We start from the raw sequence: 67212 nt of genomic DNA, 5'->3' as shown, positions 1-67212 counted from the left end.
GCCGTGGCTGACTGATTTGGATAGCATAGGCATCCGAAGACACGGAGGGCGGAGAAGGAGGGTAGGTTTTGGTATAGGAGTGTATACGGGATCCGGAAATCCAATGCTTGGCTTGGACGGTGATTGAGCAAGAAGGTCGCGACGGCAAGGGCCTCGGCCCAGTACGCGGGAGGCATATAAGCTTGGAACAGTAGGGTGCGAGTGATGTCGTTGAGCGTGCGAAGGGCAAGTTCGGCCTTTGTCGGGGATATACCCCGCGGTATGACCCGGCCGGAAGTATGACCCGGCCGGACTTGGCATTTCGCTAATGACCCGGCGGAGGACTGGCGACTCATGGGTCTGGCGGCTCATTGGTCAGACAGCTCATGAACTAGACGACTCATGGATGGCCCCGATGGCGGGTCAGATAGAAGACAAGGACCAAGGCCCAGAAGGCCGGCTCACGTTTATGATGGGCCGGCTTAAGAAGGAAGGGATGACGAATATTTCCTTTACGAGGAAGCAAGACCCGGACTTGTAATTAACTTGTAAGAGAAGATAGACTAGTCCTAGTCCTACTAGGACTCCACATGTAACCCGCCCCTCTAACTTATATAAGGAGGGGCAGGGCACCCCAAAGAGGGACAAGCAACAAGAAACAATCTCTAGGGCTAGACACCGAGAGCCGGTTCCCGGCGACTCTCCCGTGATCATAATGAGACCTAGCCTCAAACAGCATGTAGGGTTGTTACCGGATGATGTTTCCCCGGGCCCGAAGCTGTCTAAATCCTTGTCTTGTGTTGCGTCTCTCGATTCCGCTCAACCCCTCTCAAGCTACCACATAGATGCGTTGGCCTCGCGACTAAGTCCTGACACTAAGGACATCTGCCGTGACAATTCCACGACAGCCTTGCCGTTTTGAGGAGAAGTGTATGGGCAGGACATGTGGAGGTGTATGCCGTTGCGGGCAAGAAACTCGACGAAGGTAGAGTTAACGAACTCGGTACCATTGTCGGTTTGGAAGGACATGACAGGGAGGTTGAACTGTGTGCGCACGTAAGCGACAAAGTTGATGAGAATATCACATGTGTCGGATTTCCGGTGGGGGAAACGTCCACATAAAATAAGAAAAATCATCAACAATGGCAAGGTAATATTTGAAACCAGAATTACTAGCAACAGGTGATGTCCATAAATCACAATGAAGTAATTGGACGGAGTGACACAAACTGTTGATGATCTAGAAAAAGGTAAACGCACGTGCTTGCCAAGTTGGCATGCATGACACACTTGAGTACTTTTATTACATGGAATAGCAAATTTTGAAGATGAATGTGACATACAGTCACGACCCGGATGTCCTAAGCGACGATGCCATAGCTCCGATGCGGTGGTGGTGGCGACGAGTCCAAACGGTGAGGTGGTGGGGTTGGTATTGGCGAAGAACTCGTAGAGTGGTCCGGGGCTACTGCAGTGAATGATCTTGCGCCGAGTGTGCAGATCCTTAATAGAAAAACCACATGGGTCATATTCGACAGAAACAGAATTATCGATTGTAAACTGATGAGTAGAAAGGAGATTTTTGATAATATCTGGAACAACAAGAACATTGTTTAGGTAAAAGGTGTGACAAGGTGTGTGGAGGGTGACGTGGCCGGTGGCGGTGATGGGGAGAGGGGCGCCATTGCCAACGGTAACATGAAGGGAGGGAGGAGGATGGGAAGTGGAGAGTATACCAGGGTTGGAGACCATGTGCGAGGTGGCTCCGGAATCCATCACCCATGCACCCGACGTGGAGGAGCCGGCGGCAGAGGGCCCGGCGGTGGCGTTCAGGGCGGCGACAAGGGCGGAGCAGTCCCATGCAGGGGCCTGGACGGTGCCGGCGGGGTTGTAGGCACCGCCGGTGGAGGCGGGTTGGTGCCCCAAGCCTGGCCACGCAGGGGTGCTAGTTGGGTCGTGTAGGCGACCTGGCCTGGGGGCACCAAGGTGGACTGGCGAGGCGGTGGCGCGAGAGCGGTGGACAGCAGGGCTGGCCCGAGGAGGCCAGCGACCCCGGTGGGAGCAGCCGGAGCGCCGTAGGGGTGCCAGGTGAGTTGCATCTGCTGAGTCTGGCCGGTGTAGGGGTTGAAGCAGATCCACGGGCCGGGTGCGGCGGCGGGGTAGGCAGTGTTGGAGTTGGCAGCGCCCCCCTCGACGTTCTTTTTCTTCTTTGACCGGCGGCCGCCGTTTTCGCCTGAGTTGCCGCCGATGGAGGATCCGGCGGTGTTGCCATAGAGGGCGACCTGAGACGGCACGGGGCCGCCCGGGGCGGCGTTGACGAGCTATTTCTCGCGCAGAAGGAGGATATGGAGGGCGTCTGGAGGAAGGTGGGAGCCGGAACCAGCATCGTGACGAGGGTGGTGATGTCGGAGAAGTGAAGGAAATATGCCCTAGAGGCAATAATAAAGTTATTTTTTATTCCCTTAATTCATGATAAATATTTATTATTCATGCTACAATTGTATTAACCGGAAACTTAGTACATGTGTGAATACATAGACAAAAGAAATTGTCCCTAGTATGCCTGTACTTGACTAGCTCGTTTATCAAAGATGTTTATGTTTCCTAACCATAGACATGTGTTGTCATTTGATGAACGGGATCACATCATTAGGAGAATGATGTGATGGACATGACCCATCCGTTAGCTTAGCATTATGATCGTGTTAGTTTCATTGCTACTGCTTTCTTCATGATTTATACATGTTCCTCAGACTATGAGATTATGCAACTCCCGAATACCGGAGGAACACCTTGTGTGCTATCAAACGTCACAACGTAACTGGGTGATTATAAAGATGCTCTACAGGTGTCTCCGAAGGTGTTTGTTGGGTTGGCATAGATCGAGAATAGGATTTGCCACTCCGTGTTTCGGAGAGGTATCTCTGGGCCCTCTCGGTAATACTCATCACTGTAAGCCTTGCAAGCATTGTGACTAATGAGTTAGATGCGGGATGAAGTATTACAGAACGAGTAAAGAGACTTGCCGGTGACGAGATTGAACTAGGTATTGAGATACCGACGATCGAATCTCGGCCAAGTAACATACCGATGACAAAGGGAACAACGTATGTTGTTATGTGGTTTGACCAATAAAGATCTTCGTAGAATATGTGGGAGCCAATATGAGCATCCAAGTTCCGCTATTGGTTATTGACTAGAGATGTGTCTCGGTCATGTCTACATAGTTCTCGAACCCGTAGGGTCCGCACGCTTAACATTCGATGACGATTTGTATTATGAGTTATGTGATTTGATGACCGATGTTTGTTCGGAGTCCTGGATGAGATCACGGACGTGACGAGGAGTTTCGAAATGGTCGAGTCGTAAAGATCGATATATTGGAAGGCTATATTCGGATATTGGAAAGGTTCCGAGTGATTCGGGTATTTTTCGAAGTACCGGAGAGTTACGGGAATTCGTATTGGGCCTTAATGGGCCATACGGGAAAGGAGAGAAAGGCCTCAAGGGTGGCCGCACCCCTTCCCCATGGACTTGTCTTAATTGGACTAGGGAAGGGGGGCGCCCCCTTCCTTCCTTCTCCTTTTCCCTTCCCCTTTTGCTATTCCATGTGGGAGGTGGAATCCTACTAGGACTAGGGAGTCCTAGTAGGACTCCACACTTTAGGCGCGCCCTATGAAGGCCGGCCTCCTCCTCCCTCCATCCTTTATATACGTGGCCAAGGGGAACCCCATAGACACACAAGTTGATCATTAATCTCTTAGCCGTGTGCGGTGCCCCCCTCCACCATAATCCACCTTGGTCATATCGTTGCAGTGCTTAGGCGAAGCCCTGTCCCGGTAGCTTCATCATCACCGTCATCACGCCGTCGTGTTGACGAAGCTCTCCCTCGACACTCTGCTGGATCGTGAGTTCGTGGGACGTCACCGAGCCGAACGTGTGCAGATCGCGGAGGTGTCGTACTTTCGGTACTAGGATCGGTTGGATCATGAAGATGTACGACTACATCAACTGCGTTGTCATAACGCTTCCGCTTACGGTCTACGAGGGTACGTGGACAACACTCTCCCACTCGTTGCTATGCATCACCATGATCTTATGTGTGCGTAGGAAATTGTTGAAATTACTGCGTTCCCCAACAGTGGCATCCGAGTCAGGTTTATGCGTAGATGTTATATGCACTAGTAGAACACAAGTGAGTTGTGGTCGATAATAGTCATACTACTTACCAGCATGTCATACTTTGATTTGGCCGTATTGTTGGATGAAGCGGCCCGGACCGACATTACGCGTACGCTTACGCGAGACTGGTTCTACCGACGTGCTTCACACACAGGTGGCTGGCGGGTGTCAGTTTCTCCAACTTTAGTTGAATCGAGTGTGGCTACGCCCGGTCCTTGTTGAAGGTTAAAGCAACACATACTTGACGAAAAATCATTGTGGTTTTGATGCGTAGGTAAGAACGGTTCTTGCTCAGCCCGTAGCAGCCACGTAAAACTTGCAACTACAAAGTAGAGGACGTCTAACTTGTTTTTGCAGGGCATGTTGCGATGTGATATGGTCAAGACATGATGCTAAATTTTATTGTATGAGATGATCATGTTTTGTAACAGAGTTAGCGGAAACTGGCAGGAGCCATATAGTTGTCGCTTTATTGTATGCAATGCAATCGCCCTGTAATTGTTTTTACATTATCACTAAGCAGTAGCGATAGTCGTAGAAACAGTAGTTGGCGAGACGACAACGATGCTACGATGGAGATCAAGGTGTCGCGCCGGTGACGATGGTGATCATGACGGTGCTTTGGAGAAGGAGATCAAAGGCACAAGATGATGATGGCCATATCATATCACTTATATTGATTGCATGTGATGTTTATCCTTTATGCATCTTATTTTGCTTAGTTCGGAGGTAGCATTATAAGATGATCCCTCACTAAATTTCAAGGTATAAGTGTTCTCCATGAGTATGCACCATTGCTACAGTTCTTCGTGCTGAGACACCACGTGATGATCGGGTCTGATAAGCTCTACGTTCATATACAACGGGTGCAAGCCAGTTTTGCACACGCAAAATACTCGGGTTAAACTTGACGAGCCTAGCATATGCACATATGGCCTCGGAACACTGGAGACCTAAAGGTCGAGCGTGAATCATATAGTAGATATGATCAACATAGTGATGTTCACCATTGAAAACTACTCCATCTCACGTGATGATCGGACATGATTTATTTGATTTGGATCACGTGATCATTTAGATGACTTGAGGGATGTCTATCTTAGTGGAAGTTCTTAAGTAATATGATTAATTGAACTTTAATTTATCATGAACTAGGTCCTGATAGTATTTTGCAAATTATGTTGTAGATCAATAGCTCGCGTTATAGCTTCCCTATGGTTTTTATATGTTCCTAGAGAAAACTAAGTTGAAAGATGATAGTAGCAATGATGCGGACTAGGTCCATGATCTGAGGTGTATCCTCATTGCTGCACAGAATAATTATGTCCTTGATGCACCGCTAGGTGACAGACCTATTGCAGGAGCAGATGCAGACGTTATGAACGTTTGGCTAGCTCAATATGATGACTACTTGATAATTTTGTACACCATGCTTTAGGGCTTAGAACCAGGACTTCAAAAACGTTTTTGAAATGTCACAGAGCATATAAGATGTTCCAAGAGCTGAAAATTAGTATTTCAGACTCATGCCCGTGTCGAGAGGTATGAGACCTCTGATAAGTACTTCGCCTAAAAGATGGAGGAGAATTGCTCAGCTAGTGAGCATGTGCTCAAAATGTCTGGGTACTACAATCGCTTGAATCAAGTGGGAGTTAATCTTCTAGATAAGATAGCGATTGACAGAATTCTCTAGTCACCATCACCAAGTTGCTGGAACTTCGTGATGAACTATAGTATGCAAGGGATGACGAAAACGATTCCTGAGCTCTTCGTGATGCTGGAAATCGACGAAGGTAGAAATCAAGAAAGAGCATCAAGTGTTGATGATTGACAAGACCACTAGTTTCAAGAAAAGGGCAAAGGGAAAGAAAGGGAACTTCAAGCAGAATGGCAAGCAAGTTGTCACTCCCGTGAAGAAGCCCAAAGCTAGACCAAAGCCTGAAACTGAGTGCTTCTACTGCAAAGGAAATGGTCACTAGAAGCGGAAACACCCTGAATATTTGGTGGATAAGAAGGATGGCAAAGTGAACAAGGGTATATTTGATATACAGGTTATTGATGTGTAACTTACTAGTCTTTATAGTAGCCCCTGGGTATTTGATACTTGTTCGGTTGCTAAGATTAGTAACTCGAAATTGGATTTACAGAATAAACAAAGACTAGTTGAGGGTGAAGTCACGATGTATGTTGGAAGTGGTTCCAAGATTGATATGATCATCATCGCACACTCCCTATACTTTCGAGATTAGTGTTGAACCTAAATAAATGTTATTTGGTGTTTGCATTGAGCGTAAATATGATTAGATCATGTTCATTGCGATACGATTATTCATCTAAGATAGAAAATAAATTGTCATTCTATTTACATGAATGAAACCTTCTATGGTCATACACCCAATGTTGATGGTTTATTGAATTTTGATTGTAGTGATACACATATTCATAATATTGATGCCAAAAGATGCAAAGTTGATAATGATAGTGCAACATATTTGTCGCACTGCCGTTTGGGTCATATCGGTGTAAAGCGCATGAAGAAACTCCATAAAGATGGACTTTTGGAATCACTTGATTATGAATCATTTGATGCTTGCGAACCGTGCCTTATGGGCAAGATGAATAAAACTCCGTTCTCCGGAACAATGGAACGAGCTACTGACTTGTTGGAAATAATACATACCGATGTATGCGGCCTAATGAGTATTGATGCTCGTGGTGGGTATCATTATTTTCTCACCTTCACAGATGATTTGAGCAGATATGGTTATATCTATTTAATGAAAAGTCTGAAACATTTGAAAAGTTCAAAGAATTTTCAGAGTGAAGTGGAGAATCATCGTAACAAGAAAATAAAGTTTCTACGATCTGATCATGGAGGAGAATATTTGAGTTACGAGTTTGGCCTTCATTTTAAACAATGTGGAATAGTTTCACAGCTCACGCCACTTGGAACACCACAGCGTAATGGTGTGTCCGAACGTCTTAACCACACTTGATTGGATATGGTGCGATCTATGATGTCTCTTACCAATTTACCACTATCGTTTTGGGGTTATGCATTAGAGGCAGTTGCATTCACTTTAAATAGGGCACCATCAAAATCCGTTGAGACGACGCCTTATGAACTGTGGTTTGGTAAGAAACCAAAGTTGTCGTTTGTTAAAGTTTGGGGCTGCGATGCTTATGTGAAAAAGTTTCAACCTGATAAGCTCGAACCTAAATCGGATAAGTGCGTCTTCATAGGATACCCAAAAGAAACTGTTGGGTACACCTTCTATCACAGACCCAAAGGCAAGATATTCGTTGCTGAGAATGGATACTTTATAGAGAAGGAGTTTCACTAATGGAATTAGCTAATTTGCCGTCTGCCTTTTCTTTGCCGTCTGCTGGCTGACGGCAAAGATGGTCTTTGCCGTCCGCTTACATAAAACGGACGGCAAATAAGGTCTTTGCCGCCAGCCTCTTCTTTGCCGTCCACTAGCAGACGGCAAAGAATCTTTGCTGTCAGCTGGCGGACGGCAAAGAGTGAGGTGGGCCCCACTAACGAGCTGCATAGAAAAAACCTAATGGCCCCACTCTTTGCCGTCTGCTAGCAGACGACAAAGAGCATAAAAGCGGACGACAAAGGATGGCGGACGGCAAAGAATTGACCTAACTAACGGGCCGAGCCCCACCCCCGGCCGCCTCTCTCTCTCTCTCTCTCTCTCTCTCTCTCTCTCTCTCGACCCGCCGCCGCCCCCTTGCCCCCTTGCCCCTTGCCCCTCGCCCCGCAACCCTCCCCTGCGAAGCCCCGACCTCCACCGCGCCGCCGCCGCCCCCTCGCCCAGCCACCCCGCCCCGTCCCACCGCGGCTGTCCGGCCTCCCCCTCCACCGGGCCGCCTCCTCCTCCAGCGGCCGCCCTCCCATCCACCGGCCGCCCCGCGCCTCCTCCACCGGCGATCCCCTGCAGGTGAGTTCTTCCCCCCTTTTTTTAGTTTAGTTTTTTTAGTTTCTTTTAGTTTAGATTCTGTTTTAGTTTTATTTTTAGTTTTAGTTTAGTTTTATTTTCAGTTTAGTATTAGTTTTAGTTTTAGTTTATTTTATTTTAGTTTATTTTAGATTAGCTTTAGTTTTAGTTTAGAAGAAGAAGAAGAGTAGAAGGAGGAGGAGGAGGGAGGAAGAGGAGGAGGGAGAAGAAGAAAGAATAATAATAATAATAATAATAATAATAATAATAATAAGAAGAAGAAGAAGAAGAAGAAGAAGAAGAAGAAGAAGAAGAAGAAGAAGAAGAGGAAGAGAAGAAGGAAAGGAAAACCTCCCCCCGCCAACTTAGTGTCTATGTGGATCTGTAAAGGATTGGTTCAAGGAGGCTAATATTAAGGAACCTTATAGAGATAGATTCATCATTTCCTAGCCAACTATCTGCAATATGCATGATGTCATTCGCTCATTTGCTCAATTTATGGCTAGGGATGAAACATTAGTAGCTCACACTGGAGATACGGCTAAAAAAACCATAGATCATCAACTTTTCTTAGATTGTCTATAGAAACCAAAGGAGTGGGATGAGATGTATTTGAGTAGAGAGCAGAAATTGCTTAGGTCACTAATATTAACCGGAAGCCTCAAAATTCAGCCTGGTGATTCGTTGATTAACTTCCCAAGTCTACGACTTCTACATATTGAATCTGCAAATATTGTTGCACTGGTTGAATGTGTGTACCAACTCAAGCACTTGAGATATTTGGTATTAAAGAGGACTAATATTTGTAGACTGCCAGAGAATATCCATGAGATGAAATTCCTACAGCATATTAGCCTTGAAGTTTGTGAAAGTTTTGTGAAACTTCCAGATAGCATGTGGGTTTCCAGCCTATATTGATGGTGACTGGTGTAGTATGGAAGAGTTGGGGCCTCTTTCACAGCTCAATTGCCTTTCACTATGGAGCCTAGAAAATGTACCTACTGCCTTGTTGGCTGCAAAGGCGAGGCTAAATGCAAAGAAACAACTCACCTCTCTTGCTTTAACATGTGGTGGTAGGGTTGGAGATGGGTTGGTCCAAGGAGGAGTCTCTGAGTTCAAGGAGGAGGAGCAAAGAAGAGGGAAAGGGAAAGGAAAAAGAAGAAGAGGAGGAGAAAAAGAAGAAGAAGAAGAAGAAGAAGAAGAAGAAGAGGACGAAGAAGAAGAGGAAGAAGAAGAAGAGGAAAAAAGAAGAAGAGGGGAAGAAGAAGAAAAGACACGTTTTTATAGAAGAAGAAGAAGAAGAAGAAGAAGAAGAAGAAGAAGAAGAAAAGGAAAAAGAGGAAAAAAGAAGAAGAGGGGAAGAAGAAGAAAAAGACACGTTTTTATACTTTGTTATTTAGGGTTCCGCCACATTTTGCAGTATCTTTATTTTGTTTATTTGAATGTTTTTATACTGCTAGGTAGTTGCCTAGTTTTCTGACCGAAAGAAGTTAAATTAGTTATCATATGAAATTCAACTAAAGTCAACATTTTTCACGACTAGTGGTACTAATAAATTCAACTAGAGCCATCATATGTCCACAAGTGCATTGTTTTTTGAATGAGAAATGATAACTTGGTGTAGTTGATTATCTTCTGCTCAAAATTTCTTATGTTATAATGTTGTATGATAATGTTGTAAGGGTACTAATTGGTCTCTTCTGCTGCTTATCAGAGATGGGGGGAAGCCGCCACCGCAGACTCCGCTCTGCCACACCGCAGTACGAGTTGGATGCTTCCGAGTTCTTCAGTATCATACTTGGGACTTCAATATCATCCATGACGCAGGTATATAAAAGGAGAGATCTCCCCTTCACCCATCTCATTATGATATCTGTTGTTTGCTACATCACTCATTGTCCCAAACTGCAGAGGCTGCCTGACAGTTTTATGAACATGCTAGGTGAAGATCCGCCAAATAATGTGAAGCTGCGACAGGCCGGCAGCGGGTTTCGCAGGCTGTGGGACGTGGAGTTGGTGATCAAGGAGGCCGACATGTACTTGTGTCGTGGCTGGGAGAAGTTCTATCGTGCCTACGTCCTGCTGCTGGGGTACTTCCTTCTCTTCAGGTATGACGACGACGCCACCATGCTCATCGTGAAGGTGTTCAACACGACTATGTGTCGCATGCGCTACGCTGACGACGATGATGCCAGTACGTTCTGCTTCTTATTATTCCTCTACATTTGGCTTTGTCTCGCATAGATTATTAATGGTCATTGTTGCATTTGGACAGGCAATGGGAGCAGCAGCAGCGACACTGGCTACAGCCAAAGCAGCAGCGACACTGGCTACAGCCAAAGCAGCAGTGATTCTGGCTACAGCAAAGACAGCAAGGAGGATGATCCGGATTGGAGTGGGGAAGAAGAGGAGCAGAGTGGGCATCAGGCTGAGGATGACCTAGCGATGGTGGTGGCTGACCAAGGGCAAGAGATGGTGGTGGCTGACCATGGGCAAGAGTTGGTGGTGGCTGAGGATGACCTAGCGATGGTCGTGCCTGTCCTGCCTGAAGATGGCCTCGCGATGGTGGTGGTGCCTGACAAAGACCTCGCGCCGGTGGTGGCGGCGGCGATCCCACAGCTGGGCGACATGACCACGCCAATTGTTGCAGAAGACTACATCCCACTGCCTCCACCGCCTCGCCGCTCTTGGCGCATCAGGCTGAGGAAGGAGAAGGAGAAGAACAATGAGAACTGAACTATGTCAGGTATGTCAGATCTCCAAAATGATCTATACATACTTAGCTTTGTTTCCTCCGAAATAACATAAGTTAGCTCTAATATGCTTACAGTTACATATGTTAGCTCTAATAAGCTTATAGTCTTCTTCTTCTTCTTCTTCTTCTTCTTCTTCTTCTTCTCCAAAATGACATAAGTTAGCTCTAAGTTAGCTCTAATATGCTTAGTTCACTCAAAGATGGCATAATTAGCTAGGTTGGCTCCATTTTACCTAAGTTGGCTCTAATATGCTAAATTATCTCTACTATGCTTAGTTTCCTATATGTTAGCTCCAAAATTACTTATGTTAGCACAAAATGACCAAGTTTACATAATAAGCTTATAGTCTTCTTCTTCTTCTTCTTATTCTACTTATTCTTCTCCAAAATGACATAAGTTAGCTCTAATATGCTTAGTTCACTCAAAGATGGCATAATTAGCTAGGTTGGCTCCATTTTACCTAAGTTGGCTCTAATATGCTAAGTTATCTCTAATATGCTAAGTTATCTTCTTCTTCTTCATTTTCTTCTAGGTTAGCTCCATTTTACTTAAGTATGCTTACTTATAGTCTTCTTCTTCTTCTTCTTCTAACATCTGGTTTATCATTTTGCAGATTTGATTTAATTCACGGAAGCTTGCATGGATGGAGTGCTTCTTTTCCATTTGTGCTTTTTATTTTGTATCAATGAACTTGCATGTTTGGAACTTGTTATATATGGATGGATGGATAACGGTGTTGGATGAACAATGTGAAACTTTTGTAATATGTAAGGATGCATGGAACTATATATGTGTTGGTTATGTATGTATATATGATGAAACTTGTGTGTTGGATATGCTTGTTGTGTATATATGTATATCTGTGAATTGCTGTCAAATTGAATGAATTTAATTAAAAACAGGGCTGTACAGGCTCTTTGCCGTCTGCTAGCTGACGGCAAAAAACTTTGCCGTCAGCTAGCGGATGGCAAACGTGCCACGTGGCAGATATCTATGACTTCTGGGACTGGCATGTTTGAGCACTTTGCCGTTCGCTAGCGGACGGCAAAGACCATAGCCTCTTTGTCGTCTGCTGGCTGACGGCAAAGCACGCCGTTAAGCCCTAACGGCTCTCACCCCACCTCACTGCCGTCCATAATCGTTGCCGTCTGCTGGCCACCAACGGCGGACGGCACAATCCTTTGCCGTCCGTTTCCAGGTAGAGGACGACAAAGAAGGCCTTTGCTGGCACGTGTTCAGACAGACGGTTTGCCGTCTGCTGGCGGACGGTAAAGGTGTTTGTCGTCCGTGATCCATGCCTTTGCCGTCCGCCATGGTGGACGGCAAAGAAGTGAATTCCAGTAGTGTTTCTCTCAAAATAAGTGAGTGGGAGGAAAGCAAAGCTTGATGAGGTAATTGTACCTTCTCCCGAATTGGAAAGTAGTTCATCACAGAAATCAGTTCCAGTGGTTCCTACACCAATTAGTGAGGAAGCTAATGATGATGATCATGAAACTTTAGATCAAGTTACTATAGAACCTTGTAGGTCTTCCAGAGTACGGTCCGCACCAGAGTGGTACGGTAATCCTGCTCTAGAAGTCATGTTACTAGACCATGATGAACCTGCGAACTATGAAAGCGATGATGAGCCCAGATTCCGCGAAATGGCTTGAGGCCATGAAATCTGAGATGGGATCCATGTATGAGAACAAAGTGTGGACTTTGGTGGACTTGCCCGAAGGTCGGCAAGCCATATTAATAAATGGATCCTCAAAGAGGAAGCCGGACGCTGATAGTAGTGTTACTATCTACAAAGCTCGACTTGTCACAATTTTTTTTGACAAGTTCAAGGTGTTGACTACAATGAGATTTTCTCAACTGTAGCGATGCTTAAGTCTGTCCGAATCATGTTAGCAATTGCTGCATTTTATGATTATGAAATTTGGCAAATGGATGTCAAAACTGCATTCCTGAATGGATTTCTGGAAGAAGAGTTGTATATGATGCAACCGGAAGGTTTTGTCGATCCAAAGGGTGCTAACAAAATGTGCAAGCTCCAGCGATCCATCTATGGACTGGTGCAAGCATCTTGGAGTTGGAATATACGCTTTGATGAGTTGATCAAAGCATATAGATTTATACAGACTTGCGGTGAAGTCTGTATTTACAAGATAGTGAGTGGGAGCACTATAGCCTTTATGATTAGTATATGTGAATGACATATTGTTGATCGGAAATGATGTAGAATTTTCTGGAAAGCATAAAGGAGAGTTTGAAAGGATTTTTTCAAAGAAAGACCTCGGTGAAGCTGCTTACACATTGGGCATCAAGATTTATAAAAATAGATCAAGACGCTTGATAAGATTTTTCAATGAGTATATACCTTGATAATGATTTGAAGAAGTTCAAAGTGGATCAGTCAAAGAAAGGGTTCTTGCCTGTATTACAAGGTGTAAAGTTGAGTAAGACTCAAAGCCCGACAACGGCAGAAAATAGAAAGAGAATGAAAGTCATTCCTTATGCCACAACCATAGGTTCTGTAAAAGTATGACGTGCTGTGTACCAGACCTATTGTGTACCCTGCCCTGAGTTTAGCAAGGGAGTACAATTTTGATCTAGGAGTAGATCTCTGGAAAACGGTCAAAATTATCCTTAGTGAGGACTAAGGAAATATTTCTCGATTATGGAGGTGATAAAAGAGCTCGTTGTAAAGAGATACATCGATGCGAGCTTTTACACCGATCCAGATGACTCTAAGTCTCAATCTGGATACATATTGAAAGTGGGAGCAATTAGCTAGAGTAGCTCCGTGCAAAGCATTGTAGACATAGAATATTTGCAAAATACATACGGCTCTGAATGTGACAGACCCGTTGACTAAACTTCTCTCACGAGCAAAACATGATCACACCTTAGTACTCTTTGGGTGTTAATCACATAGCGATGTGAACTAGATTATTGACTCTAGTAAACCCTTTGGGTGTTGGTCACATGACGATGTGAACTATCGGTATTAATCACATATAGATGTGAATATTGGTGTTAAATCACATGGTGATGTGAACTAGATTATTGACTCTAGTGCAATTGGGAGATTGAAGTAAATATGCCCTAGAGGCAATAATGAAGTTATTATTTATTTCCTTAATTCATGATGAATGTTTATTATTCATGCTACAATTGTATTAACCGGAAACTTAATACATGTGGGAATACATAGACAAAACATATTGTCCCTAGTATGCCTCTACTTGACTAGCTCGTTTATCAAAGGTGGTTATGTTTCCTAACCATAGACATGTGTTGTCATTTGATGAACGGGATCACATCATTAGGAGAATGATGTGATGGACATGACCCATCCGTTAGCTTAGCATTATGATAGTGTTAGTTTCATTGCTACTGCTTTCTTCATGACTTATACATGTTCCTCAAACTATGAGATTATGCAACTCCCGAATACCGGAGGAACACCTTGTGTGCTATCAAACGTCACAACGTAACTGGGTGATTATAAAGACGCTCTACAGGTGTCTCCGAAGGTGTTTGTTGGGTTGGCATAGATCGAGATTAGAATTTGTCACTCCGTGTTTCGGAGAGGTATCTCTGGGCCCTCTCGGTAATACTCATCACTATAAGTCTTGCAAGCATTGTGACTAATGAGTTAGTTGCGGGATGAAGTATTGGAACGAGTAAAGAGACTTGCCGGTAACGAGATTGAACTAGGTATTGAGATACCGACGATCGAATCTCGGGCAAGTAACATACCGATGACAAAGGGAACAATGTATGTTATTATGCGGTTTCACCGATAAAAATCTTCGTAGAATATGTGGGAGCCAATATGAGCATCCAGGTTCCCCTATTGGTTATTGACTGGAGATGAGTCTCGGTCATGTCTACATAGTTCTCGAACCCGTATGGTCCGCATGCTTAACGTTCGATGACGATTTGTATTATGAGTTATGTGATTTGATGACCGAAGTTTGTTCAGAGTCCCGGATGAGATCATGGACGTGATGAGGAGTCTCGAAATGATCGAGACGTAATGATTGATATATTGGAAGGCTATATTCGGATATCGGAAAGGTTCCGAGTGATTCAGGTATTTTTCGGAGTACCGGAGAGTTACGGGAATTCGTATTGGGCCTTAATGGGCCATACGGGAAAGGAGAGAAAGGCCTCAAGGGTGGCCGCGCCCCTTCCCCATGGACTGGTCCGAATTGGACTAGGGAAGGGGGCGCCCCCTTCCTTCCTTCTCCTTTTCCCTTCCCCTTTTCCTATTCCATGTGGGAGGTGGAATCCTACTAGGACTAGGGAGTCCTAGTAGGACTCCACACTTTGGGCGCGCCCTATGAGGGCCGGCCTCCTCCTCGCTCCATCCTTTATATACGTGGCCAGGGGGCACCCCATAGACACACAAGTTGATCATTGATCTCTTAGCCGTGTGCGGTGCCCCCCTCCACCATAATCCACCTCGGTCATATCGTTGCAGTGCTTAGGCGAAGCCCTGTGCCGGTAGCTTCATCATCACCGTCATCACGCCGTCGTGCTGACGAAGCTCTCCCTCGACACTCTGCTGGATCGTGAGTTCGTGGGACGTCACCGAGCCGAATGTGTGCAGATCGCGGAGGTGCCGTACTTTCGGTACTAGGATCGGTCGGATCGTGAAGACGTATGACTACATCAACCGCGTTGTCATAACACTTCCGCTTACGGTCTGTGAGGGTACGTAGACAACAGTCTCCCGCTCGTTGCTATGCATGACCATGATCTTGTGTGTGCGTAGGAAAATTTTGAATTTACTGCGTTCCCCAACAAGAAGCGGGGGTTGAGCCCCTGGAGACAGGTGAGGACCAGGGTCTGGTCGGTCATGGGCTGTCCCACGTCCGCGGGCTCGTCGGAGAGGGCTTTCAGGCGATGGCAGTAGGCGGTGATGGTGAGGTCGCCTTGAACGATTGCTCGGAACTCTGCCTCGAGGTAGACGGCGCGAGTGAGCTGATTGTCGGGGAAGAGGTTCCTGATCAGCGCATAGGCCTCGTATGCGGTCTGATCTTGAGCCATGATCGTGTCGAGGATGTCCTCGCTGATGGAGCCGTAGATCCACGAGCGCACGACGTAGTCCTGGCACTGCCAGTCGGCCGTGCGGGCGTCCGGCGGCGTGACGATGGAGATGTGGTTGGTGAGGTCATACTTGCCGAGGAGGACGGTGATGAGCATACGCCACTTGGCGTAGTTGGACTTCTGGAGGTTGGCGACGCGATGGAGGGGATGAGGACCCCCGAGGTCTGCGTCCCGAGCGTCGATGAAGTGGAGGCCCCGAGCGCAGATGAGGTGGAGGGGGAGGTCGACATGGCGGCAGCCTAGGGAGGGAGGAGGAGCCGCGGCGGCGCCTGGGGAGGGTGGGCGGCGGAGGCTTAGGGTTTGGTGGCGGCGGAAACTAGGTTGCAGGACCTAGGGCTGATACCATATAAACGTGAAACGGTTTGAGGGAAGACGCCTTTCAAGGGGCGATCGACTCATATATTTATAGCAGGATTACAAGTCTTGGAGACCAAAAAATAAACCCTATACACGTATATGTACAACCGTATGCAAACGGAATATGCGAGGTTAGCTATACAAAGTTATACGTTAACACTAACCACATTCTGGTTGCGATTGACATAATAAACTCGAGTTGTACGAATGGACATCAAATGCTTGATCTCAGTCACCAGGAAGCGAAGATTGATCTATCTATCTCTCGGCCATTAAGCATGTTCACTGCGACTGTTGAGTCCATTTCCACGAGTATCGGCAACTCCGACCTCTGGATTGCAAGGGAAATACCCTCCATGCATGCACCCAGTTCTGCCTCAAGAGCATTATGGCAGGAGAAGAGCTCTCTACACGACGAGAAAATAATATTGCCCAGATTGTCGTGTAACACTATGCCGGTTCCAGCATTACCATTCTCAGTCCAAGATCCATCGGTGTTGAGCTTCACCCAGCCTGCCGGTGGCGGAGTCCATTTAACATGCATTTTTTGCATTTGTAATTCATGTGGCGCTCTGTTCAAGTGATCAAGGGAAATAACAGCCTTTCCTTTTGCCAGATCTACTACCAAGTTCTGGGCAATCACGAGAAGAGTTTCAAGATAGCTGAAAAGGAAAGTTTTAGAGGCCTGCATCGGAGGTGGGATTTTGCCATGAGTTACCTCATTCCGATTAAACCAGCATCTCCATAAGGTGAAGAGGAGCATGGCCCTTTTCAATCTGACTCAAGGGAAAAAGAACATCTAACAGCCATTCAACTCCCGTGTTGGTGATCTCCTGTAGTTTTGGAAGACGCCAAACATCACTCATACATTTCCAAAGGCCCACTGCCAGTGGGCATCTACATAAAGCATGGAAATATGACTCCGTTTCTATGTCACAAATCGGACAGACATCATTTTCTTCAAGTCCCCGATTGTGTTTATTTTGCCACGTTGGAAGGGAATTAACAACCACTCGCCATGCAAAATTCTTAACCCCAAATAAGTTTCCAGCATGCCCTCCAAACATCAGGTGCCGAACTAGTTGATACTGAATTGGGTATGCACATCTCTTTGAAGGCCATATCATAGGCTAACTTCACCAAGAAAACACCCATCTTCCCCGGTCCCCATGCAAGCACATCATCGCCAAGTCTTCGAGAGGCACGATTTTTTAAAATCTCTGAGACGTCACATCGGAGAAAAATAGTTTGTAGCAAGTTGACATTCCAAGAGCCATCTATATTCAACAGTTGCGAGACATAACGTAGCTGGCAGCAGCCCTGTGAGGAGATAGGCTTATATGAGAAAGGTCTTGGGATCCAACTATCCCTCCAAATCCTTATACTTTGTCCATTACCAACCCTCCAAACCAGACCCTTTTTCAGAAGATCTAGGCCATGAGAAATCACCGTCTAAGAAGATGATGCATTTCCGAAAAAACAGTGTCGTCCAATTTCCCATTTGGATAATTCCGAGCTTTGAGGAGTTGAGCACAAAGACTCTCAGGCCTAGTTAACAACCTCCATGCCTGCAGTGCTAGAAGTGCTTGATTGAAAATCTGGAAGTCCCTAAAACCAACACCACCTTTACTTGTCAGTTGTTGAAGCTTCTGCCAAGCCTTCCAGTGGACCTTACGTTTCCCTTTACTCACTCCCCAATAAAAAATCCTGACCATATTTGTCAAGTCATCACAAACTGAAAAAGGTAATTTGAAAACTCCCATGATATAAGTGGGAAGCACTTGTGCCACTGACTTAATAAGGACTTCTCTACCAGGTTGAGCGAGATGGCCATCGCCCCATTGAATGAGCCTTTTCATGAGCTCAGCTTGCAGATTTTGAAATTTGCCCTTGGACATACGCCCATCTGGGGTTGGGAGCCCCAAATATTTCTCCTCAAAACCGTTAATTTGAATATTCAAAGCATCTCTGACCTCATCTTGATAATTCATTGGGCACGATTCACCAAACATGATAGAGCACTTGTTATAATTGAGAACCTGGCCTGTAGCTCTAGCATAAAGATCTAGACAAGACTTTAGACTTTCAGCTTGTGCACAATTAGCTTTGAAAAATAACAAGGTATCATCCACAGACAAAAGATGTGAAATACCCCGGGCTCTTCGACAAATCTTAACCAGAGAGATAATACCAGTAGTTACCCTATTTCCAATAATAGCAGACAGACCATCAGCAACGAATAGAAACAAGAACGGGGAGAGTGGATCACCTTGCCGAAGCCCACACGACAATGCAAATGAATCCAAGTGGGTACCATTTAATTTGACAGAATACTTCACCGATGTGACATACATCATAATCCAGTCGATCCATGATGAGTGAAGCCCAACTTTTGCACCACTTGCCTCAAGAAAATACAATCAACCCGATCATATGCCTTTGAAAGATCCACTTTGTAAACACAATAACCCTTTGTAGGATCCTTCTCTTGTTTAATATGATGAATGCACTCAAATGCAATTATTGCGTTGTCCGTTATCATCCTACCGGAAATAAATGCACTTTGCTCAGGGGAGATGATATCATCCAATAAGGGACGTAATCTATTAACCAGCCATTTAGAGAAAACTTTGTAGATGGCATTACAAAGACTGATGGGCCGAAAAACAGAGACCTTGACAGGCTCGCAATTTTCGGAATGAGAATGATAGAAGTTTCGTTGACACCGTCCGACATAATACATGTCCTGAAGAATTCCTTAACTGCTCTAATAATATTAACCTTCTACTTATTGTTGTGACAGAACTTGACTATATACTTATTGTTGCATTTAAGGTTAGACGCTAGCTAGTTGGAAGATCAGATATTTTGAACATTTACTCATAGCTGCCATATACTGGTGTTTGACTGTGCGCGTCTTTGTTATGTAGAGGCCGGGTGTTACTCATCATGCTTTGTATCTGCTTGATGCTACATTTTGAGTTAATAAAAGCGCCCTTTATCGAAAAAGCTGCCATATACTGGTGGAAGCTCACGAGCATATGCTTGATGTTTCTGATCTGGTGGAAGCAACACCACACGCTTGATAGGCAACCACTTTCAGTAGTACTCCCTCCGTTCACTATTATAAGATTTTTTGGATATTTTAATATGTAGTGCATACATATTAAAATGGATGAACAAACATGATAAAATATATGTCCATACATTCGATATAGAAGAAAGTTAAATCCACACGTGAAAAAAGTTAAAACATAACAGTGAACAGAGAGAGTACATTACTACCACACGCGCGCACAACATTTCAGAAAAAGTCGTTATTGCCCCCTACGTAATTGGTGTTGACTATGAAAGGCGGATTATTTAAGCTAGCTGTGCCATACAATAACGATAGGGTTAGTTAGGGCATTTCTAATTGGTCTCCAATAAACAAAGAGGATCCGGCGAAGTAAACCCTTAGTGAAGTATATTTACACGATTAAGTTTTAGCCGGACCTAGCCGATGTCCTATATATAACGAAGTAAATTTTTGTTTTGTCTAAACTTTGCAATTTTACAAATCGAATTATTCAAATTTAAACACGCGTTGAACGGTCCAAATGTAGCAAATAACATGTGATAGAACAACTAGGACTTGCTAAGACGTTGCCAGTGATGCTCAATAAGATCTTGTTGGAGCTGAGTATGAACTTGTCAGTTCTTCATTTTGGAATGCTCTTCAAGGAATGATAGGATCCTGTTCATATCATACTCTAGCTCAACCGAAATCCCATTGGTGATATACCGAAAGTTCTCAGGCATATCCCTCTCGTCTTCAATGATCATGTTATGCAATATGATGCAACAAGTCATGATCTGCCATAGAACTTTGGAGCTCCAGTAATCGGCAGGGCCACGAACAATTGCAAAACGCTTCTGAAGCACAGCGAAGGCTCTCACCACAGCTTCTTGACATTGGGCAAAATGAATGTTTTTGTTACCTTTTGGACATGGAATTGTTTTGACCAAGGTGGCCCATGGTGGATAGATGCCATCTGCAAGGTTGTAATCCATCAAGTAGTCATGTCGTTCATCGAGTAGTTGCAAATAGGAGCATCTCATGTAATAAGCCTAGAAAGCAGTGGTGATTTCGACAGCACATTCAAGTCATTGTGAGAGTTAGGCAAACCAAAAAATGAATGCCTTATCCAAAGATCCTTCGATGCAGCTGCTTCAAGAATGATCGTTGGATCATTGCAGTGGCCTTTGTACTGACCCTTCCACCCTGTAGGACAAATTTTCCATGCCCAGTAAGTGATCCAAGCATCCCTGACCATTCTCTTGCTTCACTCTCAGTCATCAGCCTCTAGGTGTCTTCCTCGGTTGGTGCTCTCAAATACTCCGGGCCAAAGAGAGCGATCACTGCTTTAGTGAACCTTCCAACAACCTCCAAGACAGTGTCTTCACAAATGTGAACATAGTCATCAACTGCATCGGCTGAACACCCATATGCCAAGACTCAAACAGCCGCAATGCACTTCATCAGAGGGCTTGCACTTATCTCTCCACATGCATTTCTCCGGAGCTTGAACCAGTCATCATACCTCTCAACGGGTTTTGCAATGCTTAGAAAAAAGACTTGTGTGCATCCAAAAGCGTTGACGAAAGTACTTCTCTGGATAGGTTGACTTTGGATTAATGCAGTCTCTCATGATCTTGGCATGGCCCTCCGCTCTCTCACGGTTAATGCGTATGCGGCCAAACTGTGATCCTCTCCTAGGCCGCCGAACATCATCATTCAAAACCATGCCTAAAACGGTTTCAAAGTCATCGTCGTCTTCTTCCTCTTCAGATGACGAGCCCACCAAGACCATCTCCCTCAACATCTTCATCTACAATTCAACGGCTAGGTTCAATCCAAATGGCTCGGTTAAAAAAGAAACGAAAAAAAACTCACCTAGGCAATTCGTTGAACACTTGCGGTGTAGTGGTGGTGCACCGGCCGGTGTCGTTTAGACCAAACCGGCGGGCGGCGACGCATGCGAATGACCTGCAGCGGTGTGCAAGCAAGATGAGATGTGGTGGCCGACAGAAAATGAAAAGTTCCGAAGCAATCCGACAAATCAGCTATGGCGACGGTGTTGGAACCGCCAGTCCCTCGCCTCGCTCGTGCTAGCTCTCTCTGTCGCCGTGTTCTCGAACCGAGGAAGAAGAAGATCACAGGGGGAAGAGGGACACGGGGACACGGTGGGTTTTGCCGGCGCACGAACGCCTCCCTGAGCACGAACTCAATACACACACCACACTTCTGTTACAACGGCCCTCGCGTGGCTTTATAGCCCCGAGCCGGCGCACCGGGCACGCACCCAACGCCTCCACTCGCTCCTGATCGCCCGCGCTCCGCTCGTGCCCGTGTCGCGCTCCGACGCGTGCGCCCCACGGCGAGCTCCGACGGCCACGCCCTCGATCACCCACGCGACTCGCCCAACATCTACTCCTAAACCCACGCACACAACGCACACCCGCACGGACACGCCCCGTGCTGCACCTGCTCGCACACACTCACGCGGTCCCGACACCCCCAACCCGGCCAGCTCGCGCCCATACACGCGCTGGTCGGGTCCGGTGCGTCGCCGCGACTTATTTGCCCTAACATTCGCGCCCTAAGCCGTGGCTCAGAGCAGCCCGGAGTCCTCGACGTCGCCGTCCACCAGCAGAGCTCGCTCCGGTGCCGGCGCCTTCTTCATCTGCGGGCACTCACACTTGAAGTGTCCATGGTCGCCGCATTTGTAGCAGCGGCCGCGCCGATTCCCGCCGAAGCCCGAAGCCTCGCTGTGTGCGTCGTCGTCGTCCCGAGCACCACCGCGCTGCCGATCCCGTGCCCTCCATTGCGCCGCCGTGTACATAAGCTGACCGTCTGCCCGCTCGCTGCCCGCCTGCCCGCGCCGACGCAGCCGCTCGTCGAACGCCTTCAGCCGCCCCAGCGCGTCCTCGAACAGGAGCATGGACAGGTCGCAGAACTGCTCCATCCCGGCGACTGCCGCGTACAGGCTATCGGGGACACAATCCAGCAGCTTCTTTAGCATCGCCGCGTCCTCCAGCGCCGATCCCAGCCCGGTGTATCGCGCCGCCATGCTGCTGATTTTGCCGGCGAAGTTATCCAGCGTCTCGCCGCTCCCCATCCGCAACAGCTCGAAGTCGCTCCGCAGCGTAGCCAGCCGCGCCGCCCTGACCCAATCGGCCCCGACGAAGCGCGCCTTGAGGCTGGCCCAAACCTCCGCCGCCGTCTTCTCCGAGGCCACCTGTAGCAGCAAGTCCTCCACGAGCGCCCCGAGCAGGTAAGCTCTCGCCGGCTTGTCCTTCTTGGCGATCACTGCCGCCGCGGCATCCTGCGGCACCACCACCGCCTCCCATAGCCCGGCCGCGTTGAGGTTCGCCTTGACCTTGATGGCCCACGCTGTGTAGTTGTCGCCGGTGAGCTGTGGCACCGCCTGCGGCAGCGATCCACCCGCACCGCCGCCGTAGGGGATGATGGACATCGCCGGCGCGCCCTGATCTTCACGTGGCTCTGATACCAAATGTTGGAACCGCCAGTCCCTCGCCTCGCTCATGCTAGCTCTCTCTGTCGCCGTGTTCTCGAACCGAGGAAGAAGAAGATCAGAGGGGGAAGAGGGACACGGGGACACGGTGGGTTTTGCCGGCGCACGAACGCCTCCCTGAGCACGAACTCAATACACACACCACACTTCTGTTACAACGGCCCTCGCGTGGCTTTATAGCCCCGAGCCGGCGCACCGGGCACACACCCAACGCCTCCACTCGCTCCTGATCGCCCGCGCTCCGCTCGTGCCCGCGTCGCGCTCCGACGCGCATGCCCCACGGCGAGCTCCGACGGCCACGCCCTCGATCACCCACGCGACTCGCCCAACAGCTACTCCTAAACCCACGCACACAACGCACACCCGCACGGACACACCCCGTGCTGCACCTGCACGCACGCATGCACACACTCACGCGGTCCCGACGTGCCCGACCCAGCCAGCTCGCGCCCATACACGCACTGGTCGCGTCCGGTGCGTCGCCGCGGCTTATTTGCCCTAACAGACGGCGGCGGCGTTTCACCTTGATTCCGGCGACAACGACGGGGGCTGAACGGGGGCCAAGTAAGGCAACGAGGTAGCGGCGGGGCCGGCGGGCGATCTCCCACGCACTGGGTCCCTGCAGCCGGTGGCGGAACAGCCTGCATGATGATCTCTCGGCGACAACGTACGCCCTGACGAAGGCCACCAAGGTGGGTACTGGCCCGTGCGTGCAGGCAGAACTGGGAAAATGCCTAGAACTAGCAAAAAAACTGGCCAAAGTCTAACCTGGAAAGAGGCACGGCCTGGTAACCGGCATACACAGAACACTATGCAACCGAAGAAGAATACAGAAAGAACTGAACACAACCCCACACTAGGCCACGACACATCTAAGCTCCACGACAACGCTCTCAGAAGGGAGCGCGCCGCAGAGCGTCACCGCTACCGAGTCCACCACGAACAAAGGTCTTCACCCGGAGGCCTGACACGACGAGAAGAACCATAATAACGTTTTCAAAAAGATAGCGGCACCAACAAGCGTCGGCATCGTCGGCACAGAAGCGCAGAGCTTTCACTCGGCAGCTCAACCATGCCACAATGAGGTCTCCAGGACTAGCGGACAGGTCCCCAGATCCGGACCGGAGCGACGCCCCTGCGAAGGCAGAGAAGACGCCCGAGCCATCCGCCTCAACCTGTCTTGTCTCCCACACAACCAAGATGGATAGTCAGCACCGCCGTGAGGTTGCCCACCGGAGAGCAAACCACGGCAATGCTACACGTACAAACAGTTTACAGGCTTTTACAGGGTGGGTTAGTCTTCATTGGCCAACAGGTGAGCGGGACGGCCCATCCCCCTGAAAATCATGGGGGGAGAGGTTTGTGATTGGTTGTTTGATGGAAAGAGTCTGTAAAAGCCTGTAAATCTTTGTATGTCTAGCATTTTTGAGCAAACCATGCGAACTGCCACCCGCGGCGCCACCCCAACATCCATGTCCAAGCCATCACCATCCGTACACATCATGGAGCACCCACCACGGTAGGAGTAAAAGGTGTCCCCTTTCACTCCTAGCCTGGCATCAGCCACAAAGTCTAGATCAACACCTCCATAGTTGGGGCGTCAACACCCTGCGACTCCAGCCAGTCCCGATGGACCGGGCGAGACACAACTCCGTGACTACCGACGGCCGCCGCCGAACACGCTAGCACAACGCCATGTCGTGGTCTCCGACTCCGATCTGCCCGACAAAGCGATTTCCCGACCACCACCTCACATCCACCATACCCGCGAGGAGAGGGACCACGATGCCCGTGGGCACCATCAAGACCAAGCCCAACATCATCTACCCAGAACATAGCTCCGACCCGCCACGGGACAAAAAAAGGTCTGCTCGAGCACGAGCTCCCAGTCAAGGCCGTCTCCGCCGCGTGAGCACCCCGTGCCGTCAGGCTGAACCGGGAAGAAGAGATGAACCACCACCACCCGCACCCCGCCGCCACAACCAACAACCGCGCTGAAGCCGCAGAAACTGGCCCGTCGACCGATGCCTCCGCCATGCGACGACCAAACCGAACCGAGGAAAGGGAAGATTCCTACCACAGCCTAGCCCTCCACCCACCGGATTCGCGAGGAACAAACCAGGCCTGCCAAAGCCGCGGACAACCTCGATCAGCACCCCCGCACCGCACCCGCAGCACCCTGCCAAAGCCCCGCTGGATACAAACTTCCGGTGCGCACCCGCAACACAGTCCCTCCACCTGCAGCGAAGGCCACCAGGAGGCAGGGCCGCGACCTCTAGCCCACCGCCGCCAGCAGCTGCCGGCCCGAACAACGCCAGATCCGGATCCAGGCAAGCCGCCAAGGGCGCCCAACAAAACCAGACTGCTGGCGCCCGTCACCGCGGCATGCCTGCCCCGCCACAACGCAGCCACGGTGCACAATGGCGGCGCGAGGCCTCGGTCGCATGGAATGTTGTGGTCGCGTTACATTTGGTCATCGTTCATAGCGTCCTCAATGGTAATCATTTGGGTACCGGTAGGTAAAAAACGTGAAGGTGGGATTTAGAAAAACAAACTATGCCATATCAAATAAGTTATATTTGTTGTACTTACTAGCAATGTGCCCGTGCGTTGCAACGGATCCAAAGTAGAATAATATATATTCACTCAAAATATATTTTTGGGCTGTTTTGATGAGGTAAGGGAGGAATGTGGTCGATTTTAAGATACTAAGGTTTTTTTTAAATTGGAGCAGAGAATTGGAATATTGTTGCAAAAATGCCACAACTTACATCACAATCGTTAGATGTAGATCTAGTGGTCAGAAATGACGGATGACGGACAAACCATCATCATCGATTGAGTCTTTTATAGAAGTAGAGAAATATAAAAAAGATAAAAAGGAAAGCAAAATAAAGCCGAGAAAAACAACCAAAAATGCAAAGGAACCAAAACCTAAAATAAATAAAAAAGAAACTGAAGAAACAAGAACCGAAACACAAATAATAAAAAAATACAAAAAAAGTAAATACAAAAACCTACGCCAATGAACGGTGGCCGGTGCGGGAAGCGCCTGAGTTAACTACCCACAGTGAGAGTAATATAGGTAGTAACATCACATATATCTAGATAAAATAGATGATGAGACAAGGAATAAATGAAGAAAGAGAGGCATGTGGTAACATAGCTACTCCCTCCGTTCCAAAATAGATGCCCAACTTTGTAGTAAAGTTAGTACAAAGTTGAGGGGGTGTTTGGTTACAGGGACTAGACTAGAAAAAGTCCCTTTTAGTCCCTATGTAACCAAACAGGAGGGACTTTTTCTACAGGGACTAAAAAAAGACTCTACTGGAGGGTCTTTTTTCTTTAGTCCCTGGCCCACCAAAAAAGTCTAGTCCCTTGGAACCAAACACCCCTTGAGTCATCTATTTTGGAACGGAGGGAGTAGTTACTACTAGTAGTATGAGTAACACCACACATATCAAGGTAAGATGAGTCTATAGCCTAATAAATAAAGTGTTGCATGTCACCCCACACATGTTAATCCCCATTATAGAGGTAGTAACATAGAATAGTAATATGGACGTGTTACTAGTGTAAATTACTTCCCAGTGTGGCTAGTCTAGGCCTTTGCGATGGCTTACCATTAAGTGTAGACCCGTCCCGACATTTATTTAGTCTTGCTTCTACTACTAGGGCCTATGTAACTAGCTAGATGAAGTGGTAACTATTTTGTGTTCCTTCACGGAAGAAACAAGGACAATAAACTCATTCTCATCAAGTAGAGCTCATCTCTTGTCTCTTCCGGATGCCAAGTCTAGGACGACATGTATTAAGAGATAAATAGAGACGCAAAAACGAACCAGATGAAATGAACCCAAAAAAAGTAAAAAACCTAAGAAAAAGGGTAAAATACACCAAAGAAACAAGAACCAAAATACCAAAAAAAAAACTACCAATGGTTGCTGGCCGGTGCGGGAAGCGCCTGGGTTTATGGGTTTTGCGCTGGTTTACCACGAACTGTAAACCCATCCCTGCATTTTTTAGGCCTGCTTCTACTACTAGGGCGTATGTAACTAGCCAGATGAAGTAGTAACCATTTTGTGTTCCTTTACCCAAAAAACAACGACAATAAACTCATTCGCATCCTGTAGAGCTCATCTCCTATCTCTTCCGGATGCCAAGTCGAAGATGCCAAGCATTAAGAGACAAATAGACAGTCGAAAAAAGTACAAGATGGAATGAAACAAGAAAAACCATGAAAAAACTAAACAAAAAATCGGAAAAGGAAACAGGAGAAACAAGAACTAAAAAAAAAAGAATAAAAAAAAAAGACAAAAAGTCAAAAAGACCTACGCCAATCGACAGTGGCCGGTGCGGGAAGCGTGCGAGTTATAGGTTTTGCGATGGTTTACCACTAACTGTAAACCTGTCGCTATATTTATTTAGTCTTGCCTCTACTACTGGGGTCTATATATAACTAGCCAGATGAAGTAGTAACCATTTTGTGTTCCTTTACGAAAGAAACAGGGACAATAAAGTCATTCTCACCTAGTAGAGCTCATCTCTTGTCTCTACTGGATGCCAAGCCGAAGACGCCAAGCATTAAGAGACAAATAGATATGCAAAAAATCACCAGACGAAATGAACCAAAAAATACTGTGTAAAACACCTAAAATCGATAAAAGAAACCAAATAAAGAAGAACCAAAATACAAAGAATAAAGATAAAAAATAAAAAAAGACCTGCCAATATGGATGCTGGCTGGTGCGGGAAGCGCCCGAGTTATGGGTTTTGCGCTGTAAACCCGTCCCCGCATTTATTTGACTTGCTTCTACTACTAGGGCCTATGTAAGTAGCCAGATGAAGTAGTAGTAACCATTTTGCTTTCTATTACTGAAGAAACAAGGACAATAAACTCATTCTCATCCAGTAGAACTCATCTTCTGTCTCTTTCGGATGCCAAGTCGAAGACGCCAAGCATTGAGACAAATAGACATGTTAAAAAAGGTACCAGATGGAATGAACCAAGAAAATCCATGAAAAAACTAACAAAAAAAAGGGAAAAGGAAACCATAGAAACAAAAAGAATGAAAAAGACAAAAAGTCAAATATACTTACATCAATCGCGGGTGGCCGGTGCAGGAAGCGCCTGAGTTATGGTTTTTGTGATGGTTTACCGCTAACAGTAAACCCGTCCCTGTATTTATTTAGTCTTGCTTCCATTAATAAGGCCTATGTAGCTAACCAGGTGAAGTAGTATAACCATTTTGTGTTCCTTGATGGGAGAAACAAGGACAGTAAAATTATTCTCATCCAGTAGAGCTCATCTCCGGTCTCTTTCGGATGCCAAGTCTGAGGACGCAAAGCATTAAGAGACAACGGACATGTTTGGTTGCCTGCATATGGCCCAGCCTGGCCCGCGCGGTAAGAACTTGGCCTGTTTGGTTGCCTGCGTTTACTGTGCGGCCCGCATCGCACGAAACTTAAAGCACGTCCAGGCCAGGCCCAAGGAAACGTCAGAATCGCCAGTAGCTCGTGAGCCTGTCTCAGGCGAGGCAGGGGAGGGCGACGTGCTTCTCTCCTCGTGCAAGCAGGGAGATGGTGCGAGCTCGCCCGCGTCGCCAAAAAATCGGCGGGCGGATTTCGGCTCACCTCCCGCCGAGTCCACCCCTATTTAACCCCCTCCCTCACCGCCCCAACTCCCGCCACCATTCTCCCTTCGTTCGAGCTTTCCCGCCGACGCGCATCGGCACCGACGAGCAGGTAAGCGGTGCATCTTCATCGGCCGGCGGTCTACGGCGTCGGCGCTCCTTCACCGGCCAGCGTTGATCTTCCACGACCGTCCCCCCTCGTCCTCGAGCTGCAGCCATGGCCTCTGTGAGTTCAATCCCCTTTTCTCTCTGCTCCTTCTAGCTAGATCTGAGCTGCAGCTAGGGTTTGATCTAGATGCATGGTTGATTAGTGGTCTGATTTGTGAGCTGATATGGTTGATTGCTATGCTGCAGTTGCAATTAGTGGTAGGGCTAGATCTTCAAGCATGTGGTAGGCTAGATTAGTACTAGAGTTTGAAGTTGAACCTTGTGCTTGTGTTGATTCGTGCTTAGATCTGTGATTTGTAGCTATTGATGGCCCATTTGTAGCATGTTGTTTGTTGTAGATGTATGTTCGTGCTCATCGATTGTCCGGTATGCTTAGTATGATAGCCAGGAACCATATGTGCTTAGTATGATAGTGATGAAGCATGTGCTTGCTATGATAGTGATGAACCATGTACATGTATGCTCCTGCTTTCATGGATTGTCCGGTATGTTGTGTGTTATGCTTATTGTCAATGCGTGCTACGATTGTAGGACATGACCACGCAGACGCAAGATCTTAGTCAGGCCATTGTCCTGTCCGTCAGCCAGTTTGCTCCATCGTTTGTCCACAACCTATGTCCGAGATGACATCTGATTCAGAGGTGTTCGCGTCTGATTCCCTCTATGTGCCAGTAGTGCTCGTTGAGCCAACTGTTGAACACCATTGCGAAGCAGGTGTTCGAGTTCTGTGGGCAGGAGGTGTCTGCCACCCAGGTGTACAACCACCTGAGGAAGTGGAGAGGTCGATGGATCCAAGTGTCCAAGCTGAGAGACCTTAGCGGCGCCTCATGGGATGATAACACTTGCTCCATAGTTCTGGAGGCAGAGCACTACGCCGGCCATGTCGCGGTTAGCTCACAGCCCTCTTCCTTCTCATACTGTCCACCATTGTCTACTCCTAATCGCAACTAACAACACTTGTGTTTCATTCTTAGGACCACCCAAGGGACGTTGAGTTCCTCAACACACTCATACAGAACTACAGCCAAATGCAGCACATCTTCTCCTTTGGGCTGGCAACTGGGAAGCATGCCATGGGCTCGGGGGAGCCTCTTGGTTCTCCCATGCCAGACTTCCCTGGGACCCCGGACATCGAGGTCCTTGATGGCCCTGACAAGCCCTTCATGAAGCCCTTCGACAAGCCATTTGACCCCGTGCATGATAGGAAGAGGAAGAGAGGAGGCCTGATGGAGGAGGAGATCAATGTCTTTTGCAGCATGACTGAGGCGGTGAAGGAGGTGGCAACAGCCATCAGGAAGTGCAAGCCCCTCGACGACCACCCTAACCTGTATGACGCCGTCATGACCCAAGGTGGCTTCAGCGACGAGGCTCTCATGGCAGCTCTCAGCCACCTGCTTGACAACAAGGCCCAGGATGTTGGGTTCGTTGCCATGGCAGACGCTCACAGGGTGCTGTGGCTCAGGAGCTGGCTGGGCAAGCACTACTACTAGAGTAGTGCTGCCTGTGAGCGTGCATGATCCCCAACAGCGATGGCGGTGGCGACGACGGCGACGATGACGATGACGACGTACATTTTGTGCAACTAGGGCTGAAAAACAATTTGATGGTATGTATATTTTGGTGAGGTGGTATATACTAACCCCTCACGCTGATGGTGAACTTGCGGTGGTAGGACGACACCCTCTTTTGGATGTGGTGGTAGGTTAACACCAAGGTAGTGCTGGGTTGAACTTGCTATGCCGTATGATCATGCATGCTTTACTTCTTCTCTTCTGCTCAATTGTTGTTTGTGTGCTACTTTGCTTGCTACTTGTGTGCTTCATTGATTTGCTGCTTTAACTCTTGCTCTTGTGCATTGCTAGGGCAAGTGGTATGCCGTGTTCATCGGTAAGGCTCTAGGGGTTTATAGTTCATGGGAAGAAGCCAGTGCACAAGTGACATCGTATAGCAACAACAGCCATAGAGGGTTCAAGACTAGGCAAGCAGTAGAACAAGCTTACTCCGACTGGTTGCGAAAGCACGGAGGCAGTAGTGTTGACAGTGGCAAGGTTGGAGGTGTCAAGGTGGATCGTCAATTTGGGCTGAAGCTGAAGAACTTCATCATCTTCGCCCAGTTCATCGCCATTGCTGTGTTGTGGCATTGGTGTGCTAGGTGATCATTGTGGGTAAGCTCACCAACTAGGATACAAGGTAAGCACAACATGTACGCCGTATGCAACCAAACGCCGTGTTCATGTGCCGCATGGGCCAATGCAGGCAACCAAACAAAGTGCACTTGCGTATTACCTAATGCAGGGACACTAGATGCAGGCAACCAAACAACTTGCAAACGGTATATTAAGGCCTGTTTTTGCTCAACCAAACTGAGTTGAGAAGTATATGCGATGCAGGAATTGTTTACAACGGCCACTAAACACGCCCAAATAGATGCGAACAAGCACCGGATGGAATGGCGCCAGCAGGGGCCGGGGGCACCATCTTGCTTGATAACCAATGCAGCTAGAGTCCAATGAACAACCAGGCTATAGAGACATTGTTGGTGGCCGAGAGGGAACGCTGACGCGACAGCACACAAATGTGGACTCAGCTATAGCCAAACGCCTATAAAACGGTAAAATGTCCATTATATTAATACTAACGGACATAAGTTTTACTAATTGGTACGAGTCTAGGCTCAAAGCTAAGTCCCTAGCTAGCTTTTAAGCCGTGGGCTGTAATTAAAGGGCAGTGCACACACGATCATAAATTGATCCCAAGCCAACAAAAATAATATGGGAGCTTCGATTATCTTACCAAAGCATCAATTTGGTTGTGCAACAGCAAATTAAATACTCCATCTGATCAATATTAATTGTCGATCACTTAGTACAACTTTAATACAACATTAAACTAAATAAACGATAATTCATGTAGATCGAAGAAAGTAGTTTAACTTTCAGACTTTGCATAATATGTACTCCCCACGTCCGGTGAAAAGTGCACACACAGAAATTTTTGAATAAATTATGGAGTGGAGTAAAAATGTATTGGAAAGGTGCAAGCCATCATCTCTCTCCACTTTAATTACTCAACCCCCAATAAGCTAAGTACATTCAGAAATTAAGGAGACTATGTGTAGAATGTTATTGGTCTTGATTACCGTGTGATAAGAAAGAAACATTTTGTTCTACTTTAAAATGCACTGCGAAGATAGAAGTACACTCTATTGTGGACAAATTTTAAAGCCAATGTATACTCTTCACCGGAAAGAGAGAGTACATGTTTCTTCAAGGAAATAATAATATATTAATATCAAGATGCTATCAACCGAACTACCCAACCTCTAAACAAAACGGTCTTTTTATCTCAATCTCGTGAAGGGATGATGGCCCAGTCACTTATAGGTATTTTATTTTCTTCCCCCTCCCCCCCCCCCCCCCTCCTCCGAGAACACAACTCTCCGAGAAATCCAATAATTTTAAAATCAATGGTGATTCACCAAAAAAACGCGAGTCTTGCTTGAAACTAATGGCCTGGTCGGTAGCATGTAACATTATCACGTCTCCGATGAGTCTGACTGAGTTGGGCCTTGCTAAGTGAATAAATGGTAAAAATTATGTTGTGCAGATAGTTTGGTACAATGCATCCTCCTCAACTTAGAAGAAACACACACATAATTGTTTGGTTACAAGCATTTTCTCCTCAGATGCAACATGTTGTTGTTTGGTTTCGTACGCACAAACGATTAATCTCACCTCTTATCCATGTAGTGAACTTACCTTACGCGAAAATGGGGTGCTCAAGGAAGAAGGTGTGTCAGCCCACAGGTGCTCATCCAACGGTCACGAAAACCAACTAGGTTGAAATCGTTTTTCATCTGTCTGATGCATAGGTGTGTCATATTTTTTCAGTAGGGAGATATAAATCTACCTGTCTATGACCGTCGAAACAAAAAATGTACAACAGAAGAGTAATGTGAGACTATGAGATGAAGCTAGTGTTAAAGGAAATCTCAAACGGTCAACCAGGTGCGAAGATTTTTTCTAAATTTATTAATTTTCATAACATGCACACATGAACACGTTTATGTTGTATTATAGGAAATGTAGATCTACTCATCTACGATCGTCGAAACAGAAAACACGCAACACAAAAGTCATGTGAAACAACAAGATGCGATAGTGTCAAAGGAAACGGTGGACCTGGTTCGAATATTTACCGAAATTCATCTGAAGGATGTGCAAACATTAGCATGAATTTCAAGATATATAATCCATGAAGTTAGGAACCAATCATCTGAATGGAACCACAATGTTGATGTGCATCTTTTCGTGTAGAGCTTATTCGAATCGAAGCATTACTGTGTAGATTACAAGGGATCATGCGAAGGTGATTAGGGTGGTGAGTGGAACATAAAATATGCAAACCATCGCACGGGCTGGCTGTGAATAAAAGGTTGATCTAAGCGTTCTCTCATAGCCAGCCCCAGAGCTGCTTTAAGCACCATGCCATGCAAGCCTAATAGTGTTTGCACACAACCAAACAATTCAAAATCAAAAAAGCTGCATCCAGCTGCCTGGTTGGAGTTGATGCAGACAAGAAGATGGGCAGTTATTCTTCACATAGGACAATCTCATGTTATTCGATAAGGGGATTTTATTGGCTCATTTCCTACATACATGGCTTCTACCAATGACATGATGCACACAACCCAAACCAATCAGCAACTAATAAAAATAAAATCGACTCATTTGACGCGGAAAAAGAAGAAAGAAGAAGGTTGTCTAAGATATAAGATGACTGATGTGTGCAATAATTTTTTCTGAGGGAAATGTGTGGAATAAATCTGTAGAAGTGCATGCTCTAACTAGTGCAACCAAAAGACCGATCTGATGAAAGAGAAATTTAATTGCGTCAGCCGGGTCTTGAACTCAGGACTTCTTGGCTCCGATACCATGTAGAAGTGCATGCTCTAGCCAATGCAATCAAAAAACCGATCTGATGGAAAAGACTAGGCAGCACATTATACATCAACAAAATCGTCATCCATGCAGAGTAAAATTGTGTTGGCTACTTGTTCCAAACTAGTACAACTGCCATAGACAGCACCCTGCTCCGCCCAATGACCATGGACATGTATGAAGCCACTGTGTACATTAGCGTACATACAAACTACAGTGAAGAAGAATATATTTTTTTCGTCAAAAAACACATCATTCTTAGAGCCCAACATATAGCTGCGGAACTGACTCGGATATGGGAGAAAGTTCTTCATGGATACCCCAAAACGGTGTGCCAAAAATATTATGCACACTACTTTTTTTCCGAAATGGATATGCACACTATTACGTGAATACAAACTTTATGCGTTCCAAATGATCGACCATACAGCTCGTGTGAACTTATTACACTCAGGAAACAGATGTTTGGTCCACTCATCCTGATGGCAAAAGATGCGCCTTTTGCTTCCTTATCAGTTGCGCCTTGCAAGTTTGCCGCATACAAAAATCACTATCATGCGAAGATACCATAGAAAATTCACAACCAATATAAGAGTTTGGGAAATTTCTTATTATTCATTGGAGTATCAAAATTGAAAAGAGCAACACATAGTAAGCTTACTGGGAATTTCTTATTTTTGAAGTTTGGAGTAAATTCCAATGAAACTCGTATGTACATTGTCTTCGATTAACAGACTGAAGTTGACCCAACAAAATAAAACCATGTCAAGTGCAACTTGTATTGTGTAGATTAATTTTGTAGCAAGACAAAGAACACTAACCACCATTTTTTGACTGGCATGCCGCACATTAATTTTCTCACGGATAACTCTAATTAAATGCTTTGAACCACCCGAAAATGTGCAGCACATGTTGTGTCCTGGTTTGAAGGTTTAAGTTGGTAGCTTCATCCTAGATTTTAGTTGGTGCAATGAGTTGGGCTCTTTTATTATTAATGGCACCCTGCACGTTTCTGCAGGGATCAGTTGTAATATATTTGAATAAAGTTTTATTGTGTACGAAACATGAATATTAGAGTTAACAGTATGCAAATAAATGGTACATATACCGCAGGGATCAGTTGTAATATATTTCAATAAAGTTTTATTGTGTACGAAGCATGAATGTTAGAGTTAACAGTATGCAAATAAATGGTGCATATACTGCAGGGATCAGTTGTAATATATTTGAAGCTTTATTGTGTACGAATCATGAATATTTGAGATAACAGTATGCAAATAAATGGTACAGATCGAATATCCATTTCTGATCCCAGGCTCATCTGCACCTGGTCAAGAAGAAAATCAAAAATAATTCCAAAAATACATTTTATCTATTGAGCTTGTTTATTGTACAGTTGTAATCTATTTATTAAATATAAATAGCATAAACGAATAGAAAATCTCATGAATGTTTAATGTTGAGGTGGGTCTTTTTCTGTCCATGGTTCTTGCTGAGGTGGCCCGTTTCCCATTTATGTTGTTTCCTGAGGTAACAAGCTCGCATGTTAAGAGAAATATATTAGTTAGCGGTAGCTAATTATCTATTTATTTATATAAAGAAGATACAGGACGCCGCAATAATTTTCGCTTTCTTGCGTAAAGACTTGATAGGTGGACGCGTGAAAACTTTAGATCTTGACGAGGGGTGTATCCTCCCCATCGGAACCGGCATTTTTAGATCAGCTGCTCGCATTATTTCCATCGTTGTCCTCATCTAGGTCATGAACACGATCAATCAGAGTTTATCATCATCACACTTTCACGCCAATGGCAAGAAGTTTAGCTCCGGTTAGCAGCCAGCCAAAATAATTTCTCGAGTTCAAGATATTCGGCTGGCTGCTAACTCTCGATCGACCAAACACGTGACATAAACTACACCAGAAGACAATAATCTGCGATCAAGCTTGCCTTCGATGCAATGTTGCAATGGAAGACAGGAACCATATGCATGTTCATCTCCTGGCCACACGCGGCTACGGTTTGGCATTCGATTGGCTTGAGCCAATCCTCTAACCCATGCACTCGATGATATTTGGACATGAACAAACTCCAGCAGAACTACCAGCCTCAGTCACCACCTTCATTCTGATCATTTTATACAAAACTTGAGCCGCGTGCAACGCAAAAGGTTTTCATGTCCTTGACCTAAACACTAGTGTTATCAGAAAATAAAATTCTAGACGATCTAAGCTTATAGATGCATCGTTTACCTTCGGCTCAGGGATAACGCCGGTCTGTGGCGGAAGGAATCACCTTTCCCATTGATGATTATTCGAGACTGTAAAACTCTCATCCGTTTTTCGGATCCCTTTGAAATGCATATTCCAGTCTGGAAGCCTTTCCCCCACGTGAAAGTTTCAAACAAAACAATAGCTCTAGTATGGAAGATGGAATGACACATTATTTATTGGGTTTTTTCTATTCCTAGTTAAATTTAAAACCATGCTAATGAAACAGGCCCATATACTATATAGTTGCATGTTATTACTCACGAACACTGGTAGAAAAAAGCCCTTTAGTCCCGGTTCGCAACAGCCTTTAGTCCCGGCTGTGCAACCGGGACTAAATATGCGCGACTAAAGACCCCCCTTTAGTCGCGCCTCTTACGGACCGCGACTAAAGGCTTTAGTCCCGGTTCTTGTGGCTGACCAGGACTAAAGGTCCGTCCACGTGGGCGCCAGTGGTCCATCGGGGCGGAGGACCTTTAGTCCCGGTTCTCGTGGCCAACCGGGACTAAAGGCCTCCTCCGTAGGTTTAGGGTTTTAGCCCCCCTAAACCTGGTTTCTTTTTAATTTGGAGTGTTTTATTTCTTTTATATTTTATTTTGTGTTTTATTTTAATTTTGATAAAGTTTCAGTACACATATTCTACGCTACTATATACATGCATATGAAATTTCAAACAAGAAGAATTCAAGAGGAATATATAATATATATTCAATCTCGGGTGACCATATACAACTTCGAACAAGTTTCCATACACAATTAGGATGGATGACCATATACAACTTCGAACAAGTTTCAATCTCGGGTATGCATATAAATTTCTTCGTCCTCGGTATAGTGTTCTCCTTTAGGATTGATGACTTCCCTCATGAAAAATCCTGCTAATTCTTCTTGAATTGGTCGGAAGCGACCTTCTGGACTAAGCCTCCTCCACAAGTTATCCGTCGCGTTCCGCACGCTATCCGATGCCTTTCGCTCAGAGGTGTGTCTCCGGATGTTCTCACAAACATAGTATCCACATAGATTGGTCCCCGGTGGCTGCTTATCCACATTAACTAACCTTCTGAAATCTAGCTCATGTTTGAATTCACCGACAATTTCTTCTGAGAACCGTCTCCAAACCCTACATGGCAAAGAAAATTAAATGAACAAGGGAGTTATTAGTTACTTGATATTAGGAAATGAACGGAAGAGACCGATCGATATAGAGCTCAAATGATTGAAAATAATTACTTTTGCAACATTTTTCTCGTGTCGGCCCAACGCTTTGGATCCGAATCCATAGAGTCCATGATTAGAACTCTGGAGGTGTGAAGTTCAATATTTAGCAGAATCCAGTGGAACCTGCGGACACGTTACATGCACAGTCATGCATAACTCATCGATTAGACATACCATGCATGGAGTAAACAAAAGAGAATGGGCACAAGAGAGAAACACTCACCCAAAATGGTAAGGAAATAGAATATGACTTTTGAGTTGATGCTTTCTAAGAAACTTGTACAAGTCTTTCTCCACGTCTTCGGGGTGATGTTGTAACACATGTCCATTAACGATATGTGGGTCAATGAACCCAACATCATGGATGTTTCTTATTTTGCATTCCCAAATATTCAATCTGCATAATAGCGTACGCAACAATATAGTTAGGACAATATATATATATATATATATATATATATATATATATATATATATATATATATATATATATATATATATATATATATATATAGTGCAGGCAATGAAGAACGAGATGAGGTAGAAATAAATCACTTACAGAACGTAGCAACTCGGCATAGATTTGTCGAGGTCGCGCAGATTGAACAGCTGGAACAATTCACTCATATGAACTTGTACAGAGTACCGTTTGGTGTGATGCTCATCTGTAACATCCGCATAAACATATTCTTTGTCGGCCCATGTTATGAATTGCTTGTACCAACGTAGCAGATTTCGCATTTGTGGTGGTAGACTCTTTTCCCGCGCAGGCTCGACGAGAGGCCCATTCCGCACATATTGTAATGCTATCTCACATACTGGCGCATCCTCAAGGCCTAAGAAGGCACGAAGAGTCAAACCCATCTCGGACGCTTGTTTCATGGCACTCGCTACAGTCAATCCAAGTGCTGTCGCAGCTGCTATGATCTCGGGGTCCTCTTCCGGACCGGCTTTCACTATGAGCGGGGGGATCGATTGTTTCTTCTGCATCCCGAGCTGGTCAACTTGTTTCCCGCTTTTTTTACTTTCTTCTTTCTCCTCCTTCAATATTTTTGCTTGCCTACGAAGTTCATGTCCATAGTCGTCAGGCATATTCAGCTCGGCTTGGGACGGTGTCGTCAAAAAATCCTTAGCCCACTTCTTTTGCTTCTCAGTGAATACTTGCTTGGGCTCAGGCTCTTTTATCGCCTTCATATCCGCCTTCCATTTCTCATAATCAGCAGACGCGGCCAATTTGGTTTCAGCTTCCTTAAGTTCCCAAGGCCTTGGGAGGAGAGGCTTCAGTGATGGCTCCGGTACCCTTGTGGTCTTAGGTACATAAGGGTCCGGGTTAATAGTCCAGGAGCGGGTTTCCTTGCTGTCCTCCTGCTTCTGCTTCCTCGCTGGAGGTGGATTGGGGGGCGTCGTACCCGCCGGATGTTGTGGATCGGGGGACGGCGTCGAATGGCGTGAAGGAGGTGTAGGTGAACCACCACGACCGCCACCACCGCCACCACCGCCACCACCACCACCACCATCGGAGGAGGGTGGACTTGCTAGCCTTGGCGCCTCGCCTGGAAATACTATGTACTTCTTTTTCCATAGAATTATCTGGCGCTTGACATCTCCAAGTCTTCTCTCCCCTTCGAGTGTAGGTTTGTCAATCTCCAGGTCCTCAAACCCTTGGACTATGTCTTCCACCGTGACACGAGCATAGCCATATGCAATGGGGTTGTTGTGGTGGAGTGCTCCAGGTGTACAGGGTAAAGCACTGCCGCTAGCTACCTTCGTGGAAACGTTCCCCACGGGATAATGCAGATCACATTCTTTCATCTCCTTTACATCATCCACGGGGTAGTGAGGCTCCAGTGCACGAATCTCGATCATTGGTGCACTAGCACCAGGCGGGGCATCCGTGGAAGCCACGCTGCTTCTCCGCTGCTGGCTTCCGCGATCCGCTTCATGATCTTCATGCGGCCCTGCAGCCGATTTTTCTTTTACTAGTTCATGCACGGTCTGCTTCAACTCATGGAGTTCCGATGCAAACTTCGTCATAAGATCTGCATCCCGGTCCGTCTTTCTCTTACGGCTTCTGTAACAGTACGGGTCATTGTCCTGGGAAAACCCTACTTTCCACGGAACTTTGCCTTTGCCTCGTACACGTCCTATGTGTTCATCATTCCCGAGGGCTGTTGTCAGTGCGTCTTTCTCTCTGTTGAACTTGATCAAGCCCTCTTGAGCTTGGGTCGTTGCGTCAATAAGGGCTTGGGTGGGAGCAAACTGTCTCTGCCGGTGAACACACACCCCTGTCTCCGGGTCTAGCGATCCCCCATGCCCGTACCACCAGCTTTTGGCCCTTGGGTCCCATCCCTCTGTACCTAGAGGGATTCCTCGCACCCTCAGGTCCTCCTCCATCTTCTGCCACCTAGGCTCCGAAAGGCGGTATCCTCCTGGCCCATAATATGATGGAACTTTTTCTTACTCGCATTATCCTTATTTTTTTCGATATTTCCTTGAAATGCTCCGATTGCTTTTGCCTCACAAATTCTGGCCAATCATCTTTCAGTTTCTCATGTTGTCCATTGAAATCCGGAGTCTTGCCCTTGTTGACATAGTCACGGGTTAAATTTTTCTTGAAGTTCCGGAATGCTTCGCCCATCTTCTAAAGAGCGAACTCTTTAACTAGCCTCCTCCTCTGACGTCCACCCGGAACCTCGTTACCGAATTCATCGACTTTGTTGTATTCCGGAGGTAGAATGAAATGTTCCATAAGCTTTCTCCAGCAATCCTTTTTCGTTCTCTTGTCGACAAAACTGAAACCAAGACGTGCCTTCTTTGGCTCCTTCCATTCCTGGACGGTGATCGGGACGTTGTCTCTAACAACCACTCCGCATTGGTTGATAAACTTTGAGGTGTGCTGTAGGGGCTTGCCGGTTTCACTGACAAACTCAATGGCATATGTTTCTCCTGTTTTCATCGCCTTGGATTTGCCACGCTTTGTCGTACTCGATCCGGAGGGCTAAAAAAAGAAAGAGAGTCGCGCGCGTTAATACATATGTATTCACATTTCAGTAAGTTTGTATCACGAGGGGCTCAATGTATATATATACCTCGCCGGAGGTGGTTGCTACTTGCAATTCAAGATCGTCGTTTGTTGACGGTTGACCTCCGTCGACAATGTCCGTTCCTTCACCTTCTTGATCATCGAGAATCTCTGTTCCACCGTCAAGGTTCAGAAAAGAAGAGACTACATCCTCTTCTTGCTCATATTCTGAGCCCGGCACATAAGGAATCTCGTTGTTGATGATGCCCATTAAATAACGTTCAGCCTCCGGATCCCTAAGCGGCTCGGCTCTATCGTCCGTCATATGTCACTCCTGCATGTAGTAAAAATTCTTTAAGTATAAAGGAATTAAAAAATAAGATTAAGGGGACATAGAGGAGGAGGAATTAAAAAATAAGATTATTGAGCACTGCCAAGTATTTTGTTTTGTTTTCTTTGTTTTTCTTTTTGGTTTTCATTTGGTTTCTTTCTTCTTCCTTTCTTCTTCTTTTTTTCTTCTTCTTCTTCCTTTCTTCTTCCTCTTTCTTAATTCTTTCTTCTTCTTCCTTTTTCTTGTTCTTTCTTTCTTTCTTCTTCTTCCTTTCTTCTTCCTTTCTTCTTCTTTTTTTCTTCTTCCTTTTTCTTTGTTCTTTCTTTTGGTTTTCATTTTTTTCTTCTTCCTTTTTCTTTCTTCTTTTTTTCTTCTTCCTTTTTCTTTCTTCTTTTTTCTTCTTCCTTTTTCTTTCTTCTTTCTTTCTTCTTTCTTTTTTTCTTCTTCCTTTTTTCCTTCTTTCTTTCTTCTTTCTTTTTTTCTTCTTCCTTTTTTTTCTTCTTTCTTTTGGTTTTCATTTGGTTTTCTTTCTTCTTTCTTTTTGGTTTTCATTTGGTTTCTTTTTTTTCTTCTTCCTTTTTCTTTCTTCTTCCTTTTTTCTTCTTCCTTTTTCTTTCTTCTTTCTTTCTTCTTTTTTTTCTTCTTTTTTCATTTGGTTTCTTTCTTCTTTCTTTCTTCTTCTTCCTTTTTCTTTCTTCTTTCTTTCTTCTTCTTCCTTTCTTCTTCCTTTCTTCTTCTTTTTTTCTTCTTCCTTTTTCTTTCTTCTTTCTTTTGGTTTTCATTTTTTTCTTCTTCCTTTTTCTTTCTTCTTTTTTTCTTCTTCCTTTTTCTTCTGTTTTCTTTTGTTTTCTTTTGTTTTTCTTCTGTTTTTTTCTTCTGTTTTCTTTTTTCTTTCTTCTTCCTTTTTCTTTTGTTTTCTTTTTTTCTTCCTTTTTCCTTTTTTCTTCCTTTTTCCTTTTTTCTTCTGTTTTTCTTTTGTTTTCTTCTTCCTTTTTTCTTCTTCTTCTTCCTTTTTCTTTCTTCTTCTTCCTTTTTCCTTTTTTCTTCTGTTTTCTTTTGTTTTCTTTTTTCTTTCGTCTTCCTTTTTCTTTTGTTTTCTTTTTTTCTTCCTTTTTCCTTTTTTCTTCCTTTTTCTTGTTTTTCTTTTGTTTTCTTCTTCCTTTTTTCTTCTTCTTCTTCCTTTTTCTTTCTTCTTCTTCTTCCTTTTTCTTTCTTCTTCTTCCTTTTCCGGCGGCGGGAGGCGTGCGGGGAACGGCAGGCAGGGGCAGCGGGCGGAGGGCGGCGGGCGGCGGCGGCGCTCACTGGGGACGGGGGCGGCGGCGCGCAGGGCTTCGGCGTCGGCGTCGGCGTCGGGGCAGGGCTTCGGCGTCGATCGGCGTCGGGGCAGGGCTTCGGCGTCGAGAGAGGAGAATGGGAAGTGGCGGAAACTGCTAAGTGCAGTATATATAGACATACCTTTAGTCCCGGTTGGGGAGGCAGACCGCGACTAAAGGTACCCTTTAGTCGCGGTTGGCCACACCAACCGCGACTAAAGGGTACCTTTAGTCGCGGTCCGCCTCCCCAACCGGGACTAAAGGGTTTTGGCGCCGCTTTCGTTCCCGCGCAGAAAGAGCCTTTAATCGCGGTTGGGGACAACAACCGCGACTAAAGGGGTACCCTTTAGTCGCGGTCCGCCTCCCGAACCGGGACTAAAGGTCCTTTTTCATATAAAATAAAACTAATTCATTTTAAAATCTTAAAAATACAATTATATATCAAAAAAATCAGAAAAATAAAACTAATTCATTTTAAAATCTTGAAAATACAAATAATATATCAAAAAAAATCAGAAAAGTAAAACTAATTCATTTTAAAACCATAAAAATACAATTATATATCAACAAATCAGAAAAATAAAACTAATTCATTTTAAAATCTTAAAAATACAAAGAATATAACAAAAAAATCAGAAAAATAAAACTAATTCATTTTAAAATCTTAAAAATACAATTATATATCAAAAAAATCAGAAAATAAAACTAATTCATTTTAAAATCTTAAAAATACAAATAATATATCAAAAAAATCAGAAAAATAAAACTATTTCATTTTAAAATCTTAAAAATACAATTATATATCAAAAAAATCAGAAAAATAAAACTAATTCATTTTAAAATCTTAAAAATACAAATAATATATCAAAAAAATCAAAAAAATAAAACTAATTCATTTTAAAATCTTAAAAATACAATTATATATAAAAAAATCAGAAAAATAAAACTAATTCATTTTAAAATCTTAAAAATACAAATAATATATCAAAAAAATCAGAAAAATAAAACTAATGCATTTTAAAATCTTAAAAATACAATTATATATCAAAAAAATCAGAAAAATAAAACTAATTCATTTTAAAATATTAAAAAATACAAATAATATATTAAAAAATTCAGTTCATCGATCCTTTGAAGGTTTGACAAAAGGTTTGATACATCATTCAGTTCATCGACCAAATACAAAGTTTGGTACAATAAATTATTACACATCAATTCTTCCCTTGTGTCCCTGCTTGCTTACAATTGTGCCGTATCCATGGAGCATCCTCATCATTTAACTTAATGCTTGGGTCAGTGTTCACTTTGAAGGGCGGAATTTCACCAAACATATTATAATCTTCTGACATGTCTGTCTTGTCCTCCACTCCCACGATGTTTCTTTTCCCTGAAAGAACAATGTGGCGCTTTGGATCATCGCATGATGTACTGATCGTTTTCTTATCTTTCTGTTTCCTCGGTTTGCTACTCATGTCCTTCAAATAGAAAACCTGAGCGACAACTTTGGCAAGGACGAATGGTTCGTCAAGGTAACCAAGATTGTTGAAATCCATCATTGTCATTCCGTATTGCTCGTCCACCTTTACCCCACCTCCTGTTAGCTTGAACCATTTGCACCGGAACAAAGGGACCTTAAAGGAGGGTCCATAGTCAAGTTCCCATATCTCCTCTATGTAACCATAATATGTGACCTTTCGCCCATTCTCCGTTGCTGCATCAAAGCGGACACCACTGTTTTGGTTGGTGCTCTTTTTATCTTGGGCGATGGTGTAAAATGTATTCCCATTTATCTCGTACCCTTGGAAAATCGTTATAGTCGAAGATGGTTTCTTGGCCAACATGTACAGCTGATCTCCAACATCATTGTCATTCATTAAATGTTTTCGCAACCAACTGCCGAAAGTCTCCATGTGGGCCTTTCTAATCCAGGATTCAGGCTTCCCCGGGTTGTCCGAGCGTAAAATATTCTTGTGTTGCTCGAAGTACGGAGCCACAAAGCTGGAATTTTGCAGAACTGTGTGGTGTGCTTCAGTCATAGAATGACCGTCCATACATATCGTGGATTTCCTTCCGATCTTGCCTTTTCCACTTAGTCTCCCCTCGTGCCGCGATTGAGGAATACCAATCGGCTTAAGGTCAGGAACATAGTCAATACAGAACTCAATTACCTCCTCATTTCCATAGCCCTTGACGATGCTTCCTTCTGGCCTAGCACGGTTACGAACATATTTCTTTAATACTCCCATGAACCTCTCAAAGGGGAACATATTGTGTAGAAATACAGGACCGAGAATGGAAATCTCTTCGACTAGGTGGAGCAGGAGGTGCGTCATAATATCGAAGAAGGATGGTGGGAACACCAACTCGAAACTGACAAGGCATTGGACCACATCGTTCTGTACCCGTGGTAGATCTTCTGGATTGATTACCTTCTGAGAGATTGCATTGAGGAATGCACATAGCTTCACAATGGCTACTCGAACATTTTCCGGTAGGAGCCCCCTCAAAGCAATCGGAAGCAATTGCGTCATAATCACGTGGCACTCGTGAGACTTCAGGTTTTGGAACTTTTTCTCCGCCATGTTTATTATTCCCTTTATATTCGACGAGAAGCCAGACGGGACCTTCATACTGCTCAGGCATTCAAAAAAAATGACCTTCTCTTCTTTGGTAGCACGACCTTGAAACCATTCCGGATGCCGGTCATCTAGGTCTTTCAAAAGTTGCTGGTCCTGCCGTGCTTCCTTTGTATCATTTGTCTTCCCATACACGCCCAAGAAGCTTAGCAGGTTCACGCAAATATTCTTCGTAACATGCATCACGTCGATTGCAGAGCGGACATCTAGGACTTTCCAATATTCTAGCTCCCAAAATATAGATTTCTTCTTCGACATGGGTGCGTGCCCGTCAACTCCCCGCGGAACTGATTGTCCGCCAGGACCCTTTCCAAAGATGACTTTCAAATCCTTGACCATATCAAATATCTCAGCACCAGTACGTTCCGCAGGCTTCGGCCGGTGATCTGCCTTGCCGTTGAAATGCTTGCCTTTCTTTCTTACGTTATGATTTCGGGGAAGAAATCGACGATGACCCAGGTACATGTTCTTCTTACAATTAACCAAACGTACACTTTCAGTCTCATGTAAGCAGTGCGTGCATGCATTGTATCCCTTATTTGTCTGTCCCGAAAGGTTACTGAGAGCAGGCCAATCGTTGATGGTTACAAAAAGCAACGCTCGTAGGTCAAATTCCTCTCCTTTGTGCTCATCCCAGACACGTACACCAGGTCTGGCCCACAACTGTAAAAGTTCATCAACTAATGGCCTTAGGTACACATCGATGTCGTTCCCGGGTTGCTTTGGACCTTGGATGAGCACTGGCATCATAATGAACTTCCGCTTCATGCACAACCAAGGAGGAAGGTTGTAGATGCATAGAGTCACGGGCCAGGTGCTATGGCTGGAGCTCTGCTCGCCAAAAGGATTCATGTCATCAGTACTTAGACCAAATCTTATGTTCCTTGCGTCAGCTGCAAAATCTTTGAACACTCTGTCGATCTTTCTCCATTGCGTTCCATCAGCGGGGTGTCTCAACTCCCCGTCGGACTTACGGTCCTCTTTGTGCCATCGCAACGACTTGGCATGCTTTTTGTTCATGAACAGACGTTTCAACCGTGGTATTATAGAAGCATACCACATCACCTTGGCGGGAACCCTCTTCCTGGGTTTCTCGCCCTCAACATCGTCACCAGGGTCATCGCCTCTGATCTTATAACGCAATGCAGTGCATACAGGACATTCATTCAAATTCTCGTATTCACCGCGGTAGAGGATGCAGTCGTTAATGCATGCATGTATCTTCAGAACCTCTAAACCTAGAGGGCAGACAACCTTCTTTGCTTCTACGTACTGGCGGGCAACTCGTTATTCTTCGGAAACATATTCTTCAACATTTTCAGCAAATTTTCAAATGATGAGTCACCTACACCTTCCTGTGCCTTCCATTTTAGCAAATCCAGTGTGCAGCCCAGCTTTTTCAGACTATTATCGCATCCTGGATACAACGACTTTTTGTGATCCTCTAACATGCGATCCAAATTCTCCCTATCCTTGTCAGTTTCGCAGCGTCTCCGTGCATCAGCAATGGTCCGACCAAGATCATCAGCGGGCTCATCATGTGCCTCTTCTTCACCTTCACCTAACCCTTCCCCACCTTCAGCATCATCCTCCATGAAAGTATCACCGAAATGATCATGATAGTTGTCATCGATATCATCCCCTTCTTCATCTTCTTCCATTCTAACCCCTCTTTCTCCATGCTTGGTCCAACAATTATAGCTTGGCATGAAACCGTGCCGAAGCAGGTGCATGTGAACGTCTCTTGAGGAGGAGTAACCCTTCTGATTCTTACAGACAGCACATGGACAGATAATAAAACCTTGCTGCTTGTTCGCATTTGCCACTACGAGGAAATCTTTCAAACCCGTAGTGAACTCGCCGGAGAGTCGGGGACCGTACATCCATTGCCGATTCATCTGCATTATTATTATATAAAGTATATAATTAACCATCATGCATTTGTTAAACTAACTAGCTAGAAATAATACAAATTAAACAATGAACTACACACATGCATATTTTATCAATGACACATGAAAGGTTCAAGTTGCTAACCGCGATCGCGGAGGAAAAATAAATGAGAAAGCTCAAGTGTGGCTCGGACACTTCATATCATGTTTGTTTCAGGCTCTCGGCCATTTCATCGAACACCTTGTGTGCATAGGAGGAACCAAAAGCAAACCCACCACCCCCTTCTGAAAATTGTGAAGTGAGCTGAGTGAAGTGAAGTGAGTTGAGTCCTATATATAGGGATGGGCCTTTAGTCCCGGTTGGCCACTCCCGTCCGCCAGCTGTCGACCGAGCGCGCTGGGCCCAGATAGTTGGTCGCGGGTCTCCTCCCGAACCGCGACTAAAGGCCCCTTTTGTCGCGGTTCGATTGTTTTGGGGACTAATGAGGGCGTATGGAAGCCTCTTTTTCTACTAATGGAACCCAACATGTGGAGCTGATGAAGGTATACAACACAAATGTACAGTACTAGGTATATATCCTCAGTCCCAGCATACCTGGGGCTGATGAAGGACCGAGAGTACGTACGAATCATGCTATACAACACAAACACACGCGACCTGCAAATGATGATGCACAAAGACACCCCCCTCACGATATTTGAGCTAACGCAATAACCTGAACGCAACAAGGCTAACGCAACAACCTGAACGCAACAAGGTTAACGGCAGCAGATATATAGCTATAACACCGTTGAGTCGACTTGGTTAACCCAGCTGTACTTGTCCATGTACGGGTTGGTAGTGGCGCTCTCCGGTGGCGGTGGGTAGTCGTCGATGCAGTCTGCCCACGCGCCCTTGTCAGCCATGTCGCCGGTCACCTCCCACAGGCAACTGTTGCACTTGAATCCGGAGCCGAAGGTGAGCATGAGCGCCCGGTCCCCTTTCTTCAGCCTCCCCTTGGCCTCCATGTACGACAGCACGTACCAGAGGCTGCTGGCGGACGTGTTCCCCCACCGGCGCAGTGTCATCAGCGCAGGCTCCACGTCGTCGGCGTCGAGACCGAGGCTCTCCTTTACAGCCTCCACGACGGCGGCGCCGCCGGGGTGGAGGCAGTAGTGCTCCACGCCGGTCTTAAAGTTGATCTTGGGAAGTCGCCCGTCTGCCTTCACCTGCATGGGACAGTGGGATAGAAGCTTGCTGGATACGTAGTGGGCAGCGAACCGCAGCAACTCGGACCGGGGGAGGACGCGTGGGACGAGGCGCCGTAGATTAAGGGTCATGGCCCGGACAGCGGCCTTGGGCAAATCCTTGCTGAGGCTGATCCCCACGTGTCCGTCGCCGTCCTCGCGCTGCAGCGCGCACGTGTGCGCCTCGTCGTCGGCGGCGATGTTTGTGTGCACGAGATGGCGGAGCGCCATCTTGGCGCGCCCGCGGAGCGACGGGTTGTTGGTGAGCAGCACGGCGGAGCCTCCGCTGCGGAAGAGGCAGTTGCCCATCATCATGGACCTGTCCGTGCCGGCGTACCAGCTGGGAGCGATGGACTCGGACGAGACCACGAGAGCTAACGACGCCGGCCGCGTGCGCAGCGCTCTGCGCGCGAGGTCCAGCGAGATCAAGCTGGCGCCGCACCCCATGCCGGAGAGGTTGTACTCGGCGACGTCCTCGCGCATGCCGAAGCGGCGCACGATCCTGGAGGCGAGCGACGGCGCGGGGGCCAGCAAGGAGACGTTGACGACCAGCACGTCAACGTCGCGGGGCGCGACGCCGCTCCTGGCGAAGAGCTCGGCGATTGCTTCGTCGAAGAAGGCGTCCATCTCGTCCAGCGCGTCCTGGTGGGTGGGCGACTCTTCGCGGCCCTCCAGGATGCTGCGCGGGCAGTAGCTCTCCTCGCCGATGCCGGAGCGGACGATGACGCGGAGGAGGAACCGGTACTCTGGGACGCCGAGGCGCATGTTGCGCGTGACCACCCTGCCAACGGTATCCGTGCTCACCTTGCGGTCGTCACACGGCCTATGGCACACGTAGTCCAGCAGGTAGTACCGCGAGTGCCGCCGGCGGGCCATAACCGTGCGCAGCAGGGAAGTCACCGCATGCGCAAGGAGAATCGCTACGCTAAGCATAAGAAGCGGCTCCATCGTGTCCGCGTCGACGCTCCGCGAAATAGAGAGCAAGATTTATATAGACGTACCTAGCCCTCAACATAGAGTGTGTACAGTGGGATATTTGCTTCTGAGCCCAGGCTCAGCTGATCCTCAAATCCTATCCATCCGCTGGCATGTGGCACCCTGAACCGGCGCCCACACGTGTTGTACAGCGAAGCCTTTGATATGTTACATATACGGAAACATTAACGCCCACACGTGTGGGCGTTTGCATCTCGCCTACACACGTGGATCCGCGTCCGTTTGTGGGTGCACGAATTTTGGCATGTTTGTGGTGCCACGTAGGACTGGGCTAGTGTGTGGGCATTCACCCGGTCGCCCACACATGCGTTTCAGCACACGGAGGGGTCGGTGTGTGGGCGTTTAGCAGTTCGTCCACACGCCAGTTTTTCACTCACGCACAAGGGCTGGTGTGTGGGCATTTTCCATCTCGCCCACACGGCCGTCTCCTCTCCCACACCCAAGCTGCTAGTTGTCATGTGTTTTGCAGTGTACATGGCAACTGCCCTAGTGTGCTTGTAAGCAGATGGCAACTCTTTTTTTTTACCCGAACATGTCAGTTGCCATGTGTTTTGCAGGGTACACGGCAACTGCCTAGTATGCACGTAAGCAGATGGCAACTCTCTTTTACCCGATTTGCCATATGTTTTTTGCATGGTACATGGCAACTGCCCTAGCGTGCACGTAAGCAGATGGCAACTCTTCCTTTTACATGGCAACTACCCTAGCGTGCTTGTGAGCACATGGCAACTCTCTCAACTGCCTAGTGTTAGTAGGTGGCAACTCCTAAAGTTTTGAAGTCATGGCAACTGCAGTAGACCAGACCATACATGGCAACTGCAGTTGAGCAACCATGGCAACTGTAGTTGTTCGACATGACAACTGTAGTTCAGCGACATGGCAACTGCAGTTAAATGAACATGGAAGAGGGTCCAGACCATGGCAACTGCGGGGACGCTGGTGACTGTCACGCGGGGCGTGCGGGACCATAAGGTAGGAGGCCTGACGTACGGGCGTGTGGGCGTTATCTATTTTGCCCACACGCAGGCACGTGAGAGGGACAGCGAGGAAAAAAAAAGACGTGTGGGCATTATTTGTTTTGCCCACTCGTAGGCGTGTGGGCTGATCCTCTTAAACACCACACAAACTGTGTGGGCAGACCCCTTAACGCCCACACGTGTGGGCGTTATCGGAGATATATATATATATATATATATATATATATATATATATATATATATATATATATATATATATATATATATATATATATATAGACACACACACACGACATCATGATAACAACAACACCATAATGACAATGAACTGGATAAGGATAATCGAATTCTGTACTCGTCCACTTGTAACGATCCTCTACTTCTTTATTAGTCTTATATCCTTTATAGCAGTTGTTCTCGTAATCGTCCACTTGTTCGTTACATTTTTCCCATGATTCATAGACTCCTGAATTCTTCCCATATACACCATATACCACTTTCACTTGAACTACGAAAATAAATAAACAAGCTAATAAGTCAATTTCATAGTTCTCCAATCAAACATAGCAAAGTCATATAGCAATCTGCATAGCAACATACAAAATACGTTTAGAAGCATCGATTATACCAATCACATAAAGGCAATTCACTAGTTGTTCACAAGTAAAAGTTCAGCTCCATCATAGCAACATAGAAATTAAGTTCAGACGCATCGGTCCTATAGATCGCATAAAGGCAGGCATTAGTAGTTCAGAAGTAAAAGCTCAGTTCCGTCATGGGCTCTCCTCGCCTTCCAACATCTTCATGATCTCGGCTTGGGTGGTCCTCGCAGCTGCGACGGCTACTCGCGCACACTCAGCGGCTGCTCTAGTGCTCCCAGCGGTTGTTTTTGCGCTCTCAGCATATGTTGCAGCGCTCTCGACGTATGCCTGAGCGCTCTCGACATAGGCGAGCATCATTTCCGTGTACCCAAGCACCCTTGTGATGATGTCTACAACTGTAGGAGTTCATTCTACAGGTGTAGGACTCCTAACGACGCATCTCGGCTTCTCCATCTAAATCATATTTGAAAAGTTGACATTTAGATAAAAGACATTTTCACTAAAGAAGGTTTATGACAATAACAAAGATAGAACTGTTACAGCAAAAGTCCATATTTGTCCTTTGGGTGGACACTTCTCGCTCTTAAGTGGTTGTATATATGGTGTACACCTACTCACTCACTGTAATTATGACTGTCGGTGATGGCCTTTCTTTCCCCTCTCTTCCTGCTTTACCAAGGTCTCCTGTTTTATCAAGGTCTTAGAGGAGGAAGAGAGAGAAGAACGACCCCCTATGTCATCAGTCGGCCCATCTCTCAAGTGGTTGTATATATGGTGTATACTCACTCACTTGCTGTAATTTCGACTGTCCGTGATGGTCGTCCTTCACTTCTCCTGCTTTACTAAAGTGTAAGAGGAAGAGAAGATGAAGGATGACCACCTACGACAATAGTCGGTGTCCTCTCAGAACCACTCTCATATCAGTTTGTGGATTAAGAGTGAGTATTGTCCGCTAGAAGAAAAGATAATTAAGTAGCTTGTCCATAAAAAGTTAAAAAAATTATAGAAAAAGGCATATGACCTTTGCTAGAAAGTGGACATATTGGGTGCCAGAAATTAAACGAAAAGGAACTTAATCCATGTTTCATTAAAATGTTGGCACTCACTATGAATATCCGCATAATGAATAAAATATGGTACTATATGTTGGTCCATATTGTTGTATGCAGTTCGTAGTCCTCTACCACACCGTTGTTATGCTTTCGAGAGAGATGCCACTAGTAAACCTATGGCCCCCGGGTCTATTTTTTCATTAATACAAAAAGCTTCTACAGTTGCTCTTTATTCGCTCTTTACTATTTTTTCCGCTTTGCCTATCACTATCTGCTTTTAATCTTGTAACTGGCAAAAACAACGGGAGGGACACCCCCTTGCCTTTTTTATGTGCAAGCAATTTTATTTGTTTGTGTGCAGGTACTGATAACGTTGTTAGTGTGCTGCCTCCTACTGGTTCGATAAACCTTAGTTAACTATGGGAAATACTTTCTGCTGCTATGCTACATCACCTTTCCTCTTCGGGGAATCCAACAACTCCTACGGGAGTAGCAATCTACAAGGGAGTTAGAGCCAATGCTCCTCTACCTCGTGGCAACTGAGTGGTCAGTACGGTCCTCACAGTAGAAAGATAAGAAGGCAGGGTACAAAAGGTACAGCGGCCAACATATTATCTCAGCGAGGTCCTCACCGGCTCAAAGCAAAGATACCTGCACTTCCAGAAGCTACCATATCTACATCTTCCTGGCAGCGCGGAAGCTGGCTCATTATTTCCACCAAGACCGAATTACTGTGGTCAGTTAGACCCCGCTTCTGAATATGATTAACAATCGGAATGCTACTAACCGAGTGACCAAATGGGCGATCGAGCTGCTTGCACACGACTTGAATTGTGAGCCAAGGAAAGCAATCAATTCACAAGCCCTCGTTGATTTTCTTGCGGAATGGACCTAATCCCATGATCCACCCACCCTGCTACACTCGAAGAATTGGATTATGTACTTTGATGAATCAAAGATGCTGGCTGGCGCGGGGGCTGGAGCACTCCTCATTTTGTCTAAGGGTGACAAGCAAAGTTATGTCCTGCAGATCCACTTCATAGCATCCAGTAATGCAGCAGAGTATGAAGCCTTGCTATATGGACTCTGAATGGCAGTCTCACTCGGCATTACCCACCAGCTGGTCCGTGGCGACTCGGATCTCGTCGTCCAACAAGTGATGAAAGAGTGGGACGTTAGGAGCGAATTAATGACTGCTTATTGTGCAGCCGTCCAAAAATTGGAAGGGAAATTTGAAGGCTTTATTGGAGTTGGTTCATATCTCGAGAGCGGAGAATGAAGCGGCCGATTCACTAGCTAAGATTGGCTCCACTCAGCGACCAGTTCCACCCGGCATTTTCCCAGAACTATTGCATGAGCCGACTATTGTGGAAAATCCTTTCGTCAACCAAGAGCAACCGGAGCAGTCGACATGAGTAGAGAATGACGGAGTGGTACAAATACCGACGGCTATTGACCTGATTCAAGAAGTCCTGGCATACTGGCATACATAGAAGCCGAAGCAGAAGAGGGTGTGCTAGGATGGACTCGATCTCCTGGAAGAAGCTCGAAAGCTCGCCCTTGTTTAGTCTCTTCTTTATCAACAAACGTTGCAAAGGTATCTTAGTCGGCAAGTGCGTGGGCGTACCTTCATAGTCAGCGGCCTGGTTCTCCGACTGCGACAAAAGAAAATCCACAAAATCGCTCTGCCGTGGGAAGGACCATTAATAATCTCCCAAGTCCTGAGTAACAACACATTCCCGAGGAGATAAAGGCTACATGGAACACAACACTCTTATGCTATTCATAGTGGGGAGTATCATATACTAGTATCATGCATATGATCCTAGTGTATAGTACTACCTTTACTGTGCATACTATCATAGAGTAGTATCATAGGTGATCCTATTTATTGTAATGCATGACACAAAATAGCATAGCATTTAACATGATATGGTATCTACCTATGTTATTTCAACCCTCTCTCTCTTCTTTAATTATGTGCCACATCAACGTGTTTACTGTTTTTCGAGTACATGATACCGGCTAAGACACCACCACTAGCATATGATGCTCCCCACTATAATCTCCAATAGGCATGCGAAATATCCAGCGCACTGGATAAACCACCAATTTGGCACGCGAGAGGCGTGGCGTGCTCCAGTAGGCGAGCGAAAAAAAGGGCGCGCGCGGTAGTTTTGGCGTGCGTCGCCCAGCACGCTGGTTAAAAGCTGCGTGTCGGCGCCCGCCAACCGCCACGATTTCCCTCCCGCCGTACCTTCATCCTCGCCTCTTCCGGCGCCCCGTCATGCCGCCGCGCCGCCGGAGCAGCTTCTGCTACCGTGGCGTCCGCCTCTGCCCCTCCGGCATGTATTACGCGGAGATCCGCTCCGGCGATACATGCCTCGGGCTCGGAATGTTCGAGACCGCCCGCGCGTACGACGCAGCGGTGTGGCACCTCGGGCGGCCTCTGTCACATATGAACTTCTCCTACGTGCGGACGCGTGAGCAGGCGCATGATCTCGTGCCTCCCCCACGACTAATCAGCGACGAGGCTCACCGCCTCCAGCGGAAGTGGGAGCGTCGCCTCCTCATCGCCGAGGCGGACGAGCACGCCGTGGCGGTGTGGCGCAAGCGCTTCCCACAGGATGTCACCGCCGAGAACGTGTTCTGGGCGCAGAGGAGGGCGGAGCGAGCCGTGAGTCGGGCGGACAAGTGTGCGAGGAAGGAACTGGCGGAAGCCCAGATCGAGCTGGGACCTGTGTCAACCTGGGACGATGAAGATCCTCGGTGGCTCGACGCACTCACGTCGTCGGACTACACCACCGAGGAGGACGAGGAGTAGTTTTATTTTCGTTTTATCTTTTTCATTTAGCATCGTATGAACTAGCTTGTGGTTTGGGGAACTATGCTATGAAATTTGAAGTATGTGTTGTTTCATATTTTTTCGTATGTGTTGTTTCAGAAAAACTCCATGCACCGGCTGGTCACGCGTGCTGGATTATACCACGCCTGGTGAAGTGGTATAGCGGCGCCCTAAATTTTGCAGCGTCTGGTAAAGCAACCACCCTCTTGCACGTGCTAAAACGCTATTTCGGCGCTGTAATTTTTTTAGCGCGTCACGCGCCTGTTGAAGATGCTCTTACACGCCCACCTGGTGCAAGACTAGTCGGCATGCTCGCTGACCGACTTCCCTTTCTATCGTAGTAAAGACGTTAAAGTAAGTTGACTCGGAAGACTGCGGCTGATCCTTTTTTTTGTAAGAAAACTTCAAATCTATTCATCTTCAATCATGGCAGTACAACGAACACCAGAAATAAAAATTACATCCAGATCCATAGACCACCTAGATACGACTACAAGCACTGAAGTGAGCCGAAGGCGCGCTGCCGTCATCGCCCCTCCGTCGCCGGAGTCGGGCACAACTTGTTGTAGTAGACAGTCGGGAAGTCGTCATGCTAAGGTCTCATAAGACTAGCACCGCAGAACAGCAACTGCCTCCAATGAAAAATAACATAGATCGGAAGGATCCGAACCGAAGACACACTTAGACGAACAACAACGAGATCTGAGCAAATCCACCAAAGATAGATCTGCCGGAGACACACCTCCACACGCCCACCAACGATGCTAGACGCACCGCCGGAATGGGGCTAGACGGGGAGACCTTTATTCCATCTTCAGGGAGCCGCCGCCGTCTCGCCTTCCTGAGCAGGACACAAACCCTAGCAAGATTGAAAAAATGACTAAAAACGGATCCCTCCCGCCGGCCCTTGTCAGGATCCACCGCGCCTCCATGGCCCTAGGGCCACCGGCGCCGGTGAGAGGCACGAAACCCTAACTTTCTTTCTTAGAGAAGGAGGCGGCTAGAGAAGATGACCATCATTTGTTCTGTCGCTCGTGTTTTCTTGTATCGACTGCGGCCGATCCTTATTACCAACTAGCCCACAGTCAGTCCGCTTGGTTGGCAGGCGAAAATCCAAAGAAAACCGAGTGACCAAAAGACCAATTACAAAAGATTCAAAGGGAAAAGAGTCGGGGAAAACCATTGCAAGTGCATCAAAAGTACTTAAGATTAAAGTTTAAAACTGCAGCACCACCATCATCGGTCGGACTTACATCTTTTCTATGAAAATAAAGAATTTAGTGGCACTATCAAAATCTGGAACTTTGTTAAAATCAAATTGTTTCTAAATAAAATCACACAAAAAGTGAATATCCCACTCAAAGTTGCTTTTTGCACCACGTATGTTTGAACTTCTGTTGATGCAGATATACTGTTAATGCAAACCGTACCCACTAGACATGCTAAAGCAAAGAAAACCCTGTCCATAAACATTGGCACGGTTAGGGAGCTTGCGGTTGAGAGTTACTAGGAGACAAGAATAAGTACGATTGACAGGGCTAAGTTTGAATACTAACATGAATAATATAATACCGGCTGTATGGCAGGTGATCTCGATCGATGTGACTTGAAGGGATAGATGCCGGTGAAGTACTGTATATGCCTTGACCGCTTTTATAAGACGGCATAGAAGAGAAGAATTGGTATGAGTGATGGGGCCAGATTTGAATAAGAACATGAATAATATAATATGGTTGTATGACAAGTGATCTCGATTGACGTGACCTGAAGGGATAGATGCCGCTGAGGTATATGCCCTAACCGCTTTTATAAGACGGCATAGGGTAGAAGAATAGGTACAAGTGATAGGGCCAGGTTTGAATATAAACATAAATAATATAATATCGGTCATATGGCAGGTGATCTTGACCGATGTGACTTTAGGGGATAGATGCTGGTGAGGTATATGCCCTGACCTCTTTATAAGACGGCACAGGAGACAGGAAACGGTACAAGTGATAGGGCCAAGTTTGAATACAAACATGAATAATATAATACTGGTTGTACGGCGGGTGATCTCGATCGACGTGAGTTGAAGGGACAGATGCCGATGAGGTATAAGTCGTGAACGCTTTTATAAGACGGCATATGCCGCGTGTGCCGCTGCTTCTCAAATTGATGGATATGGCGGAGGCCAAGCAATGTCGTTGTGCCATCGTCCTCACTCCTTCCTCTGCCTCGCCTTTCCCATATGGCCGACTCCAATAAATGCCGACTGTCACTCACGAGATGAGGTCCATCTACACCGACACGAGGCTCGTGCCGGTGCAGTTGGGCCAGCCAGCGTTCAACCATAAGAGCCTCGCCTTTGACCACCGTGTTGGCGTTCCGCTATACTAGTTTTTCAATAAGCCAATGTGTTTTTACGATTGGCCAAGTTTATGGAAAATTATACCAACATCTGCAATACCAAATAAAATAAATGTAAAAATATATTCCATAATAAATCTAATGGTACGGATTAGGAGTATATGTTAAACATAGTTATAATTTGCTATGTCTTAATACCAGACATATGCATGCACCCACTCAACCAGGTATACGCAGAAGGTACCGTCTAAACACAGTTACTGTGTCCTTGCTTAGAGCAGCTTTTCATGGATTGGCAAATATTCCGCCTCTGTGGCTCATAGGTGAGAATGAGGACAATAGAAGCACCTGACAAGACTTGAAGTTGCAAGTAAAACTGCAAATCCATAATGCAATATCGATTATAGGAAAAATCGTAACAATAAAGGGAAACATTTCTTCTAAGAAAACCGAGTGTTTCTTGGTACTCATCTCTGAAATTATAACTTGTTGATTCCATGCTAAATCTGGAAAATTGCATCTTTTCTAAAAAAACTAAGAATTTAGTGGCACTAGCTAATTCTGGAACCTTATTGAAATCATACTGAGCAAAGTTTCTAAATAAAATTACACGAACAAGTGAATATACCACTCAAAGTTGCTTTTTGCACCACGTATGTTTGAACTTCCGTTGATGCAGATATACTGTTAATACAAACCGTACGCACTAGCCAGGCTAAAGCAAAGTAAATCGTGTCCATAAACGTCGGCACGGTTAGGGAGCTTGCAGTTGAGAGTTACTAGGAGACAAGAATCGGTACGAGTGATAGGGCCAGGTTTGAATACAAACATGAATTAATATAATACGGATCGAATGGCAGGTGATTTCGACGTGACTTGAAGGGATATATGCGGGTGAGGTATATTGCAGTGGCCGCTTTTATAAAACCACATATGTCGCCTGCGCCGCTGCTTCTCAAATTGATGGATATGGAGGAGGCCAGGCAATGTCGTTCTGCCATCTTCCTCACGTCCTTCCTCTCCCTCGCCTTTCTCATATGGCCGATTCCAATGCCGGCCGCCACCAAGGAGATGAGGTCCATCTACGCCGGCACGAGGGTCAAGCTGGTACGGTTGGGCCGGCCGGCGTTCGGCCCTGAGAGCCTCGCTTTTGACCACCGTGGCGGTGGCCCGTACACCGGGGTTTCCAATGGCCGCATCCTCCAGTGGAAGGGCAATCGCCGCCACCTCGGCTGGACCGAGTTCGCCCACAATTACAAGCACAGGTGAGCGATCGATCAATCCACTGCACAAACTTCCTTTTTTGGCACGAAGAAGACCATGCATGGATGCACAAACTTCTTGCCACAGTATGGCCGTGACGTGAGCTAACTGAACGCGTACGGTACCGCAATGGTTTTGGGAGCCTGCAGGACCGTGGTGGAGTGCGCAGCGAAGAAGAAGCTGGTGGAGCCCGATGGCTCGTGCGGGCGGCCGCTGGGCCTGCAATTCCACCGTGCGTCCGGTGATATGTACATCGCCGACGCGTACCTGGGGCTGATGAGAGTGGGGCGAGGCGGCGGGCTGGCAGAGGTGGTTGCCACGGAGGCCGGCGGCGTGCCCTTCAAGTTCCTCAACGGGGTCGACATCGACCAGGAGACCGGGGACGTCTACTTCACGGACAGCAGCACCATCTACCAACGGAGGTACGTACGTACCGAAATATGTTACGGTCTGCGATTGGTATTTCTCAATCGATTGAGAAATAAACTCTATATACTCTGTTCTTGTACGATGTCACGGACGATTCCATGCAAAACAAGTGTGACAACCGCCGCTTAAGTGCAACTAAAAATGTTGAATATATTAGCAATATTTAGATCAACCTAATCCAGAAATAAATTACTAGCATGGCTAAAAAGCCCGGTCGGCTTCGTTGGTAGTGGACATGGTGACAACGAAGACAATGCGGAGGTAGCGGAGCGCCCCTCTCCCTCGGAATGGGTGCACCGGAGGAGGAGCGCGCGGGAACCACTTCTCCTTTCAAACTCCAATAGAATATGAAAGTGAATCCCTTATAAGAAGGTCCAACTCGTTTTCAAGTAGCAATATGAGACTAAACTTCCCACCATACTCATTGCTATATAAACCTATATGGGCCTTTGTAGATTTTCTGAAATTGTTAGATGGGCCCAAGGCCCACCCTAGATTTCAACAAAAAACTTGGTCCGTTTCACCTAACCGTGATCCAAGAAAACAAAAATATGCCGAGCACCAAGGGTTGCTCAGCGAAGGTCGAAATGTAATGTGCTCGAGATGACGTGTGTAACCTCATTGCTATCCCTCAAAAACAGCTGACGAGCACCGTCTCTTGAATACCACCCGTCAGCCTCATCTGACTGAGCTCACAACACCAGCCACCAGACAGCAGCAGCAGCACCATCATCTTAAGTACTCCTGCTGTTAGTACTACTCTACGACTACTACCAACCTACTCAGCCAGATTAAAACCCTGACGGGAAGAGCGAGAAGATGGCTAATTATATTTCCGTCCGGAGGAAGTACTGCGCTACTAATCATATGGTTGTGTCTACAGTGAGTACCTGCTGGTGGTGCTGAGCGGCGACGCGACGGGGCGGCTCATGAGGTACGACCCACGGACGGGCGACATCACCGTGCTCAGGTCCGGCCTGGCCTTCCCCAACGGCGTGGCCATCAGCACCGACCGTACACACCTCATCGTCGCCGAGACGTCGCCATGCAGGCTTCTCCGACACTGGCTGCACGGACCCATGGCAGGGGAGACTGAGGTGCTTGTTGAGCTGCCGGGGTACCCGGACAACGTGCGGCCCGACGGAGGCGACCGGGGCGGGTACTGGGTGGGATTTAACCGAGACAAGCAGTGGGAAGAGAACGGGACCACGGCCAACTCCATGAGCGCCGTCAGGGTCGACGTCACCCGAGACGCCAAGAACGGCACGGTGGCTGTGGCGTTGCGTGGGTACGGTGACGCCACGGTTAGCGAGGTGGTGGAGCGGAACGGGTCTCTGTGGATCGGCTCCATCGACACGCCCTACATCGGCCTCTTGAAGCTTGCACCTCTCTAATGCATAAGCGCATGTACAATGAAGGCCGCACTTTAGTTCTGCCCCGGTCATCCACATAGATAAATTTCAATGAAGCTACTCGTGTGTGCCATAATCACCCAGAAAGCTACTTTATGTGATGTCATCATCTTACTTTTTCTCTCTCACATACTTTCCAACACATGAAACCTTCACTATATTTAAACAATACCATCAACCATTTGAATCAACGATATCAACAAGCATGCATATTGAAAGTTATTGAAAAACTTGATTTCCATACAAAAATCAGCAATCTTGATATCCAAACAGTAGCAAGTATGTCTTGTCCATGACACTAAAAAACTTCAGAGTAACAAAATAATCTTAAGGTTTCCAAATACTCATAAAGGGGAGATTTGTAAACACTCATAAAGACTGTCTCACATCTTCAATGCTTCATTGCACATGAAGCCCTCTTTTGTTGCACATATCTTTAGAACATCTACATAAGAAGGAAGACACGGGTTTAGACTATAAAAACAAGCAGGCAGGGCATATCATACTCAAAGGTGGAGAACAGAGGAAAATGATGCTCAAAGGCAAGATAATAAGAATAACGTGTTTTATTTCCTTGTTAAATTGACCCAACGAATTTATTTCAGCCATGTATGGAGTTGATCGACCCGAAAGTACCAACTCACAGAAGCTATTCCTATGAACTTAACTACAGGAAAGCAAATATTCATGTGTGTATAGTGAAGGGAGACAAACAAAGGGAGCCAAAGAAAGTGAACTACATACCTTCTATTCCTCCGTAAAGAGTTGACACCCCCCCCCAAATCTGGTGACAGCCTTCATATGCATCTCCTTTGCCCATGGCTTTGTAGTATCAGCATTCAACATCTCCGTGAACTTGTCAAACAATTTAGTTCTTTCCTCTGCAAGCTTAGCCACTGGCCTCTCCTTTGCAGCCTCATATGCAAGTTGACTAGCTTCTACCTTCTGAGCAGATAGTCGACTCTGCAATTCCGTCATCTCTTCATTTTGCAACTTAGCGTCAGCTTGTGCTTGTCGAAAAGCACCAATCTGTTCTTTCATGATATTGACCTCTGTAGCGGCTTCCTTATCTTTTCCCTTTGCTTTCTTGGCATCCTTGCAACCTGGAGGATGTTGAGCATTCTCAGTTGGTACTGGTGTTGTCCTCTTTGTTCCATCCCCTTCTGTGTACAAATGAATCTTCCACCACTGGCTCTCCCCCACATCTTCCCACCAATGCACATACATGAATTGGTGTCCGTAGCGGCTATGGTACAGTTCCAGAGCTTGCTCCATGAGTTGTTTATCACACCGGCCACTTGCATAGGTGTCTCTGATCTGGTTGTAGCAGCCATTGAAAAGAGGTTACCTTCTTTGTTGTTTTGTACCAAGGGTTCTTGAGGTGCTTCACATCCCTCTATCGGTCACTCTTAGTTGTGCTGTTGTATGTAGCAGCAACCTCCTTCGAGTAGTATTTTGCCTTGTTTGCATTACCATCGATAGGATTCACAGAGTTGCGCAACCAAGCACTCACCTGCACAAAGGAAGCAAGCATAAGGTTACGTTTGACTAACTAAAAGACAAGATGCATGTCGTGGAGTATAAAAATAAGAGAATCCAATAAATAAATTCTTACATAGAATGCCATGAGATTCAGTGTTCACATGACAAGAATGCGAGGATTTGGGGGGCTTACCAATCTGATGTCCTCGTCTTTTGTATAATATAGCCTCTTTCTATCTCCATCATCTGGTTACACATCAATTGTGACCCGTTTTCACTTGTTGGATGGAGTTGTGGTCATTGGAACAAATTTCAATGGGAGAGGGTGCTGGTTCGCTGGTGGCGACGGTGGCTGCGTATAGAACATTGGATATTGAAAACCAAGTTGTTGATGGGCTAGCAAGGTGAAGTTGGGATGACTTTGGTCTTGAAGGTAGCTCATGAAACCATTAGGAGGACGGTAATCCATTGCAGCTGAAAAGAAGAAGAATTTTCTTAACATGCCTAGTTAAAAGTTCATTGAGGTACTATATAAAACTTGAGCAAGCTAGTAAGAACACAAGCATGCATGCATAATTTAGAGTAAATTCAGAGATAGTCTTAAAACTCTTGAGAACACATACATGTTCATATTCAGAGAATTAATCTCTCTCTCACACACACACACACACACACACAAATAAAGTTGTTCACTAAAGCAACATAAGTAATGTAAATTACAACTAATTGTTTGTATCCTCACCGAATTTCCTCCAAATATGCTCAACCAAATCATGTTTGAGCCGATTGTGCATGGACCGATCACATGTATCAACATCTCTTCTAATCATGTCGGCGAACAAAAGTGTAGCCCTACTAATTATTGTCGACGGAAGAGCAGTAGATGTTCCCAAAGCTTCATTCAAATGAAAAGGTAACTCCACGCCCTTCTCATCTTCGAGTATCATGGTGTGCATGACCACACACGCTTTCATTATGTGGTGGCTCTTCTGCAGGAGCCCGTTTTGCTTTGCAGGCGATTGGTTTGGACGAGGTGGCATCGGGCATGACGATGTGGCGGTTGGGGCATCGGTCCAGGCTAGAGCTTTGTACATGCCCTAAGGCGCTACAACAGTAAGCGCCAGAGGTGACTTGCCCAGCGTTAAAATAAAGGAAAGAAGCATATGATATGTTGGTACAAAATGTGTAGTACAGTAGGTTGTCCGGTTAGAAAAGAAATTGGAAAAATTTACACTTAACCTTCCGAAAAAGAAAAAAACCATATATATCTAATGTTCTCTACTTGTATGTAACTACGCCGACGTAATGAAGCTCCACCGAACCTAAGTAGAGTTCGGCATTGTCTATCATCATTATCTTGGTTAGTCTCGCTACGTCGAGATAAGGAAAAATATTACTGCAATGAGTATTATTCGATTTTCTCTTGAGAATGCATGTATGTGATAATAAACAAATCCTGGTCACAGTGCACCAAAGAGATTATACTTGGTCCATAGTATTCAATCCTACTTTATGTATCGTTTCTTTGGCATACTTCCTTCACTGGACAGCAAAAGTTTCAACGAGAAATTATTGAAAGAAGTGTTTCCAATTCTTAATGAGGCGATACTCCTGAATGCTACCGAGATATATAAACACCAGGATCACGCCGTCTTCTACATACATTTCACTCCCATAATATAAGTTTTGCTCAGAAAGAAAAAATTATTTCAAAGTGTTCCTGACAAGCAAGCGTTCGCTAGAAGAAATATAATAGAAGTTACTCTATTATCTTGTCTAGACTAACAAGATTTTTCTGCTGATTATCTTTGCTTCATTTCGCTTGCATAATAACTATGCCATGACTACAGCTAGAATAAGTTTTTAGGTGAATAAAGAGGATGGCTATCGAGGCATACGATCGTAAGTTAACCAAAACTTGAGTTCCTAACGTTTGAATTTTTATTTATTGCCTGGGGACGTTCCAGGCTTATGCTTGGGGAGGTTCATGAACGATATTTTCTTGCTCATTCCACCATTGTTTAAGCAGGATAGCCGTGGAATTTCCAAGAGAATCATTGTAATATCACTACTAATGACTAGTGAATGCAAGAAATTGTGAAATCAATGTGTTTCACAGGAAATGGACTCAAACATGGAAGAACATCATCACATATAAGGAAATAGAAAGTGTGGTGAACAAGGCAAGTGAACAGGAGGCGTTGGGATCAATCCAGAGCACGAGATGGTGAATAGTACGAGTGCACGCGCTCGAACTAGCAGTCTTACCGGACGCTATTGGCACTAGGACGTCCACCTGAACAATCTCTATAAAGGGGGTCATGTCTGAATCTCAATAAGAGAGCAACCATTCGCGAAACATAGAACCACAAGGAATCTTCCAACCTTAGCCGCCGCCATTTCCCATATCATATCCATAGCCACCGCCACCTTCATCACTGCATCCATTCTCTCTAGTCATACTTGTAATTGGTGAATCACAATCATCAACTATTTTAAGACATATTATGAATCAAGCATTCGTATTAATGTCGTCTACAATGAGTTCATTTTGCGATCTGATGGCTATGTGTGAGTAATTCAGTAAGGCAATGGGTTGAGGCAAGGCCTTGCAATCCTATGTATTTGTTCATTGGATCGTTGGAATGAACTTGCGTAATTGAAGATATTTGTCTGTGTGTGTGCAATTGGAACAGAGTTTTGTTTTGTCTTTTTCTCATTCTAAGACCCGGTAGGTACCTAATATCCCATGGTTCGATCAAAAACGAGGTAAGAAGCAAGAATGTGTGGAACGCTATTATGAACACCAGTGAGATAAAGGATTAGTACGGTAGTAGAAAGCAATTTGGGAAGGGGGGGGGGTGGTTATATAGATGAGTCGGGTTTGATCGATGTTAGTTGTATCAATGCCATAGTGTTTTCATATGGTGACTACCTATGATTTAGCTTACTCATAATCTAATGTGGGATGTTGATAAGCTGTATTCATATCACTATAAGTACACTGCTTTAATTCTAGACCACGGGAGCGTGGACAAGCATTTCTCATGTGTGTCTGCTTACTACTCTAATCGGGCCAGCATCTGAAGGGATGGGTTGTTGTTTATTCATTGTCCAGGGTTGGCGACGGCAATTATCCGGGCAGTCAAAGTCAGCGTAAAAGCGTGGCGCGGCGCCCGGAACTTCAATGCGGCGACCTGGCCATACGCAAACAATTCCGACAAGCCAAGCCCCTCACAACCCCACATGTCATCAAATCTAGGCAAACTATCTGTGTACTGATCCATCTGTAGTAAAGACCCACAATTCAAATTGTTTGGACCTAACTGATTTCTCTGTTGCATCGGACCCATTGTGCGTTTTGACGGACCAACGCTGACGTTTATCGCCTTTGATATTTCTTGTTGATTCCCCCTCGCTAGTGAAACCTACGTTCATGCCTGACCCCTCTGACACCAATGTCGTGTCTAAGTGTGGGCACTATGGACTAGCACTTGCCATGATTTAGAGATATGTATCTCTATTTGTTAGGATGCCCATTTCTTCTTGGCGTTCATTCCCATATGCATTCGTATTCATACTAATACTCTTTGAGGATGATTTATAAAATAAAGATTTGTTATATGTGCTGCCCATAGCGTTGCTCAACTTTCTCACTGCAGTTGGTCTTTGTGCCAATGATGCAACGAGTCATCTAATTATAAGAAAAATGGAGTAAGTTAGGAGTGTCTTCCCGCGAAACATTGTTGGCAAATATAATTAAAAATAAAAGTTTGGCTCGCCAGATACTGTTTACATTGGTGATGCAATTATTGATGAGCTTTGCTTTGATAATGAACACTCTGATGCTAAAATGGAGGAAGATTGTTTTTGTCAACTGAAAAATATCTTCTCGAGTGGCAAAAAGAGAAATGGAAGCTCTCCAGCAATTAGTTGCGTGAAACATTCTGTTTTTATTGGCGATTAAAGAAAAACAGAAGGAAGTCCTAATACTTGTCTTCAGCAATAAGAGGGGTTTTATATGTGATGGAATTGGGGAAAGATGTTAAAAAGAGATATGTGCGAGAAATAATTATGGACAATAAACTTGACTTCATTGGTCTACGATAAACTTTAAAATATAATTTCACCGAAAATAAACCCGGTTCCCTTTGTGGTGAACGGGGGGGGGGGGGGGGGGGGGGGGGATATCTTGTGGGACTCTAGTTAGCATTAATGATGATGCCTTTGATGTAATGCAAGTTGGTTGTAGGTATTCATTTGTTTAATAAATGACTAAGTTTAATTGGAATCTTATTACTATTCATGGGGATGCATGGTTGGAGGGTAAAGCTAGTTTTTGGCTGAGCTAGCCAAGGTTTATCATGCTAACCGGTTTGACAGTACTAATGCTAGTAGTCCCAATAGGGTGGTATGCACGACCAAAAGTACCAGAAGGGACCACACCGGTTGTCGGGGGCGACTGTGGCTTTGAGGCGAAACCGATGTGCTGCCAGTCTGGAGAGCAGCAGGCCCAGCCAAAATTTGTCATGGCGGTGCATCAGTTTTCCTTCGTTTGTTTTACGTGTCCGCTGTCCCCCCAGCTGTGTACCAACTTCTCTCTATTAGAATGCTTTCCGGTGAAGAACAATTATGCATCGATTCTTTTTGAACGGTTTTGATGCTTTGATCAAACATAACTAATGCTTTCCTTTTTAGTTTAGAAAAAAAACTCATGCTTTCTTTTTTAAACTGTAAAAGAGCATCTTGTACTTTTCTTGAGAAGTTTATGTTTTTATACTGGTATACATTTGTAAACTAGTCAAACATATAGATATTGCCATTATCACGTTTGCTCAACAAAATTTTGTCTACTTTATTATTTAATTGTCCACAGTTTTACAACCTTAAATATGCACTACATTGCGGGGTGGAGGGAGTGTTTTTTGGGGGGTTTGCAATCAATTGTTTGCTGATAGGTTGGGCAAGTGCGGACAATTTAAGCAGACCCATAACACTAGGTAGATTGTTGGTATGTCGTTGGAGGTTGTACAGCAGTTTGTTGGTGGGAGGTGCACTGTTAAGGTTGAGAAGATATTCTGTGAGGGACATGGCGGCAAGGCAGAGCCTCTCCGGTGATAGCTTGCTGTGTCGGTGCAAAGGTGTTCGGCGCTCTCCTAAACTGGCGCGGTTTCATTCCTTGTCGGTACTCTTCGTTGCCTCTTGTTGGGCATGGCGTCTTTGGTTATGTTTGTTAACCCAAGACTATGTGCTACGGTGCGCTGTGAGTGTTAGGAGCCCTTCATTGTGAGTGTTTGGGGTGCCTTGTGAGTGCTAGGGGTCCTTCACTACGAGTGCTAGGGGAGCCCCGTGAGTGCTAGGAGTCCTTCACTACGAGTACTAGGGGTGTCACTCACACACAGACGTAACGTTGTACAAGTACTAAGCTTTTGAAGCTGAAATTTTTCTCTGGAGACACATTGGCTTACATACAACGAAGGGATTACAAACCCTTTTATAAGAAAAACGAACCAGCTATGGGATGCACATAATCTGCACTACAAACAAATACTATTTGTGTGAATATGGACCTCAAAGTCCAAACCACACTGCCATGCATTAATTGCATGATATCCTATCTTCACATCTACTATCACTAGTAGGAAAAGGGGCTTTTACCCCGGTTTGTAAGGGCCTTTTGTCCCGGTTTTCGAACCGGGACTAAAGGGTCGTTACTAAAGCCCTAACCCTTTAGTCCCGGTTCTTACACGAACCGGGACAGAAGGTCCTCCACGTGGCCGCTGCTGCCAGCCCAGGCAGGGGGGCCTTTGGTCCCGGTTGGTGCCACCAACCGGGACCAATAGGCAGGGCCTTTTGTCCCGGTTGGTGTGGTGTCACCAACCGGGACCAATAGGCATCCACGCGTCAACATTTCAGGGGCTGGGGTTTTTGTTTTTTTTGAAGGGGGGGGGGGGGGGGTTGTTTGGGGTTTTTGGGGGGTTAATTTAGGTGTTTCATATATTGTGTTAGCTAGCTAATTAATAGAGAGAAGTGTCCTCTCTTATCTCCGTGCTTGGTCGACGCTACGTACTATATACGTATGGAGAGGACTAGACACGCTAGCTAGTAAGCAAATGAAGGAAACAGAAGATCGTCATAAACATATGCATACACAGAGAAGTGATATCGACCACCTCTCCTTCTCCGAGAGATTGGTCGAACAACAAGTTCTCGTATATCTATCTGACACTACCGGCTACATATATACAATAATT

General features: G+C 45.9%; 4 protein-coding genes across 4 annotated transcripts; 2 read left to right on the top strand and 2 right to left on the bottom strand.

The window, feature by feature from the left end:
- Positions 1-21978: 21978 nt before the first annotated feature.
- Positions 21979-22485, bottom strand: LOC109767549 (uncharacterized). The gene has a single exon (XM_020326304.1). The coding sequence runs from the start codon at positions 22483-22485 to the stop codon at positions 21979-21981; it is 507 nt and encodes a 168-aa protein (XP_020181893.1).
- Positions 22486-36146: 13661 nt separating this feature from the next.
- LOC109773270 (3-ketoacyl-CoA synthase 12-like) lies at positions 36147-48508 on the bottom strand. The gene is made up of 2 exons (XM_020331965.4): positions 46846-48508; positions 36147-36181 (listed from the first exon to the last, which is right to left on the bottom strand). Exon 1 carries the CDS (start codon positions 48497-48499, stop codon positions 47105-47107), a length of 1395 nt encoding a protein of 464 aa, XP_020187554.1. The 5' UTR covers positions 48500-48508; the 3' UTR covers positions 36147-36181; positions 46846-47104.
- A 4957-nt stretch (positions 48509-53465) lies between these two features.
- Positions 53466-54002, top strand: LOC109773271 (uncharacterized). The gene has a single exon (XM_020331966.1). The coding sequence runs from the start codon at positions 53466-53468 to the stop codon at positions 54000-54002; it is 537 nt and encodes a 178-aa protein (XP_020187555.1).
- A 3291-nt stretch (positions 54003-57293) lies between these two features.
- On the top strand, positions 57294-59577 carry LOC109773275 (protein STRICTOSIDINE SYNTHASE-LIKE 10-like). Its single transcript, XM_020331968.4, has 3 exons — positions 57294-57637; positions 57785-58057; positions 58948-59577. Exons 1-3 carry the CDS (start codon positions 57306-57308, stop codon positions 59456-59458), a joined length of 1116 nt encoding a protein of 371 aa, XP_020187557.2. The 5' UTR covers positions 57294-57305; the 3' UTR covers positions 59459-59577.
- The last annotated feature ends 7635 nt before the right edge of the window (positions 59578-67212 follow it).

Source organism: Aegilops tauschii, chromosome 7, assembly GCF_002575655.3.
Source record: "Aegilops tauschii subsp. strangulata cultivar AL8/78 chromosome 7, Aet v6.0, whole genome shotgun sequence".
Taxonomy (NCBI): domain Eukaryota; kingdom Viridiplantae; phylum Streptophyta; class Magnoliopsida; order Poales; family Poaceae; genus Aegilops; species Aegilops tauschii.
The sequence above is the reverse complement of the archived record's forward strand: the minus strand, read 5'-3'. Positions and strand labels throughout refer to the sequence as shown.

What these genes read in the sequence shown, in the direction of transcription:
- LOC109773275 (XM_020331968.4), top strand. Translation starts at nt 57,306, where the DNA reads ATGTCGCCTGCGCCGCTGCTTCTCAAATTGATGGATATGGAGGAGGCC. An exon ending in GCCCACAATTACAAGCACAG is followed by an intron (nt 57,638 to 57,784) that starts GTGAGCGATCGA and finishes GGGAGCCTGCAG; the next exon opens with GACCGTGGTGGAGTGCGCAG. An exon ending in AGCACCATCTACCAACGGAG is followed by an intron (nt 58,058 to 58,947) that starts GTACGTACGTAC and finishes TTGTGTCTACAG; the next exon opens with TGAGTACCTGCTGGTGGTGC.
- LOC109773270 (XM_020331965.4), bottom strand. Translation starts at nt 48,499, where the DNA reads ATGGAGCCGCTTCTTATGCTTAGCGTAGCGATTCTCCTTGCGCATGCG.
- LOC109773271 (XM_020331966.1), top strand. Translation starts at nt 53,466, where the DNA reads ATGCCGCCGCGCCGCCGGAGCAGCTTCTGCTACCGTGGCGTCCGCCTC.
- LOC109767549 (XM_020326304.1), bottom strand. Translation starts at nt 22,485, where the DNA reads ATGGGGAGCGGCGAGACGCTGGATAACTTCGCCGGCAAAATCAGCAGC.